The sequence below is a fragment of the Hordeum vulgare genome, chromosome 3H (assembly GCF_904849725.1).
Source record: "Hordeum vulgare subsp. vulgare chromosome 3H, MorexV3_pseudomolecules_assembly, whole genome shotgun sequence".
In the NCBI taxonomy this organism is placed as follows: domain Eukaryota; kingdom Viridiplantae; phylum Streptophyta; class Magnoliopsida; order Poales; family Poaceae; genus Hordeum; species Hordeum vulgare.
Window position 1 is genome coordinate 558301669 of NC_058520.1, and position 72089 is coordinate 558373757.

The 72089-nt window shown below is 46.7% G+C and overlaps 3 protein-coding genes across 3 annotated transcripts; 2 read left to right on the forward strand and 1 right to left on the reverse strand.

Moving 5' to 3' along the window:
* The first annotated feature begins 39608 nt into the window (after window positions 1–39608).
* Window positions 39609–44144, forward strand: LOC123445035 (U-box domain-containing protein 45-like). Its single transcript, XM_045121951.1, has 6 exons — window positions 39609–39781; window positions 40658–40735; window positions 41078–41263; window positions 41422–41529; window positions 41691–42898; window positions 43012–44144. Exons 2-6 carry the CDS (start codon window positions 40685–40687, stop codon window positions 43868–43870), a joined length of 2412 nt encoding a protein of 803 aa, XP_044977886.1. The 5' UTR covers window positions 39609–39781; window positions 40658–40684; the 3' UTR covers window positions 43871–44144.
* A 292-nt stretch (window positions 44145–44436) lies between these two features.
* Window positions 44437–46933, forward strand: LOC123445037 (OVARIAN TUMOR DOMAIN-containing deubiquitinating enzyme 4-like). Its single transcript, XM_045121953.1, has 6 exons — window positions 44437–45029; window positions 45660–45781; window positions 45877–45917; window positions 46085–46183; window positions 46272–46436; window positions 46529–46933. Exons 1-6 carry the CDS (start codon window positions 44993–44995, stop codon window positions 46539–46541), a joined length of 477 nt encoding a protein of 158 aa, XP_044977888.1. The 5' UTR covers window positions 44437–44992; the 3' UTR covers window positions 46542–46933.
* A 1818-nt stretch (window positions 46934–48751) lies between these two features.
* On the reverse strand, window positions 48752–52658 carry LOC123445036 (pentatricopeptide repeat-containing protein At2g13420, mitochondrial-like). The gene is made up of 3 exons (XM_045121952.1): window positions 52004–52658; window positions 49229–50475; window positions 48752–49134 (listed from the first exon to the last, which is right to left on the reverse strand). The coding sequence occupies exons 1-2, from the start codon at window positions 52604–52606 to the stop codon at window positions 49510–49512; spliced, it is 1569 nt and encodes a 522-aa protein (XP_044977887.1). The 5' UTR covers window positions 52607–52658; the 3' UTR covers window positions 48752–49134; window positions 49229–49509.
* Window positions 52659–72089: the final 19431 nt, after the last annotated feature.

A 72089-nucleotide genomic window follows, 5' to 3' on the forward strand; every position in this document is an offset into this window, starting at 1 on the left:
TTTGTAAGCACCCTTAGGGTCGACAAAACCTTCTGGTTGCATCATATACAACTCTTCCTTAAGGTTCCCGTTAAGGAACGCTGTTTTGACGTCCATTTGCCAAATTTCATAATCATAAAAGGCGGCAATCGCTAACATGATTCGGACTGATTTCAGCTTCGCTACGGGAGAGAAAGTCTCTTCGTAGTCAACTCCTTGAATTTTTCGAAAACCCTTTGCAACAAGTCGAGCTTTATAAACGGTTACATTACCGTTTGCATCAGTCTTCTTCTTGAAGATCCATTTATTTTCTATGGCTCGCCGGTCATCGGGCAAGTCCACCAAAGTCCATACTTTATTCTCATACATGGATCCTATCTCGGATTTCATAGCTTCAAGCCATTTGTTGGTATCCGGGCCCGCCATCGCTTCTTCATAGTTCGAAGGTCCACCGTTGTCTAACAACATGATTTCCATCACAGGGTTGCCATACCACTCTGGTGTGGAGCGTGCCCTCGTGGACCTTCGCGGTTCAGTAGTAACTTGATCTGAAGCTTCATGATCATTATCATTAACTTCCTCTTCAGTTGGTGTAGGCGTCACAGGAACAACTTCCCGCGCTACGCTACTATCCTGTTCGAGAGGGGGTCTAAATACCTCATCAAGTTCTACCATCCTCCCACTTACTTCTTTCGAGAGAAACTCTTTCTCTAGAAAGGATCCGTTCTTGGCAACAAAGGTTTGACCTTCGGATCTAAGATAGAAGGTATACCCAATAGTTTCCTTAGGGTATCCTATGAATACGCATTTCTCCGCTTTGGTTTCGAGCTTTTCTGGTTGAAGTTTCTTCACATAAGCATCGCAGCCCCAAACTTGAAGAAACGACAACTTAGGTTTCTAGCCAAACCATAGTTCATACGGTGTCGTCTCAACGGATTTAAACGGTACCCTGTTTAAATTGAATGCTGCAGTTTCTAATGCGTATCCCCAAAATGATAGCGGTAAGTCGGTAAGAGACATCATAGATCATACCGTATCTAACAAAGTGCGATTACGACGTTCAGACACTCTGTTGCGTTGCGGTGTGCCAGGCGGCGTCAGTTGTGAAACGATTACACACTTCCTTAGGTGTGTGCCAAACTCGTGACTCAAATATTCTCCTCCATGATCAGATCGTTGACACTTAATTTTTCTGTCACGTTGATTTTCGACCTCACTCTAAAATTCCTTGAAATTTTCAAATGTCTCAGATTTGTGCTTCATCAAGTAGATATACCCATACCTACTCAAATCATCAGTGAGAGTGAGAACATAACGATAGCCACCGCGAGCTTCAACGTTCATTGGACCACACACATCAGTATGTATTATTTCCAATAAGTCGGTTGCTCTCTCCATTATTCCTGAGAATGGAGTCTTAGTCATTTTTCCCATGAGGCATGGTTCGCATGTGTCAAATGATTCAAAATCAAGAGACTCTAATAGTCCATCAGTATGGAGCTTCTTCATGCGCTTAACGCCGATATGACCAAGGCGGCAGTGCCACAAGTATGTGGGACTATCATTATCAACTTTACATCTTTTGGTACTCACACTATGAATATGCGTAACATCACGATCGAGATTCATCAAGAATAAACCATTCACCAGCGGAGCATGACAATAAAACATATCACTCATATAAATAGAACAACCATTATTCTGTGACTTAAATGAGTAGCCGTCTCGCATTAAGCAAGACCCTGATACAATATTCATGCTTAAATCTGGTACTAAATAACAATTATTAAGGCTTAAAACTAATCCCGACGGTAGATGTAGAGGTAGCGTGCCGACGGCGGTCACATCGACCTTGGAGCCATTCCCGACGCGCATCATCACCTCGTCCTTTGCCAGTCTCCGCTTATTCCGCAGTTCCTGCTTTGAGTTGCAAATGTGAGCAACAACACCGGTATCAAATACCCAGGAGCGACTACGAGCGCTGGTAAGGTACACATCAATAACATGTATATCACATATACCTTTAACGTTGCCGGCCTTCTTGTCCGCTAAGTATTTGGGGCAGTTCTGTTTCCAGTGACCCTTTCCCTTGCAATAGAAGCACTCAGTCTCAGGCTTGGGTCCATTCTTTTTCTTCTTCCCGGCATCTGTCTTACCGGGCGCGGCAACGTCTTTGCCTTCTTTGTTGAAGTTCTTCTTACCCTTGCCCTTCTTGAAACTAGTGGTCTTGTTGACCATCAACACTTGATGCTCTTTCTTGATTTCTACTTCTGCAGACTTGAGCATCGAGTACAACTCGGTAATGGTCTTCTCCATCCCTTGCATGTTGTAGTTAAGCACAAAGCCTTTGTAGCTTGGTGGGAGAGACTGGAGGATTTTGTCAATTATAGCATCATCCGGAAGTTCGACTCCAAGTGAAGTCAGACGACCGTGTAACCCAGACATTTTGAGTATGTGCTCACGGACAGAACTATTCTCCTCCAACTTACAACGAAAGAACTTGTCGGAGACTTCATATCTCTCAACACGGGCATGAGCTTGAAAAACTAGCTTCAGCTCTTGGAACATATCATATGCACCGTGTTGCTCAAAATGCCTTTGGAGCCCCGTTTCTAAACTGTATAACATGCCACACCTAACCAGAGAGTAGTCATCACTCCGCGTTTGCCAGACGTTCAGAATGTCCTGGGCTGCTGCGGGAGCGGGAGGGTCACCTAGCGGCGCATCAAGGACATAAGCCTTTTTAGCTGCTTCAAGGATGAGCTTCAAGTTGCGAACCCAGTCTACATAGTTGCTACCATCATCTTTCAGCTTGTTTTTCTCTAGGAATGCGTTGAAATTGAGGTTGACGTTGGCCATCTACAATATTTGTAAAGACAACTTTTAGACTAAGTTCATGACAATTAAGTTTATTTAATCAAATTAAGTATGAACTCCCACTTAAATCGACATCCCTCTAGTCATCTAAGTGATACATGATCCATGTTGACTAACCCGTGTCCGATCATCACGTGAGACGGACTAGTCACCATGATGAGCAACTTCATGCTGATCGTATTCAACCATACGACTCATGTTCGACCTTTCGGTCTCTTGTATTCGAGGTCATGTCTGTACATGCTAAGCTCGTCGAGTCAACCTAGGTGTTTCGCGTGTATAAACCTGGCTTACTGTCACGCCCAAGATGCGACCCTATCCTCAATTTGGCACGAAGGTCTCGTCAGGGATATAAGCACATCTCGTCGTGTCACAAGAATGGATATCGTTACAAGTACATGTACTGAAAAGAAGAGATATATGTACAGAGTTGGCTTATACTCGCCACGAGCTACATCAGAGTGACATCAGTACATTACATAAACATCAAGGATAAGAGCAGGGTCCGACTACGGACGAAAACAAACGACAAAAGAAGAACGACGTCCATCCTTGCTATCCCAGGCTGCCGTCCTGGAACCCATCCTAGATTGATGAAGAAGAAGAAGAAGCAACTCCAAATGAACAATCAACGCGCTCGCGTCAAGTAACCTCTACCTCTACCTGCAACTGGTGTTGTAGTAATCTGTGAGCCACAGGGGACACAGCAATCTCATTTCCAAAGGTATCAAGACTAGCAAAGCTTAATGGGTGAGGTATGGTTAAGTGGTGAGGTTGCAGTAGCGGCTAAGCATATATTTGGTGGCTAAACTTACGAGTACAAGAATTAGAGGGGGAAGATCTACGCATAATGTACGTGACTACTGATGACAAATGAATGATCCTGAACACATACCTACGTCAGACATAACCCCACCGTGTCCTCGATCGGAGAAAGAACTCAGGAAAGAGACAGTCACGGTTACGCACACAGTTGGCATAGTTTAATTAAGTTAACTTCAAGTTATCTAGAACCAGTGTTAAACAAAGCTTCCACGTTGCCACATAACCGCGGGCACGGCTTTCCGAAAGATTTAACCCTGCAGGAGTGCTCCAACTAGTCCATCACAAATTACCACAAGCCACATAGAAATCCTCAATCACGAAGCTCGCGATCTCGTCGGATTCCCTAGTGGAAAACCTCAACTCTGAGAATACCCAAAGCATCACCGGAATCCCGATGCACAAGATATCTCGTCAAAGGTAAAACTAATCCAGCAAGGCCGCCCGACGTGTCGACGAACCCGATAGGAGCCGCGTATCTCGTTCTCAGGACACGACGGATGGAACTAGCTACGAGTGGCCCCGCAGGCAGACCGTTTGGGACCAACACCATCAGCACTGGCCCCTCCTGTTTATGTAAATTTACTCCCCAGGTAGCGCTAACTCCCTATGCATTTCAATTTATCAAAATTATTATGTTGGGCAAATGTAGAACCAAAGTTGGGCCTTGCCAGACCAGCTTTAATCTAAAACGAATTATCAAGGGGGTCCCCATAACAACCCCGATCGTGTTAGGAACGCTCAATTATGGAACATAACACCGGTAGCTGAAACTAAGGGGGCAAAGGTGGAACAAAACACTAGGCTAGAAAGGTCGAGCCTTCCACCTTTTACCAAGTATATAGGTGCATTAAATTAAATAGCATTTAAATATGGTGATATAACAAGGAACCCATGTTATCACATGGAAACATCTGCACCTGCAACTAGCAACGCTATCAACAGGGTTAAGCAAGCAGTAACATAGCCAATCAGTGGTTTGCTAGGTCGAACAGGTTGAAGGTTTCATGGCATTGTTGAGAGGTTGATATTTAACATGTGGTAGGCAACGAGACATAACGATGGAGACGGTAAAACTAGCATGGCAATGATAGTAATGGTATCTAGGGAAATGATCATCTTGCCTGAGATCCTGCTTGGAAGAAGAATGCCTCCGTGAAGCAGACGAACCGACGTAGTCGAACGGGTCCTCACATCCGACACGCTTCGGAACTCTATCGAGACGAAGCAAACCGGAAACCAAATCAACACACAGAATTCACCACACGATGCACAACACATATGATGCATGAGCAGCTGAATACAAGCAAGTCACGGCATGACAATTCACACAATCAAACACTACACGTTAAGTGGAGTTCAATATGCAACGAGTTGCATATTGACGAAACTCCACGTTAATTATTTAGTTCTATCCCGATTAGATACACGGCAATATTAAATGTGATTAAACATGGCAAGAGGTGAAGCATAATTAATCTACCTATCTAAGCATTTTAAATGAGGTCGGAAATGACATATAGCATCTCCGAGACGACCTCACATGTTAATTTTCAATTCTGCCCAGATCTGAATTAACACATTTAATTAGTTGTTAAACAGCAAAACAAATAGGTTAACGTGATTCTACGCGTCGAGACAAGCAATTTACACATAGAGATCATCTCCAACGGAGGTACGGATCAAAAGTTACAAGCATCGCAAGATATGATGGCATGAATGCAATATGTGTGCAACGGCGGCTACGAGCACCTCAAATCATACAAACAGCAAGAGAAAATAAAACTACACAAGATTCTAAGCAAGTTTCATGTAGGACACGATCAAATCGGAGCTACGGATCAAAAACTACGGGCTAAACAAGAAATAAATACAATCTGCCAAAATCAGCCACATAGCACTTTCTACGCCCCACAACTATGGCTACACAACTCCGATATGCTCAAGCAAGGCATGGCACGAAAGAGGGCAAGAAGCACTACTACGAAAAACTAACAACAACTAGCATGGCAGCAAGGAACACTAGGGAAAGAAGTCACTAAATGGCTTCCCAAACACTATTTCAGACTTAGTGAAAATTACACCTCATGAAAGTGCAGTTTTCGATCTGAAGCAATGTTGACAGCAGCAAAACCTATAGCTACAGGACTCCAAATGGTATGAGAATACACAACATGCTAGAGAAACACAAGGTCTACAACTAACTCCATTGGACCAACCTCAAAAGAGCTACAGATCACAAGATGCAAGCAAGACAAGACAGCAACAAAATATAACAGATTCCAGACATAGAAATATTTCAGCACCTCCAAATCAGCACTATTTCTAGCAACTTGAGAGCAAGCAAACAACACCTAAACATGCATTTCTATTGCAACCAAAAATACCAGGGGCTAAAGAAAACATCCAAGATCAACTCTCTAGTTGACAACTCCGTCAAACGACGCACGGAATAAATCCTACGAAATAAACAAGAGGGCAACATGGTAAAATATCTCGCGAACTAACTTACTCGAAATCTAAAACTAATTGCACAGAAAAATCCATGGGATTTTTCTACCCCGGAAACATATAAAATATGTGGGGTTGCACAACAAAATAAAGTCACACATAAATGCGGGAAAAACAACCTATACACGGAAAAATAAACTACCGGCAAACCCTACACGTAAAAATACCAATGACCGCTCTAAAATACATGCAAAAGTGGTTCCTAAAACATGGGCATTAATACTACGGCATACGGGCAGACCGGACTTGCACGAAAATTAAATACGGGGTGAAATAATATAGGACAGCACGTTAAACTAGGCGTTTCGCACATTAAACTACCTAAAACAATTATGCAAGTTTGGTAACCGTATTCTAAGCGAAATTCTACACCAAAACCATATAAAGATCACCTCGATCCGACTTACGGAATATAAGATACGTACGTTTGAAAATATGGCATTTTTCTGGAAACAGAATAAATCGCAGGAAAATAAATAAATACCTAAGCCCTAAATGGGCCGAAAGCGCAGGCGCATGAAAGCTAAAATATGCCGCGGCGTTGGATAGGGCACGGGCTTACTCACCTTGGGTCATCGGGCCAGGAGAGGAGGCAGGCTGGTGCTGGGCGACTGGGCCGAGGCGGGACGCTCGGAGTCGGTGTGGCGCTGGCGCGGGGGTGGGCCGAGCTGGCCTGGGCCGGCATGGGGCCCAGCTCGCGAGCAGTTGGTGCGGCCCAGAAGCGAAGGCGGCCCAGGCGCGCAGCGGGAGAGCGAGGCGTTGGCTCTCGCCGTTCTTCTGGCCGAGCGGCGCAAGCCATGGCGGCGACCGTCGGGCGTGGGGATGCAGGACGCCATGGTGGGGCTCGGGGGTGGAAGATCCGGCGGGACCGAGGCGCCCGAGGTCGGGGATGGGCTTGCTGAGACGGGATCGACCGGATCCGTAGAGGAGGCGCCGAATCCGGGCTCGGGCAACGGTTGCGAGCTTGGGGATGGCCATGGCAGCTTGGGCGACGGGGCGAGGTGGTACCGGCGGCGACTGGGGGCGGTTCCGGCGGCTTGAGGAGGCGGCGCGGCGAGCGAGGTCCACGGCGGCGGCGAGCGCAGCTAGCTGAGGGCACGCGACGAGCAGGGGCTCCCCTCGGATGCGGGCGCGCTGCGGGCGGCGGCGGCCGGATGGGCCCGGAGTGCCTCGCGCGGGCTGGAGCGGGCCGGCGGCGCTGGTGGGGAGAGAGGCTGCGGCTAGGGTTAGGGTTAGGGCGCGGATCCCGAGGAGGATTAGGGGCCGCCCAAATAGGTAGGGGAGGTGTGTTTATATAGGGAAAGGGGGCTAGGGTTATCGGAATTCGGATTAGTTTTTGACCACGGGATCGCAATCGAACGGCCACGAACACGGAATGGTTAGGTGGGCTGTGTAGAGTGGCTAGGCGGAGGCGACAGGGAGAATGGGCGGCGCGGCAACGAATTTTAAAACACCGACAGACGTCCGACCGTTCGGGTACCAGACGGTCTCCGATCGCGACAAAATTCGACAGGCGAGCTGGCTATAACTAATCACGACCGCATGCCAAGTTTCACCCCGATCAGAGAAAGTTTTAAATACACTTTCAAAACAGGGTTACGACGGTGCCGCGGGCGTGTGCGAGTGCGGTCGGGCTCGGAACGGACAACGACGAGAACCGGCAACTACTAACGAATGCAAGTTCTGAAAATTGGCGGCAACGGAGATGCCGATGCAATGCAGATGATGCGCATGATGCGATGATGATGCAACAAATAAAATAAATCACACGACAAAAAAGGAAAGAAAAGGGGAATCTTCTGGAACATCGGCATCGGGCTGTCACACTTACACCCGTTGTATGCGAACGTTAAAATCTATCACACCCGATTATCACGTGGTGCTTCGAGACAACGATCCTTCGCAACGGTGCACACTTAGGGGAATACGTTTTCGAAAGTTTAAGAGGGATCATCTTATTAAGCTACCGTCGTTCCAAGCAATAAGATGAAAAACATGATAAACATCACAATGCAATCATATAGTGACATGATATGGCCATTATCATCTTTGCTCTTTCGATCTCCATCTTCAGGCATCGCATGATCATCATCGTCACCGGCATGACACCATGATCTCCATCATCATGATATCTATCATCGTGTCTCCGTGAAGTCGTCACGCCAACTACTACTATCACTACTACTATAGCTAACCATTAGCAATGAAGTAAAAGTAGTAAGCACATTGTCGTGGTTTTGTCACGGCAGATGTCCTCGTGAAAGGACTTAGTACTGGAGCCATCGCACCTTGGTGGTAACTCAAAGGGGTTAAGCGGGAGAGACACGGTGATTTACCCAGGTTCGGCCCCTCGTGAGGAGGTAAAGGTCTACGTCTTGCTTTGGTTTGTATTGATGTGGTTTCGATTACAAGGAGGGCGTAACTCGCCAGACCTAGCACTCGATGATTTCTAACCTGCCCTCTCCTTCCCTGGGACTCGCCTTTATATACAGGTCGAACCCTTAGGGTTTACAAGGATACTTTCCTCTCTACAAGTCGTGACCCCTGTGGTCTCTAAGTCGCCGTCCTTCAAAGCTTGGAGACCTTCCAGAAATCATAAACCGCCATATGACCTTGATCTGGCCAGGCCAAGGCCCAAATCACTGTTTAGGTGAATTGCCTGATTTGGTGACCCGGCCCAACTAGGGCGGGTTATTAACAGGCAATATCCCCAATATTAGGCCCCAGATTGACTTGAACTCTTTTCACGCCAATATTTCTACTCGGTTAAAGGCGATTCATTCCTCATTTTTCTCCATACGTCAGAAATTGTAACCCGCCATCTGGCACTGAAAATATTTAAGTCGCCAAACCATTTCTCGTTGGCATCTTCTTATCCCTCGAATTCCGGGAAGACTGAGATAATCCCAACGGATCCTGGTGCATCGTTATCCCAAAATTTTCGGAACGCCATTATGGCGAATCTTTTTATTCCCCGGCGGTTCCCGCTCACGGCGCCTCGATTCCAGCGCCCGTCCTGTTAAATAGATGGGGGGGACAGGACTGGCGCTTCCCACCTACCAGTCTCGTCAATCTCCTCCCCATTATCACAGCGAGGAAGTCTCATCGCCTCCCGAGGGCTCCGCCGCTGACCTCACTTCCTGTCTTCGCCCGAGAGGCTTCGGCGCCGCCCATAGATCTTTGTCGTCGTCAAGCTTCGTACCGCGGCCGATCCGTTCGCCGCCATTGACCACCGCATCGTCGTCGACTACCTCGCCGTCCGCCAAAAGTTCCATCGCCGCTGAAGATTTCTTCGTTGGACAGGACCTCCGTGCTTGTCCAACAGCCTCCGTCGCCGTCGACCACTTCCGCCCAAAAGCATCAGGTTAGGCCACCGCCCATTTAAGAACAGATCTAATCTTTGTTCAAAGCTCCAACACCGCCATGTTCTTGATGTTCTTCGCGAGCATCTGTTGCCTGTCCTTAACTGATTAACGCAAATGTCGACGAGATAGCCAATGTTTTCAATACCTTCATTTATCCGCTCTTAATTTGCGAGTCTTGAGTAATGTTTCGTCAAGCGAATGACATCACCTTGTACTGGTAGTAGATTGCTACATCCAGCCATTTTTCTCATGTTTTTTTTTCATCTGTCGAGCAGATCTATAATTTACCCACTGATTGCAAAAGGTTGTTTGTAGTCTTCACACTTTACTGTTTTGAACGAATGTCTCCAACACCTTTAGAACGCAGCTCTTGTGAATAGCCAAACTCCGTAAGTCGCCATAGCAACCCAACCCGGTTCTAAATATGGCGGGTCAAGTTTTTCCCTCAGTCTGTGAACAAATGACTTGGCGAGTCAAATGAACTTATTTCGCCCTTTACAGTAGATGTTCAAGGCGTGTAAATTCATCCGTACTTTACACCTTTGTAGCATGGGCACCGTCTTCAAAAGTGATTGGCTCCCTACCAAAGTCAACGACACCATACTAGCAGACTATGTGAAAACGGGCAACTTGGATCCTCAGAATGTTATCGGCTGGCGTATCGGGTTCGGAGAAGATCTCCCCAACCCCAAAGAAGGGGAGATAGTCGTTTTCGTTGAACACCTTGAGCGAGGTTTTAAGCCGCCCGGATCGAAGTTTCTTAGAGATGCCATGGCTTTTATGAACGTCCGCCTCCAGGATCTGGGACCTAACTCGATAAGTAACCTATGCCAATTCCAAGTGTTCTGTGAGGCTTATCTGCATATCGAACCCTTAGTTCCCTTATTCTCGCACTTTTTCCATCTAAATCGCCAAACGGAATTTCACAACGGCCCCAGCCTGGAACTCGGCGGCGTCAATGTTCAGCGCCGCAGGGATAGCCCGTTTCGCTCACTCGCCATGCCAAGCCATCCCAAAGGTTGGGGCGAGTCTTGGTTCTATTGTTAAGAGACCTCACCTGCAGGCGAAAACAAGCTTCTGGGCTATAGGAAAGATCGCCTTCCAACGAACTTCAAGCTTCCAGACAACCTCACCGAGGAGGAGGAATCAGACTTCCTCCCAGTATTGTCCGAGTTAAGATCTTTGACAAACAACGGTCTTACTGGGGTTGACTTGAACCGCTGCTGGGTCGAATGGCGCATCCTCCCTCTGCGTCGCCGGGACGGGCTAATGTGCGAATTTGATGGCACCTTAGATCATCCTCAATGTTATTTCCATACGGCTTTAACAGAAAAGGATATTGTCACCATCATCAAGAAGCTGACTGGCGAGCGTGCGGGAAAATGCGGCCAAATCGGCCTCAAGCCTTTCTGCAAAATTAATCCGGCGCCCAAGGTAAGCAAATCTAACCCGCCTTTTGTCTTTACTTCTTATGTTTCACCCGTATTGTGGCTTTTTGTATCATATGCTATTTCAGAAAGGTGATAAATTTTGGTCCAAGAAACCCAAAAAGCCAGCCATGAAGCACGCTAAGCCGCCCCCAAAGAAAACCAAGGGCAAGGGCAAAGCTGCTGCGGCTGAGCCATCCGAAGTCGATGAGTCTCAAGTCGGCGATGCACTTTCGGAGGTAAAAACCTATCTTCTTTTCACTCGCCATCCACTATTCTTTAACTTTGTATTTATATCTCTGCCTCTCTTGAATAGAATGAAGACAACGAAAGCCAGGAGGATTCTGTTGAGGTAATTTCTGTTTCCTCCGATTCATCTCCTTCTCCACCTAAGCCGGCCAGGCAAATTTGCGGGAAAGTTCCCTTCTCACATCCAAATGCTTGTTTGGACCCAAATTTCCTACTGAAGAAAGCACAACATACTTCAAATCGGAAGACGCGAAGTCATTCCGGTGATCTGGTGTCCGGCTTACCAGCAACGAACAAGAGGAAACCAAATGAGGTACCCATGAATAACAATTCTTCATGTTTCTTTGGATCACATCTGTAACCCGCCTACATTTTTGACGTATAATTCTTGCAGAACTCTCCTCCTACATCGGGCGACTCAGTGATGTCGACACTTCCGCCAATGATTCGAGTCCCTGGGTAAGTCTTTTGATAATCTTACTTTTGAATCTGAAGGTAACAAACTTTCAGTTCTTTAATGCGCTTCTCCCCTCTTTTAGGGCACAGGCCAAGAAAAGGAAAACCAGCGGGTCAACTCCTGTCATAATTTCAGAGCCCATCAAAGAGTCAGTGCCGATCCAAGCAATAAGATGGATCAAAGCGAGCCCGAGAATCACATGGATCTTCCAAACTCGCCCAAGGAAACAATGGATGCTCCTAAGCCGCCAAGTCCATTAATGACAGCACAAGACCCGGATGCTGTAGTTATTACTGGTACCGGCTTCTCCAAACCGGCGACAACGGTTTTGTCAAAGCATGTGGCATCCTCCTCTCAAACCATTCCTGAGTCTGGACTTTCCAAGGCTAAACTTTCTGAATATGAAAATCTGGAGTTCAAAGAACTCTGCTCTAGTTTTGCAAGTCGCCTGGAGGCGAGTTATGAAATGGAGAAAAGCCTGCTCCGGATGCTAAAAAACAAACATGAGGTAAGCTTTGTTATATTGTATTACTCCCTTTAACCCCCAAGGGCCGGGTCATCAGTAAAAAGATGAGTCGGGTCTTGATAAATTTAGAAAAACTTTCGACCAGTAAACCCCAAGGGCCGGGTCATCAGTAAAAAGATGAGCCGGGTCTTGATAAATTTAGAAAAACTTTCGACCAGTAACCCCCAAGGGCCGGATCATCAGAAAAAAGATGAGCCGGGTCTTGATAAATTTGAAAAAAAACTTTCGACCAGTAACCCCCAAGGGTCGGGTCATCAGTAAAAATATGAATCGGGTCATGATATTGTATAATTTTATCTGAAAAGAAAAAATTATACATTAGCCCCCAAGTGTCGGGGATATTGCTTGCAATAGTTCTCAGACTTGCCCCTTATTTTGTACTTTCAACACGAAACTCTTGCTCAGACTGAATCGGCGCTTGGCGATTTAAAGAAAAACTTATCTGGTCAGCAAGATGCCCGAGCTAAGTCGGAGGAAAAGTATCAATTGGTCCTGGCTGAGCTGGAAAAAATCAAAGCCGATTTGAAAAGAGCTCAAGCTGACCAAGATGCTGCAACAAAAGGAGCAGAGAAGGTTGAAGCCAGGCTAGCTACTGTGCAACAAGAATTGTCCGGCCTGAAGCGTCATATCTCAAACATGACGCAAGCCGTCTTTGGTAAACTTACTCAAACTTTTGATCTTCTTCCTATTTTTTATCAATAACTCTTATTGTAAGTCGCTGATTATCATGACCCCTTACCCAGGTCCGAGAGCCGCCAACCTTCAGGATGACTGCATGCTGATGCTGAAGGCGATTTACACGCTGACAGAGCAGCTGTACACCGGCAGTGTTTTAACTGTTAAAGCTGTGATGGGTGCCAAAGAGCACATAACTTCCATAAAGAAGATGCTCGGCTGCCTATCTACGCTTCCCCCTCAGATTGGCGAGTTGACTCGGTCAGCCGCCCGGAAGGGGGTACTGACTGCCGTGAGTCGCTGCTTGGCATATGCTCCAGAGATCAACCCGGAAGAGGTAGCGGCAGGCTTTCCTCAACTCAAAGATGACGGGTCAGAATTCGTCGAAGAGGACTATCAACGTGTTGTCAAGGGCTCCCGGCTGGCGGCAACCCAACTCGCAGCAAGTCTGGATTTATCAAAGTATCAGGCTGCTTATGACAGCAAAAACAAGAAAGTCAACCCGCCAATCTTTGTGACGACCAGTTTAACTCCTCGGCGACCCAAGAACCCCTTTGACTTGGAAGCAGATCTGGCATCAATCCTGACTGATGAAGATGACTTCGCAGCTCTGGCCAAGTGTAACTGGGTACTGGGCGACTTGCAAGTTGAGGTCGGCCAAAGCTCGCAGCAAAATGATCCGAAGGCGCCAACAGAGTAAACTTCATCGATTTGGCCCGAGAGCCATGTAATAGGTCTTTTTCATAAGTCGGTACTGCTTTTGTGATACTCTCGAAAGAATCTTTATCTCGCCCTTAAGGCAATTTGAAATATTTGATCCGCCATTTGAGAATCCTTTAAAATGCTTAATCCGCCATGGATGAAGTGACTTTGATCATCAACCTGATTTAGGCTTTGAAAACAACATATGTGAAACCAAATAAATGATAACAAATATTTTCAAGATGAATCAGGAAAAAGGTTTTGAAACCCTCGTGACCATGCCACGAAGGAAAATAAAAACAGCAATTTCGTCGGCTCATAAGGTCGCGACAGGATGGGGCGAGTCAGAAAGCTCGAGCGCACACCCTAAATGATGATTTCGTCGACTCATAAGGTCGCGACAGGATGGGGCGAGTCAGAAAGCTCGAGCACACACCCTAAATGATGGTTTCGTCGGCTCATAAGGTCGCGACAGGATGGGGCGAGTTAGAAAGCTCGAGCACACACCCTAAATGATGGTTTCGTCGGCTCATAAGGTCGCGACAGGATGGGGCGAGTCAGAAAGCTCGAGCACACACCCTAAATGATGGTTTCGTCGGCTCATAAGGTCGCGACAGGATGGGGTGAGTCAGAAATCTCGAGCACACACCCCTAAAATGATGACGATTTCGTCGGCTCATAAGGTCGCGACAGGATGGGGCGAGTCAGAAAGCTCAAGTGCCACCCTAAGATGATGATTTCATCGGCTCATAAGGTCGCGACAGGATAGGGCGAGTCAGAAAGCTCAAGCGCCACCCTAAGATGATGATGATTTCGTCGGCTCATAAGGTCACGACAGGATGGGGCGAGTCAGATAGCTCAAGCGCCACCCTAAAATGATGATTTCGTCGGCTCATAAGGTCACGACAGGATGGGGCGAGTCAGAAAGGTCAAGCACACACCCTAAATGATGGTTTCGTCGGCTCATAAGGTCGCGACAGGATGGGGCGAGTCGGAAAGCTCGAGCACACACCCTAAAATGATGATGATTTCATCGGCTCATAAGGTCGCGACAGGATGGGGCGAGTCAGAAAGCTCGAGCACACACCCTAAATGATGGTTTCGTCGGCTCATAAGGTCGCGACAGGATGGGGCGAGTCAGAAAGCTCGAGCACACACCCTAAATGATGGTTTCGTCGGCACATAAGGTCGCGACAGGATGGGGCGAGTCAGAAAGCTCGAGCACACACCCTAAATGATGGTTTCGTCGGCTCATAAGGTCGCGACAGGATGGGGCGAGTCAGAAAGCTCGAGCACACACCCTAAAATGATGATGATTTCGTTGGCTCATAAAGTCGCGACAGGATGGGGCGAGTCAGAAAGCTCAAGCGCCACCCTAAGATGATGATTTCGTCGGCTCATAAGGTCGCGACAGGATGGGGCGAGTCAGAAAGCTCAAGCGCCACCCTAAGATGATGATGATTTCGTCGGCTCATAAGGTCGCGACAGGATGGGGCGAGTCAGAAAGCTCAAGCGCCACCCTAAAATGATGATTTCGTCGGCTCATAAGGTCGCGACAGGATGGGGCGAGTCAGAAAGCTCAAGCGCCACCCTAAGATGATGATTATGTCGGCTCATAAGGTCGCAACAGGATGAAAAAATTGATCTTTAATGAAGAAGCCCCCAAGTCGGGGAGTATTTTTAACTTTATTACTTCATAATGAAACTGAAAAACTTACAAAATGCAGAGCTCAAGAGCTCAAGTGTAATAAGGACGCAGGTGGGCAATATTCCAGGGGCGAGTTGACTCAGCCTCCGTGGTTGGCCGGTTAGGCCAAAGATCCACCAGATAATAAGAGCCATTGCGGAGATTCTTGCTCACGACGAATGGTCCTTCCCAAGGCGGTGACAACTTATGCATGCGAGCACGATCTTGTATCAACCGAAGAACCAAGTCGCCTTCCTGAAAGGTCCGACTCTTAACCCGGCGGTTGTGATAACGCCGTAGATCCTGCTGGTAGATAGCTGAACGGGCCGCAGCCAGGTCACGTGCCTCCTCTAAGGCGTCCAAAGAGTCTTGACGCACCAGCTCATTGTCTTGTTCCACATATGCGGCGACTCTAGGTGAGTCATGCCTTATATCAGTAGGAAGAACGGCTTCTGCTCCGTAGACCAGAAAGAAAGGGGTGAAACCTGTGGACCGGTTCGGGGTGGTCCGAATACTCCACAGTACTGAAGGTAATTCTTCAACCCAACACCCTGGGGTTTTCTCCAGGGGAACCATGAGGCGGGACTTAATTCCTCGCAAAACCTCCTGATTCGCCCGCTCCGCCTGCCCATTAGATTGTGGGTGAGCGACTGCAGAAACATCAAGCCGGATATGTTCTCGACGACAAAACTCCTGCATCGCCCCTTGGGACAAGTTAGTACCATTATCAGTAATGATACTGTGCGGATATCCAAACCGGAAAATCAGCTTTTTCAAGAATTTGACCGTTGTCTCCGCATCGCAAGCTCCAATAGGTTCCGGCTCAACCCACTTGGTGAACTTATCAACCGCCACCAGCAGATGGGTCTTCTTGTTAGAGGACATTTTAAAGCGGCCGACCATGTCCAGCCCCCAGACCGCAAAAGGCCAAGTGATGGGGATCATTCTTAATTCTTGAGCCGGCACATGAGCCTGTCGCCCATAACGCTAGCATCCTTCGCACCGACGAACTATATCTTCTGCATCTGCATGAGCCGTCAGCCAAAAGAAACCATGACGAAAAGCCTTTGACACCAAAGAGCGTGACCCGGCATGATGCCCACAGTCTCCGGAATGAATGTCATTTAAGATTATGCATCCTTCTTCGTAGGAAACGCATCGCTGAAAAACTCCAGAGGCGTTCCGCTTATATAACTCGCCATTGATGATGACCATGGATTTGCTGCGGCGAACGACTTGGCGAGCCAAAACTTCGTCTGTTGGTAACTCGCCCCGGGCGAGATAAGCCAGATAAGGAAGAACCCAATCCGTCGTGACGTGGAGAGCCGCCACGAGCTGAGACTCAGGATCTGGTATTGCCAACTCCTCCTCCGATGGTAGAATCACAGATGGTTTATGCAAAATATCCAGAAAAACATTGGGAGGAACTGGCTTTCGCTGGGAACCAAGTCATGAGAGGGTGTTCGTTGCCTCGTTCAGGCGCCGATCAATGTGGTCCACCTGATAACCATGAAAATGACCCGCCACATCAGACACGGCTCTTCTCTAAGCCGCCGTCATGGGGTCCCGAGAATCCCAGGTACCCGAAACTTGCTGCGCCACCAAATCAGAGTCGCCAAAGCATGTGACTCGCGTTAAATTCATCTCCTTGGCGAGTCGCAAGCCGTGAAGCAAAGCTTCATATTCCGCCGCATTGTTAGTGCATGGAAACATGAGTCGGAGAACGTAGGAGAACTTATCTCCTTGAGGGGATACCAACACCACACCAGCCCCCGAGCCTTCCAGCTGCCTAGATCCATCAAAATAAATAGTCCAGTAAGTGAGATCAGGCCTGTCTTCCAGAGCCTGCAACTCCGTCCAGTCGTTGACGAAATCAACTAAAGCCTGAGACTTGATGGTTGTGCGGGGGGCATACTATATGTGGTGCGGCCCAAGTTCAATTGCCCACTTGGCAATCCGCCCTGTTGCCTCCCGGTTCTGGATGATGTCCCCAAGGGGGGCAGAGCTAACCACTGTGATAGGATGTTTTTGGAAGTAATGCTTAAGTTTCCGACTCGCCATAAACACCCCATATACCAACTTCTGCCAGTGTGGGTACCGCTGCTTGGAAAGGGTTAGCACCTCGCTGATAAAATACACCGGGCGTTGCACTGGGTATTCCTTCCCTTCCTCCTTTCTTTCAGCGACCACTGCCACACTTCCTGCTTTGGAATCTGCCGCGATATACAGAAGTATGGGCTCTTTTTCAGTCGGGGCGGCTAGGACCGGCGGGTTAACCAATTGGCGTTTCAGGGCTTCGAGCGCCTCGTCTACCTCATTCGTCCAAACAAACCGATCATATTTCCTTAATAACTGATAAAGAGGAATCGCCTTCTCACCCAGGCGACTTATGAAACGACTTAGGGTCGCAATGCGACCCGCCAGTCGTTGAACTTGATTAACGTTCGCCGGCTTTCCAAGGGATGTAACTGCTTTGATCTTGTCCGGGTTAGCTTCAATGTCGCGCTCCCATACCAGGAAGCCCAGCAATTTCCCTGCAGGCACGCCAAAAACACATTTGGTGGGATTTAGCTTCATCTGATATACCCGTAGATTATCGAACGTTTCCTTGAGATCCTCCAGTAGTGTCTCCCCCTGGCGGGTTTTGATCACAATATCGTCGACATAGGCGTGGACGTTGCGACCAATTTGGTTGCGGAGGCAATTCTGGATGCAGCGCTGATAAGTCGCCCCCACACTCTTGAGTCCAAAAGGCATGGACACATAACAAAAAGCCCCGAAGGGCGTTATAAAGGCTGTTTTCTCTTGATCCTCCACGGCCATCTTGATTTGGTGATATCCTGAGTAGGCGTCCAAGAAGCACAATCGTTCGCATCCCGCCACCGAGTCAATGATCTGGTCGATGCGGGGAAGAGCGAAGGGATCTTTTGGACAAGCTCTGTTGAGGTCTGTGTATTCAATGCACATACGAAAGGTACCGTTCTTCTTGAGTACCAAAACCGGGTTAGCCAGCCATTTGGGGTGAAAAACTTCCACGATGAATCCGGTGGCTAAAAGACGGGCAACCTCTTCCCCAATCGCCTTGCGTCGCTCCTCGTTAAATCTGCGAAGGTACTGCTGGATGGGTTTTGCCTTTGGATCAACATTAAGATGGTGCTCAGCGAATTCTCTCGGCACACCAGGCATGTCAAAAGGTTTCCATGCGAAGATGTCCCGATTCTCACGGATGAATTCGATGAGCGCGCTTTCCTATTTGGGGTCTAGACCTATCCCAATGGTGAACTGCTTGGATGAATCGCCAGGAACGAAATCGATTGTCTTAGTGTCATCCATTGGCTTGAACTTGAGGGGTGACTCGGCATCTGTAGTCGGCTTCTTTAGGGGTGACATGTCCGCTGGGTCAACATTGGCCTGATGGTGTTTGAGCTCCTCTGCAGCGCAGGCGACTTCCGCATAAGTCGCGTCCCCTTCTTCACATTCCTTTGCAATCCTTCTATCTCCATCAACCGTGATAGGTCCTTTGGGACCAGGCATTTTGAGCTTGAGGTAAACATAGCACGCGAGAGCCATGAAGCGGGCGTAAGCCGGCTGCCCAAATAACGCATGGTAGGGGCTTTTCAATTTGACCACCTCGAAAATCAGTGACTCCGACCTGTAGTTCTGCGCAGTTCCAAACGCCACTGTGAGCCTGACTCGGCCTATGGAGTAGGCCGACTTGCCCGGGACGATTCCGTGGAAAACCGTGGTTGAAGGCATCAGGTCCTTTTCCAATAGGTTCATCCTTTGGAAAGTGTCAAAATATAAGATATTAATGCTGCTGCCACCATCCATTAGCACTTTGGACAGGGTGTAACCCCCAACTTGGGGAGCCACGACCAACGCTAAATCACCTGGGTTGTCAACTCTTGGCGGGTGATCCTCCCTGCTCCATGTTATGGTTTGCTCAGACCAATGGAGGTATCTGGGAAGCGCCGATTCAGATACACTGTACGCCCGGTGACTCACCTTCTTATCGCGCCTACAAGAATTGGTGGTGAAAACATGATATTGTCCATTACTTAATTGTTTGGGGTTGCTGCGGAAACCCCCGTTATCATCCTGACACCGCGGAGCCCCGTGTGGGGGTGGCTGCTGAAAGGCTCCTGGCGGGTTATACCGCCGCTAGTGGTGCACCGGGTATTGGCCGCCGCCTGGCTGTGGGCCTCCCTGAGCCCCCTATTCAGGAAAGCCGCCGAAGGGGTTCTATCGTTGGTTGGGTGCGACGAACTGGTCCTGGCGCTGGTCCGGGTCATCGTTTTGACTTTTCTTGATCGCCTCCGTCCGAAACTCCTGCATTACGAAGGAGTTCTCCCAGGAGTGAGTCGCCGGACCGTCTGCCGTGGCATGGTGCGGGCAAGGGCCTTTGAGTAGCTCTTCATAGTTACGCGGCCTCTTCCCGCTAAACCCCTTGTTTTTCTTCTGGCGTTGGTTGCCATTGTTGGCGTTGGTATTGGCGACTAAGTCTGAGGGCTCCTCTTGCGGTCTTCGCTTGCCATTGGCCCCTTGATTGTAGCGGTTACATCCCTAGAACCGGGTATGGTTTTTGGATGACTCGCCCTTCTTGGGCGAATTAGCCTTACCGTCCTCACCAGGATCTTTGGTGTCATCTGCCTCAGCGTACCTAGTGAGGGTGGCCATCAGCTCTCCCATGTCTTGAACCTTTCGCTTGAGTCGCCCCAATTTTTGCACCAAGGGTTCATAATGGCAATTCTGCTCGAGGATCAGCACAACTTGAGCCGCCATAATACCATGTGACGAATGGATAATTTCCACAACCCGCCGTGACCAATGGTGAGCCGACTCATCCGGGCGCTGAACACAGTGCTGTAGATCAACGATCGGCATCGGACGTTTGCAAGTTCCTCGGAAGTTTTTGATGAAACGCTCTTTTAACTCGGCCCAGGTCTGGATGGAGTTGGGAGGTAAGTTTTTCAACCAAGTACGTGCTGACCCCTCGAGCATCATCGTGAAGTATCTGGCGCAAACCACCTCGGTTACGTCGAGCATGTCCATGACGATTTCATAACTCTCGATCCACGATGCCGGCTCAAGGTCCGGGGTGTAATTAGGCACATTTCTTGGTCCCTAAAAATCTTTGGGCATCCTTTCGTTACGAAGGGCGGGGGCGAAGCATGGCACCCCCACTCGCCCTCCGCCCCCGATGAGGGGGGCCGGGGCGTCTTGGGTATTCGGGAGATCCCGGCCCGGCAGGTTCTGATCAGGCGGGTTGTCCTGTGGGACGTGTTGCGGCCCGCTATTTATGGCGGGCTGGTCCTATGGCCGGCTCCTAGTGTAACTTGCCTGGGGAGTGGAATGCAACCTCTCGAGGCTGTGTGAGAACTGGGCATTTTGAACCACCGCCGTCTTCAACATCTCGTTGGCGTTCCTTGCTTCTATCTCGGCAGGAGTGTTGCCGTGAATCGGAAGAGATTCCAGATGGCGAGTTACAGCAAGGATGTTGTCCACCGGGTTGGAAAAGTGGCCTTGAGGCGTCCGGAATCGGGGAATGCGATCCTCAGCCGGCTGACCCGGCGGGTTAGGCGGGCGACCCGGCCCTCCCCCCGGGGCGGCTCCCGCCCCAGGGGTTCGGGGAGTGTCGAACAGGCGGGTCGGGTTGAGATCATGGGGCAGGCGACCCTGGTGTCTCCGTTGATGGACGGCGTCAGATGCGCGCTGGTGTCTTTCGAGCCGCCAGTTGTCGGTGTTTATGCGCATCCTTTCGGCCGCAATTTGAGCTTGCCGAGTCTCGATCCTGGTGGACTCCACCTCGGCATCCCGATGAGCCTTTGCCACTGCCTCTCTGAGTTTCGCCAGCTCCGTGTTTATCTCCTCCTGGTTTTCTGGTGTGAGGGGAGTCGCCATCAGCCTTGTGATCTCCGCCGCTAAATCCCCCAGGACTGCGGCCGGGCTTCTGGACGTCTCGCCGGCTCCATCGCCTCTGATGGGGTTTTGAGTGGGTTGAGTCGCCCCCGCCATGTAAATGGCGATCTGGCGGCGGGTTCGGTCAAGGACTTCGGGGTCCATGGCCAGCGACAAGCCCCCAAGACAATCCCCATGTAGAGACCGGATTGAATCTGAATCGCCCATGGATGATTCGTCATCAGAGTCGACCAGTGTAGTTTCCTCGGTAGCCGAGCGCTCTGGCTCCTCCGATCCCTGCGTGAACCCCACAAAGACCGGGCGAGTCAGATTTGGCATTATTACTGGGCGGACGTACCTGGCCGGCTCGACGATGTCGGTGGAGATGTCCGGCTCAGGCACGGATGATCCGATCATGCCGATGAAGATGTTGATCTTGCCGAAGGGGACCCTGTAACCAGATTCAATCGAATCCGCTTCAGGCCCCCATTGCTGGTTGTCGATGTAGGTTTTCCCGCGGCGGCTCCGGGTCATGAGCCCCATCGCGTAACTCCCAAACCCTGATAGGGCTCCCTTTGAGAACTCAACTCCACCGTGCGTAGGCCCCACGGTGGGCGCCAACGGTCGTGGTTTTTTCACGGCAGATGTCCTCGTGAAAGGACTTAGTACTGGAGCCATCGCACCTTGGTGGTGACTCAAAGGGGTTAAGCGGGAGAGACACGGCGATTTACCCAGGTTCGTCCCCTCATGAGGAGGTAAAGGCCTACGTCCTGCTTTGGTTTGTATTGATGTGGTTTCGATTACAAGGAGGGCGTAACTCACCAGACCTAGCACTCGATGATTTCTAACCTGCCCTCTCCTTCCCTGGGACTCGCCTTTATATACAGGTCGAACCCTTAGGGTTTACAAGGATACTTTCCTCTCTACAAATCGTGACCCCTGTGGTCTCTAAGTCACCGTCCTTCAAAGCTTGGAGACCTTCCAGAAATCATAAACCGCCATATGACCTTGATCTGGCCAGGCCAAGGCCCAAATCACTGTTTAGGTGAATCGCCTGATTTGGTGACCCGACCCAACTAGGGCGGGTTATTAACAGGTAATATCCCCAACACACATGGCGTTGCATCTCATACAATAAATTAAGATAACTCCTATGGCTCCTGCCGGTTGTCATACTCATCGACATGCAAGTCGTGAAACCTATTACAATAACATGATCATCTCATACATCATACATGCAACATCACAACTTTGGCCATATCACATCACATGTCAAACCCTGCAAAAACAAGTTAGGCGTCCTCTAATTGTTGTTGCAAGTTTTACGTGGCTGATTTGGGTTTCTAGCAAGAACGCTTTCTTACCTACGTGACAGCCACAACGATGATATGCCAAAGCTATTTACCCTTCATAAGGACCCTTTTCATCAAATCCAATCCGACTAGAGTAGGAGAGACAGACACCCGCTAGCCACCTTTATGCACGGTGTGCATGTCTGTCGGTGGAACCAGTCTCACGTAAGCGTACGTGTAAAGTCGGTCCGGGCCGCTTCATCACACAATACCGCCGGAAAAGAATAATACTAGTAGTGGAAAGCAATTGACAAATCATCGCCCGCAACCTTTTGTGTTCTACTCGTGCATAGAATCTACGCATAGAAAACCTCGCTCGGATGCCACTGTTGGGTAACGTAGCATAAATTCAAAAAAAATCCTACGCATATTCAGATCTTCCTAGGGAGAGACCAGCAACGAGAGAGGGGTAAGAGCATCTTCATACCTTTGAAGATCGCTAAGCGGAAGCGTTACTAGAACGCGGTTGATGAAGTCATTCTCGCGGCGATTCAAATCGCGGTGTAATTCCGATCTAGTGCCGAACTACGACACCTCCGCGTTGAACACACGTGCAGCCCGGTGACGTCTCCCGCACCTTGATCCAGCAAGGAGGAGGGAGAGGTTGGGGAAGAACTCCAGCAGCACGACGGCGTGGTTTCGATGGAGAGACGAGGTCTCCCGGCAGGGCTTCACCAAGCACCGGCAGAGAGGAGGAGAAAGAAGGGCAGGGCTGCGCCGAGGGAGAGGGAAAAGTCTGTCTCCAACAGCCCCAAAAACCCCGGTATTTATAGGAGGAGGGGAGGGGGTGCGCCACCCCTAGGGTTCCCCCTTAAGTGGTGCGGCAGCCACCAGATGGGAGAGGGGGCGGCGGCCACGGTAGGGAAAAGGGGGGCGCGCCCTAGGTGGGCCTTGGGCCTCCCCTGCGCCTAGGGTTCCCCCTCCCTCCCTCTTTGGTGCGCATGGGCTGGGTGGGGGCGCACTAGCCCACCTAGGGGCTGGTTCCCTTCCCCACTTGGTCCATCTAGCCTCCCGGGTTCGTTGCCCCCTTTCGGTGGACCCCCGGGGCCACCTCGGGTGGTCCCGGTAAGTTACCGGTGACGCACGAAACACTTCCGGTGTCCGAAACCATCAGTCATATATATCAATCTTTACCTCCGGACGATTCCGGAGCTCCTCGTGACGTCCGAGATCTCATACGTGACTCCGAACAACTTTCGATAACCTTGTATAACAATTCCCTATAACCCTAGCATCATCGAACCTTAAGTGTGTAGACCCTACGGGTTCGGGAGACAGGGAGACATGACCGAGACACCTCTCCAGCCAATGACCATCAGCGGGGTATGGATACCCATGGTAGCTCCCACTTGCTCCACGATGATCTCATCGGATGAACCATGATTTCAAGGATTCAATCAATCCCGTATACAATTCCCTTTGTCTGTCGGTATAGAACTTGCCCGAGATTCGATCGTCGGTATACCTATACCTTGTTCAATCTCATTACCGGTAAGTCTCTTTACTCGTTCCGTAGTACGTCATCGTGTGACTAACTCCTTAGTCACACTGAGCTCATGATGATGTTCTATCGAGTGGGCCCAGAGATACCTCTCCGTCACACGGAGTGACAAATCCCGATCTCGATTCGTACCAACCCAACACACACTTTCAGAGATACCCGTAGTGCACCTTTATAGTCACTCAGTTACGTTGTGACATTTGATACACCCAAAGCACTCCTACGGTATCCGGGAGTTGCACAATCTCACGGTCGAAGGAAAAGACACTTGACATTAGAAAAGCTTTAGCATACGAACAATACGATCTAGTGCTATGCTTAGAATTGGGTCTTGTCCATCACATCATTCTCCCAATGATGTGATCCCGTTATCAATGACATCTAATGCCCATGACTAGGAAACCATGATCATCAATTGACTAACGAGCTAGCCAACTAGAGGCTTGCTAGGGACACATTGTGATATATTTATTCACACATGTATTACTATTTCCTGTTAATACAATTATAGCATGAACAATAGACGATTATCATGAACAAGGAAATATGATAATAACCATTTTATTATTTCCTCTAGGGCATATTTCCAACATAAGCGGTACCAAGCAAAAGGGAAACATGTATTGGGAGAAGATTTGGAAAGACTATCATGAACGAAAGGATTATGTGGAGTCGCGTCCTATCGTGACCTCCCGCAGTGTGACATCTCTCCAACATGGATGGGGAGTCATTCAAGGAGAAGTGAACAAGTACGTCGGCTACTACTCACAAGTGACCAAACGCCCTCAAAGTGGAATGGGAGTGGCAACTCATTTAAGCTCAATTGCCTCATCTTATTGTCATTTCAATATGCTTCTTGTGTTTGAATTCTTGCGCTCATACGTATGTTGTTTGCTAGACAGCGGTCGCGGCCACTTTGCATCACGAGGTCGAGAATAAGCCATTTACTTTTAGCCATTGTAGGCTCTTATTGAATGGCAAGCCAAAGTGGACACAGTTGTGGCCGATCTCAAAGCCGGCAAGAAGAGGAATGATGGCTCAAGCTCCCACCAATCCATTGGGTTGGACAATGAGGACGAAGAGGTTGTCGTCACCAATGGAAGAGCTACCATGTCAAAGGATAACCGACAAGTCATGGAAACCAAGTGGGAGAAGGAAATGATCTCCACTGAAGCCATGACTACAAAAATGTCTTCCACATGGACAGGCATTTTTATGACAAGGGATAACAAGAAAGAGGATAGATACCAACCCATGTTGGATGCGTAAAAGGAGAGGATGGTGTGGGACCGGATGAGGGCGAAGCGGAAGCTTGAGACTGACACGGATAAAATCGAGTTCGAGAAGCAAGAGTCGGCGATCAAATGGGAAGTCGAGAAGGCCAAGACATTTGGAGAGATTGAGCTCGAGAAACAGAGGTTGCAACTCGTACGAGTCACGGAGGATGCGAAGATCATGTTGCGGATGAAACCGTCTTGGATGAGCATGCCAAGAAGTGGCTTGCACAGAAGAAGGAGATCAACAACCGTAGGATGCTCGAGGCGGCGAGGGAGGCTGCGGCGATGGATCACACAGCTAGGATGCAGGCGGAGATGGCTGACCAGGCAGAGCAGGACAAGCTGGACGAGCATGAGGCATGGATTAATGCGTCCGACCAGTGATCACACAAGCACCCCTTGTCGCTCGGACATTTATTTCATTTTCGCATGTCTGGATTGTTGAACTCTGATTTGATTTGCTTTGTTTCTAACTGTTGAATTCAGACAATTTGTATTGGAAGATCGACATGTATGGATTACATGGATTTAAAGATTATATTTGACGTGTGTGGATGTGGGGCGCAACATATGAGGGGCCGATGGGCGCTGCCCATGGACGCGCCCCCAAGCATATAGGGGAAATTTGCCAAGTCCGGCTATCGATGCTCTTAGGCTCGTGTAACTACACACATCGGCAGATTATATGTTTGTGGATTAGGTGTAGATGGGAAAAATGAGAGAAGAAGAAACATACCGTTTCTGTTGGGAATATTAGCACTTTCCCGATTAGACTAATCCAAGAGTAAATAATGAGCATGGCAAATACGGTATGCACTTCATACCGGTATCTAAGCATACTAGCACGTACAATACATAGAATCGGGATATTCATGAACATGGCATATATGGTGAACACGTACAATACATACTCCCCTTGGCCAGGCTAACGTGGCGGCGGCTGCAGCATCCTCGGCGTCGTTCGTGGCCTTCTTCTTGGTGGCGGCATAGTCGACCATGGTGTCAATGCAGGGAAGTAGTCGAAGCAAAGGAGGATAGACACGGGGATGGATCGGGAGCAATCGCGCTGAGACGCTCCGCAAAAACATTATTGGCGTTCCCCGAGGCAAGATCTCAAATGTGAGGATTCCGGAAGCACCTGCTCCCCCTACCAACCGTGCACACGGTCGTCGGGATGGGATCGTCGAAAGCTGCACACTAAGAGGAACAATAGATGATGGCTAGTGTTGCACATAGAGGGAGTGGGTGAACATATTAGATTCCATTCCACACGCGGCACCTCCTTATATAGGTCGTTGGGTAGATGGGCTTGGGCTAGGCCCTTGACCGGGTCCGCGAACAACCGACGGTCCAACGTCTTGGATAGTGACACTTTTGTTTAGCTACTCATTAATCAATCCATAATTAAATAACCATTTCTTGTCGACAAAAATAAGGCTCGACTCATCTCATTCCTGCAACCGATGGCATGCACGCGCGTCATGACGAGGCGAGGCATGGGGAGGCAAGGCGGGCGGTGGAGGAGGAGGAGGAGGAGCGCACGTGTAGAGATCCTCTTTCTAAGCTCCCAATGGCATGTGGCAGAGCATACCTTATTAAGGGGTCCTAGTCTTACTACTCTAGCAGTATGGTACTAAAGTTTCCACCACTTGTCATACACCCACGTGGGCCATAGAGATTAACGAGGGATTATGGCCTTATATGGGCCTAAGACCATCTATAATCCAACAATCCCCCACCAGATCTCAAGGAACATAAGTTTGTGAGATATTACAAACAATGTTTGATATGCCCCCAACAATCCGACGAACTATTACATGATCTAACTGTTGAGGAACGTCGCATGGGAAACAAAAAATTTCCTACGCGCACGAAGACCTATCATGGTGATGTCCATCTACGAGAGGGGATTTCCGATCTACGTACCCTTGTAGATCGCACAGCAGAAGCATTAGTGAACGTGGTTGATGTAGTGGAATGTCCTCACGTCCCTCGATCCACCCCGCGAACCGTCCCGCGATCCGTCCCACGATCTAGTGCCGAACGGACGGCACCTCCGCGTTCAGCACACGTACAGCTCGACGATGATCTCGGCCTTCTTGATCTAGCAAGAGAGACGGAGAGGTAGATGAGTTCTCCGGCAGCGCGACGGTGCTTTGGAGGTTGGTGGTGATCTAATCTCAGCAAGGCTCCGCCCGAGCTCCGCAGAAACGCGATCTAGAGGAAAACCCGTGGAGGTATGTGGTCGGGCTGTCGTGGCAAAGTTGTCTCTAATCAGCCCTAAAACCTCCGTATAAATAGGGGGAAGAGGGGGAGCCTTGCCTTGGGGTCCAAGGACCCCCAAGGAGTTCGGACGAGCCAAGGGGGGGAGTCCTCCCCTTCCAAACCGAATCCAACTAGGTTTGGAAGGAGGAGTCCTTCCCCCTTTTCCCACCTCCTCTTTTTTTCTCTTTGATTTTCTTCCTATGGCGCATAGGGCCTTCTTGGGCTGTCCCACCAGCCCACTAAGGGCTGGTGCGCCACCCCCAAGGCCTATGGGCTTCCCCGGGGTGGGTTGCCCCCCCCCCCCCCCCGGTGAACACCCGGAACCCATTCGTCATTCCCGGTACATTCCCGGTAACTCCGAAAACCTTCCGGTAATCAAATGAGGTCATCCTATCTATCAATCTTCGTTTCCGTACCATTCCGGAAACCCTCGTGACATCCGTGATCTCATCCGGGACTCCGAACAACATTCGGTAACCAACCATATAACTCGAATACGCATAAAACAACGTCGAACCTTAAGTGTGCAGACCCTGCGGGTTCGAGAACTATGTAGACATGACCCGGGAGACTCCTCGGTAATATCCAATAGCGGGACCTGGATGCCCATATTGGATCCCCCATATTCTACGAAGATCTTATCGTTTGAACCTCAGTGCCAAGGATTCATATAATCCCGTATGTCATTCCCTTTGTCCTTCGGTATGTTACTTGCCCGAGATTCGATCGTCAGTATCCGCATACCTATTTCAATCTCGTTTACCCGCAAGTCTCTTTACTCGTTCCGTAATACAAGATCCCGCAACTTACACTAAGTCAGATTGCTTGCAAGGCTTGTGTGTGATGTTGTATTACCGAGTGGGCCCCGAGATACCTCTCCGTCACACGGAGTGACAAATCCCAGTCTCGATCCATACTAACTCAACGAACACCTTCGGAGATACCTGTAGAGCATCTTTATAGTCACCCAGTTACGTTGCGACGTTTGATACACACAAAGCATTCCTCCGGTGTCAGTGAGTTATATGATCTCATGGTCATAGGAACAAATACTTGACACGCAGAAAACAGTAGCAACAAAATGACACGATCAACATGCTACGTCTATTAGTTTGGGTCTAGTCCATCACATCATTCTCCTAATGATGTGATCCCGTTATCAAGTAACAACACTTGCCCATGGCCAGGAAACCTTGACCATCTTTGATCAATGAGCTAGTCAACTAGAGGCTTACTAGGGACAGTGTTTTGTCTATGTATCCACACAAGTATTGTGTTTCCAATCAATACAATTATAGCATGGATAATAAACGATTATCATGGACAAAGAAATATAATAATAACTAATTATTATTGCCTCTAGGGCATATTTCCAACACTAACTCATCCAATCCCTACCACCCCTTCACATACAGCAGGGAATTACTCACACATGACGGGGGAAGTCATGGAAGCGTGATGGAGTGGTGATGGTGATGACGAAGGTGACGATTTCCCCTCTCCGGAGGCCAAGGCAGCCTCTAGATTAGCTCTCATGGAGAAGAACCAAGGGTGGCAGCGGCTCCGCGTTGAGAACTTGCAAAACGACTTCTGTTCTGGGATTTTTCTGGCACGGGTAAAAATAGGAGCCAAGGTAGGCCACCAGACGAGGTGGGGCCCACCCAGGCGGCCTCCCGGCGCGGCCAGAGGGCAGGACGCGCCCACAGGTTGCGTGGAGGCCTGGTGGCCCCCCTTTGGCCCATCTTCTGGCCCAGGGTTCCTCCCGGTGCGTGGATTTTCTCTATTTGTTATTGAAATTTTTCGGGACGCCTAAAAATCCATTTTCCTGCACACAAGAAAACCATACAGGTAGCTCTGCTGAAAACAGCGTCAGTCTGGATTAGTTTCGTTCAAATCATGCAAGAATGAGTCCAAAACAAGAGCAAAAGTGTTTGGAAAAGTCGATACGTTTGAGACATATCACATAACTAACTATCATGACATTTACATAGCCATTCCGAGATATATTGACATGCAACTTCCACCGTCACATTATATGACTATTACCTACATTGTCATATTGCTTTGCATAATCATATAAGCTGACATAGTATTTGTGGAAAGGCCACCATTCATCATTTTTATACATATTACGCATTATCATTGCACATCCTGATACACTGCGAGAGGCATTCATATAGAGCATTACTACAGTTTTCAAGTTGAGTTGTAAGTAAATAAAAGTGTGATGATCATCATTATTAGGGCACTATCTTAGTGAGGAAATATGATAGAGACAATGATACCCCCACAAGTCGGATGAGACCCCGGATGAAAAAAAGAGAAAAAAAGAGAAAAAGAAAAGGAAAAAAAGAGAAAGAAAAAAAAAGATAAAAAAGGGAGTGAAATAAATGAGAGAAAAGATAGAAGGGACAGTGCTACTACCTCCTTTTTTCACACATGTGCCTCAAAGTTGTACCATGTTCTTCATATAGAGAGTCTCATGTTTTGTCACTTCTGTATGCTAGCGGAAAATTTTCGTTATAGAACTTTGCTTGTATATTCCAACGACGGGCTACCTCAAATGCCCGAGGTCTTCATGATCAAGCAAGTTGGATGCACACCCACTTAACTTTAGTTGAGATTTCATACACTTATAGATCTAGTGCATCTGTTGCATGGCAGTCCCTACTCCTTGCATTGATATCTATTGATGGGCATCTCCATAGCCCATTGATACGCCTAGTTGATGCGAGACTTTCTTCTCCACTTTCACTCCTTTCAAACCTACCACCATATTATATTCCACCCTTATAATATATCCATGGTTCACGCTCATATATTGACCAAGTAATAAAAAGTTGAAGCGCATTAAGAAGTATGATCCAATTGCCTAACTTGATAGTGAATACGGGGTGAACATTCTTTAAGGACCGTATATTTTGAAATTTGATGATTATGTTGCTTATGTTTATGAATATTACTATGATAATGTTTATTGATTCATCATTTCTCAATGATCAAACCTGTAATAGAATATATATTGGGTAGCGTGTCACATAAAAAATTATGTTTTATCATTTGCCTACTCGAGGAGGAGAAGGAATTAAGCTTGGGGATGATGATACGTCTCCAATGTATCTATAATTTTTATTTTTCCGTGCTATAATATTATCATTCTAGGATGTTTTTGGTGTGTTTATATATCAATTAATATTATTTTTAGCACTAACCTATTAACCCAGTGTCGAGTGCGAGTTGTTGTTTTCTGCATGTTTTTGGCTTTTTAGGTTTATAGTACCAAACAAAGTCCAATTGCCCCTTTATGATTTCTTGTGGGCCAAAAGAAGACGTGGAAGCATCGGGGGAGACCAGACGCAGCACGAGGGAGGCATCACACAACATGGCGCGCCCAGGGGGGTGGTCGCACCCTCACGTGTGCTTGCCCCCTGTGTGGCCCGTGGTGCACCTCTTTGTCCTATAAATTCTCAAATACCCACAAAATCCTAGGGATCCATTCGAAACATTTTTTGTCGCCGCAAGTCTGTGCTCCACTGTGAAGCCACCTGGAGCCATTTTCGGTGCCCTGTCGGAGGGGAGATCAATCATGGAGGACCTCTACATCAACCTTGTTTCTCCCATGGTGATGTGTGAGTACTTTACCACACACCTACGGGTCCGTAGCTAGTACCTAGATGTCTATCTCTCTCTCTCTTGATCTTCAATACAATGATTATTGCATCTTTGCTTTGATCTATCCGATGTAATCCTATTGTGCAGTGCGTTTGTTGGGATCGATGAATTGTGGGTTTATATTCAGATTATTCATGATAAATATATGAGTCTTATGTGAATTCTAATCATAGCTTCGTAAATCTCTTCGATCTATTGAAATAGTTCCGACAACTAGATTGATATTTCTTAAGTGAGAGGGGTGCGTTGTAGTCGGTTCAATCTAACGTGTTTCTATATCGGAGTGAAAGAAGGGGACAAGATACGTCTTTGTATTGTTACCACTAAGGATAAATTGATGTGTTAATTCATATTGATTGAGTTCTCTTTGTCTACATCATGTTATCGTTCTCCAAGCGTTACTTTGTTTGCCATGAACTTAATACATGGAGAGGCAAGCATAGAAGCGCTCTTGAAGTGGAGTAATAGTAATAAGTGCATGCAGGAGTCAAACTATTTGCTTATGGACGTGATGCCTATATACATATGAACATTGTCGTGAATATCACATAATTATGCGCTTTTCTATCAAATGCCCAACAGTAATTTGTTTACCCACCATATGCCTACTACATGAGAGATTCCATTAGGGAAAACTACGGCCCTCGGGTCTATTCACTTATAAGTTGACAAACGCTACAATACCTTGCTGCCTTAATTTACCTTTTATTTACTTTTCACTTTGAAACTTCTATATATACACTTTACTTGCTTGCAAATAAAGAGTCCAAGGGGATTGACAATCTTCTTGTCCGCGTTGGGTGCAAGTGATTGTTTCTTTTGTGTGAAGTCGCTGAAGACGGGGGCTGGTTGATACTCGTATTGGTTCGATAAACCTTGGTTCTCTACTGAAGGAAATACTTACCTATATTGTGCTGCATCACCTGTTCCTATTCACAAAAAACCCAACACAGATCGCAAGCATCACACACCTAAGTCTTTCATCTCAAAGTTATGAGATAGAAAAGCCCTGACCTCCTCAATGACGTTGAGGTGGGTCCCAAATATCAGTATGTCATTGACATCCATACAAAGTATAACTCCTTCACCCCACCATGGTGATAGTATACACATTTGTCAGCTTCATTAGCAACAAAGTCAACATATATGAAAGTTGTATTAAACTTAGCATGCCATTGATTAGGCGCTTGTTTGAGGCCACACACATATTTCAATAGGTTGCACACCTTTATTTCCTGATCGATTACTACAAAACCATCTAGTTGTTGCATGTGAATTTCCTCATCTAGCTCTTCATTAAGGAAAGCCGTCTTAACGTCCATCTGATGAACGAGGAGACCATGTGAGGCAGCTAACAAGAGTAACACTTGAATGGTTGTGAGTCTAGCCACACATGAGTAAGTATCAAAGAAATCTTCTTCTTCTTTTTGGGTATAACCCTTGGAAGGATCTAGTGGAGTCGTCAATCAACCTCATGAAATATTTCTTTCCACCTTTAGTCAACATATCATTCATCCCACACAGAGCTGAATGTATGAGCTCTAGTGGTGCGAGGTGTCTCTCCTTCCCAGCCTTGTGAGGCTTGCAAGGTTGCTTAGCTTGCACACACGCATGGCACTTAGAGCCTTTGGCTAAAGTGAAACTCGGGATTAGATCCATCTTAGCTAGCGGCGTCATACAACAAAAATTAATGTGACAAAGACGTGAATGCCAAATCTCACATTCGTTCACACTAGAATGTACTTGGTTCACGACGTTGTTACAAAAATCCGCTAGGGAAAGGCGGAACAAACTTCCACAATCATATCATTTTCCAACAAACAGTTCATATCGAGATATGAAAACTTTATTCATTGGAATACTAATTGAAACCCTTCTTTACATAGAAGGGAGCCACTAACGAGATTATTTTTGATAGGGGGACATGTTGCACGTTCTTCAGTTGCACGATCCTTCCCAAAGTAAGCTTCAGATCTACCTTGCCAACACCAGGAACTGAAGCATGCAAGTCATTCCCCATCAGGACGGAGCAATCTCGTGCGACATGGTAAGAATATAACAATGAAACATCAGCACACACATAAATATTGGCCCCGGTGTCCACCCACAAATCGATGGACCGACAAACTAAAAGTACGGTAAACAAATTACCATACCTAGTTGCCCCATCACTCTTGCTCATATTCACATTGACAAACTCGGAATTCTGTCCTGACTTCTTGTGCTTGTTTGGTCACTTGTTTGCCCAATGTTCCTCTGAACCACAAGTAAAACATCCATGTCTCTTTTTGTCTTTCTTCTTACCCTTCTTCTTGAAGGTAGTATTCTGCTCGGCAGAGTTCTTTTCCTTGAACTTGTGAAATTTCTTCTGCACCACACTGGCGCTAGAAGCACCCTCTCTCGTTTTTGCTTGTGAGTCCTTTGCTCTCAAGTGCTCCTCAACACTTAGATGATCAATGACATCCTCAACAAAGAATTCACGTCTCAAGTGCTTGAGAGAAGTAGCAAAGTTCCTCCATCCAAGAGTTTTTTTGCAATAATGCAACCTTCGACAAACTTGTCTGGTAACTCACACTTCAAGAGCTCCAACTCCTTAGCGAGACACTATATCTCATGAGCCCGGTCCATAACAAGACGATTATCAACCATCCTGTAATCATGGAATTGTTCCATAGCATACAATTCGCTTCTAGCATCGGTTATGCCGAATTTAGCTTCGGGCGCATCCAACATTTTTCTTGGCAACATGCTTATGAAGATATGTGTCGATCAACTTGTCTCCAACCACACTAAGAACGGCTCCCGCAAAGATAGTGGTGGCCTCCGTGAACGCTTTCTCCTCTTCAGGAGCAATCATTCCTGCAGGATCCACAACACTGACCGAGAACACGTTCATAACTATGAGCCACAAGGTGGTCATCATCTGTCAACATTTAAAATATAAAAACGGGCGGCGGAGAAGCTCGCGTGCACGACTCCTTTTTCGAAGCTTCCAATGACATGTGATAGAACAATCCTTATAAAAGAATCTCGCTCTTACTAGTGTAACAATATGGTACTAGACTTTGTGTCATTTGTCATACATCCACATGGGTCATAGAGATTAACCAAAAATTATTATCTTATATGAACCTAAACCCACCTATAATCCAACAGCTTCGAGAGACGACCACATAAAATCAGAATATTCGGAAGATCGGTCCCCCGATTAAATTCGGAATTTCCCAACCCAACAAGGGAAAGGAGACGACCGTGTGTAGACTCTTACTACTAATTAAGACGTGCACAAGGCTACCAACCTACAAGCATATGCGCACCATCGCGCCATGAATGAGCACCATTGAACCTTTTTTTTTTTTTTTTTTTGCGGCAGGAGGACCATTGAACTGAACCAACCAGACATGCAAGACGCTATTCCAGAGAATCTGGAACAGAGCAAAAACAAATAATTCGAAACAACAGAAACACATTATTTTTCGCCGTGAAAATGCCACCCAGATTAATACTCCCTACTCCCTAGTTCCTCCATGCAGGCATAACACCAGTAGCAGTGCAGTTTTCGCTGTTCTTGCGGCCAAAAGAAAACGTGCCTCCGCGAGCCAAGAAGAGCAGCGACAGCACGGACGCCACAGCGCCACGTCTGCCCCGAAGAAAGGGGCGAGGGCGCGGTGCGGGGGCGGTCCGTGGTCACCGCACCGGGCATTCCGTGATGCCGCCGCGTGCACGGCCGGGCTGAGCTGTCCCATTGATGGCCGCAGCCAGCTCACCACCCGCCGCAGCGCGCCCGCCGGCCAGCGTGTCCGCGGCCGGCCAGCCACCCGCCGGGGGTCAGCGAGGGCCATCAACCCAGCCCCGTACGGCGCCGTCCACGTGTGCGTCCCGACACCCGGCCGTCGGATCCCCAGGATCCCGAAATCATTGATGGCCCCCTGGACCGGCCGGAGCGCAGTACGCCAACGCCGAGCAAGCAGAGAGCCCTGTTCGGGTAGGCCATTGACATTTGTGTCGTTGGCGACACGGTGACCTCGTGGCAGGCACATCATCATCAGCCCGCCGGACCACGGGACGGGTGCCCGACTGCCCGATCCATCCACCGGGGGCTGCTACTGGAGCCACTGCTCCGTCTGGTTCCCTCATTGCGTCCGCCACAGCCACGACCAATCTCGCTCGCGTAGTCGCGTTGACCCTGCGCTAGTTAGTGGTAGTAGCAGCCGGGTGCGCCGGAGATGAGAGGAGAGGACGTGGCATTTTTCAGTGGGAGGCGCCGACACTTGGCGTGGGGGCGGCAAGGGGCAAGGCGCCGCACGATTTAACTCGCTGGCAATGGCAGTGGCAGTGGCAGCACCAGCACCTGCGTCGACGGAGGGAGTGGAGTGCTTGCGCGGCGCCTGCCTGGGCTGGCCGTGGCCAGCTGGCATCTCCTGGTCCGAGTCACGCTCCGCCCGTGGCTGGCGCCACTCCCACTCCCACTCCGCTCGGTTAAATCGCGACATCTGCCTCTGCTGGAGCAGCAGTAGCATCTCGTACGACGACTGCATTCGCTCATTAATGAACCCATCCGTGGCTGGCTCCGATCAGCCCGAGCCCCGAGACGGCCAGCTGGACGGACTGACACCGGTGACGCACGCATAGTACAATCCTCAGGATATAATACGTGGCGCTGCCAGCGGATCGCATCGCATCCAGCACTGATCTATGCGACTACGCGGGCGGTGGGCAATGCGACGCTGGCACACACGCGAAAACCCAGGGTTTCTGACGTGCACCAGGAGCATTGTCAACCCAAAAAGAAGGAAGAAAACGAACTGCGATTAACCATTGGACACCATCATCATCATCACAATTCTAAAGGGAAAACGCTGGTAGTGGACTGTAGTGTCACTCGTGTCAAGATTGTTGTTGCCGCAGAAACATCCAGCACTTTCGAAAGTAAAAAAAGAAAAAGTTAAAGCAAAGGAACGAAGACAATAGCTAGGTCATGAGATAGACCGGCTAGCTCACATATATGTAACCACTAGGTGGGCAATTTACATCATGCAAAGCAAAGCAAAGCAAATGAGTGGTCAATTATCCTCCACCCCCCTCCTTTCTTTCCGTCAGTGCACTCCATGGAGCGACGGCCATCACACCCAGCAGAAAACAGCGAAGATTTCTCCTTATATTCTCTGCTCGATGGTAAACCAAAGCCCCCCTAATAATTCGTCGACACGCTCGTCCGTGCCTCCAAGTGCTTGTCGCCTAAAGCCAAATCGCATCTCACAATAATAATCCAGGAAAAAACACATACAAACTCCTGGCCACCACATATCCGCGCCTTTCACAGATTAATTAAGCGATTCAAATCGGGTCGATGCGGATGATTTGGTCTGTGCGCATCGTGGATCGATCCACCAGAAAGCAAGGGCTGATCTAACTCCGACGGTTTTTAAAATTCCAAAGGGGGAGCGCATGGAATCGCCGGCCACACCAGTGGAGGGGCCCGTTCAGACGCATAACCAACTAGCTAATCAATTACTTAACTAACATTTCCTTGGATTAATTGGTTGGTTAGTGCATGATAATCTAACCGGCAGGTCAAGATTGGTTTCTTTATTTCCTCCCTGTCTGGTTTCGGCATCTGATGGAATCAAAGATCCATAGAGATGAAAGCATATAAAAGGCCCCAACTTGGAGATGTGGGCACTATGCTGGCACTAGCTAGATCTCTGTGCTGATCTCGGGTTTCACTTGTTTTAATCCGGCATCACACGATTAGTTTGCTGCTGCTCCATCACCAGTGGAAGGATGAATGGATGGACGCATTTGTTTAGAGAGGGATGGACGCCATCCCGTGGAGGGCGGCAACTTTTGGGGCACAAGGCAAGTTGGCTTCGTGTTTTGGGGCGTGCCACAACACAATCATATGTGCTGCTTGCCCTGCAACTTGCGCCGAGCCATCACAGCAGAACCTAATTTCTACTACCTCCGTTTCGAAATACTCCATCCGTAAAGTAATATAAAAACATTTAAAACACTATTTTAATAATCTAAACACTTTATATTAGCTTATTGAGTGAGTAGTATTTACTTCTTTTTAGATATTTCAATATACTATCTACGAACGTATATAAATATATTTAGTCTACATTGAAAACTTTAAAAAGATTTATATTTATAAACGGAAAAAGTACTTGCAAGCAAACCACGGTGAATTTGTGCATTTTCTTTGTGTTTTCTAGGTGAAATGGAGACGGGAACATTGCAACAGTTTTGACCAAGCTGGCTGTTTAAACATCGGTGTCATACATGACAAAGGAAAGGGCAGGAGAAAGAAACAGGGCTGGACGACATGCCATCCAGGTCATCTCGTTTTGATTGGGATCGTTTCCTACTACATGTATTTGACATGTCTTCATAAACATAAAAGATATGTACCTACATGGAGCTTAATTAAGACGGGAAACACGACATGATTCACGAAATCTTTTCTCGCAATCTCCTACGTATACTAAAAAGAAATATAAGTACCGTACCTAATTAAAGTATGTTTAGGTGCTATTATCAACAGTTACAATCACCTGAATTTTCTAAAGACAAGCGCATACCATTTCTTATGGTTATTCTGGTACGATATGCCGTTACAAACCATAAAAAAAAACAATACAATATGGTAGCTTGTGCTGCATGATTGCTTTTTGAGATAAACAAAACAAAACAATGATTTAGGGAAAGAAAACACACACCCAGAAAAGTAGGAAGCCCAACCTCCAAAGTTTCAGCATGAAGTTTGTAAAAAATAGCAAAGCCACACTTATTTGAGAACGAACACATGCACAATAATCAACTACCAGACGTCCACATCCCACGTATTGGGCAACTAATCAAACTATACACTTCCAATGTCATACAAATCTTATCCAGGCTCCATCAAGAGCATAATAATACTAATAATAAGATTGAACAATAAATAACAAACAACACAAAAAGGAACTCTTCAACCATATTATTTCCATCAAAACATGTATTACTTGACTAACTTAAATTAAATTAAAACCCTATAGAAGAGAAGATGTGGCATACCCAATTTTCTTTTTCATCACTGCCGCCTACCCGTGACATCCCCCCACCCGCTCTGCATTATTCCTCTCCCCTACCCCTCTTCCTCTCGCTTTTCCCCCCCTCACCGTGGTGCTCGCCACTACTACAATAGCGACCCCGTAAATACCCATAGGGAGAGATCCATCCACCGCACACCCCTACAGTCCACCGAAGACGCCGAAAGAGGGGCTAGGTGGGAAGGACCTTATTCCATCTTTCAATGAGTTGCCACCGCCTCACCTCAATGAGTAGGACATAAACCCTAATCGGATTGGAAACTCCAATTAAAAATGGAGCAATTTCCCTTTCATCGACAAGGGCTAGGGTCCACCTCGCCCTAAAGCCACCAGAGACAAGGCAGGCCAGCGGCGGCGTCGACGGAGTCACTTGAACCCTAACCGCCTTGGAGCACAACACAGATGGTTCTACTCCATGATTTGCCTTTGAGAGAAACAAAACAAAACCATATCTAGAAACCCATAAGGCCTTGTTTGGTTTGAGCCTGACCCCGTGTATCAGTCGGGTTCTCATTTTGATTCACGTGTATCACCCAGGCGTGGAATGGTTCCGGGACGATGCCCAAAAACTTGTTTGGTTCAACCCGTGCGTGGAATATCCACAAGTCAATCCACTATGTTGCACTCTAAACCACGGGATAAAATGGAATCGCCATTCACATGTGGAACAAATCCACGCACAACGATGGAATTAACGAGAGGGATTGGTGACAGGGTGGGGTCAATCGATTCCACGCATGGATCAGTTTCACTAGTGGATTCATTCCTTAGTAACCAAACAAAGACTAACACAGGGGAAAGAAGACACACACCCAAAAAAGGAGGGCACCCAACCTCCAAAGTTTCAACACGAAATTTGTTTAAATTTTTTCACAAGGCACACTTGAGAACCAACACATGCACACTAACCAACCACAAGACGTCCACGTCTCCCGTATTGGGCAAGCTAATAATCACAAGCTTACATTTCTGATTGATGATATAGATATGTTATCCAGGCTCCATCAAGACCCAAGAGCATAACAAATAAGCAGTGTGCGAAATAAATAAATCAGCACACACACCACATCGCACCACAAAATATGAAAGCTTCAACCGTATTATTTCCACTAATAAATCATTTAGTACTTTGTTAAATTAAATTAAATGAACACCCCAGAGAAGAGAAGAGAAGAGAAGATGTGGCATATCCCATTCTATTTTTTTTTCAGTCGCTGCCCCCCTACCCCTGACATCTGAATAAAATCCACCACTCCAACGCCCCCCCGCTCTGCATTATTCCTCCCCTCCCCCCTCCCCCCTCCCCCCTCCTCCTCTCCTCTCTCGCCTCTCCCCCCACCCCGCCGCCCGCCGCCGGCGACCGACGGAGACACCCGCGGGGAGAGATCCTTCCCGCCGCAGCGGCCCTCCCGAGGCATTCCCCCTCGCCCTCTTCGCTCGAGACGGTGCGTGTTTACTTCGACTCGTCTCCTTGCCGCCATGGATCGCTGCTCGCCTTTTTTTCCTTTGCCCGCTGCTCGGTCCGAGAGGTTAGGTCTTCGAGTGAGCTTTGCCGGGGCGGGATGTGGCCTTGGGTGTGGTCCGAGGAGCTGGCTGTGTGTCTCTCTGTGCGCGTGTGTGCTTCTCGGCTCCTTTTCTTCTGAGCTCCCCCCGCCATTGGGGATCTCCGGGGAGGGAGCCCGCCGTGTTCGCGCGGCTCCAGCGTGCTAGTTTCACGCCAGGAAAAGCCCCCTTCCGATGGATTTTCGGCATTTCATTCGAGGAACGAGCTCGGATGGCAGATTTGTGGAGCTGAAAACGATGTTTCAGAGCACTCCTTATCCCGTGGCCGGCCGGCCTTGCCCACTCCGGAGGAAACTGCTGCTTTAAATTCCACGCTACTTGTCAGGCCGAGAGAAACTCGAGCGAGCTGCCGACCTCATCCTAATTCCATTTCGTTTTAGTATTTTCTGGGGGTGGGGAGGGAGGGGACGCGGTGAGCGAAATGCGCCCCCTGGATTTGCTTGCTGGAAAAGAAGCGAGCTTGGTCAAAATCATGGGCTCCAGGAGCCGCGCATCTCAAATCTAGCATGGAAAGGTCGTGCTCAGCTGGTGGTTTTCGGAAAGGCGCCTCCTGGAGAGCACTGTGTCGTAGGCTCTTGCAGCGGGTAGATTTTTTACCATTCCTATCCATTCCTTTCGTACTGGTGCCGGGAACGTTGCCTTGTCCTGTACTCCCAAGTCCAGGCCTGTTGTTTTCACCGGTCTGAAATGCTTGCAACTGAGAGTGATGTGATCCGCCGATCTGACTCTCTTTTTTTCCTGCTGAATCTTGCAACCAGATGGTGGAGCTCACGAGGTAGTCAAGCATGGACGCAATGGAGGTCGAGGAGAGCCCCCTTCTGGCTATTGATGCCAAGGTACCATCTTAACTGTGGTTCTCTCTTGATTTTCAATGACAATATCTGTTGTTCAAGCTAAGTGGTCTGCAGATTATTTGTAGTTATTGTTTTTGTTGATTAATGAGATCTATTTTGATTTGCTTTGTAAACTTACATCTTAGTCTAGCAGCACTCTTGATTCCGTTTTACTTGTACAGGATGGATATCTAACAGCTTTGTACTGTATAAAGCAAATAATACTGATTAGAAATTACTGGAACCTTGTATCTTCTCTTGTTTTTGCGCGCGCGGGGGTGGGTTGTGGGGGGGGGGGGGTGTTGTGTATGGCTGCCTAATTTGAAGAAATTGTGTTTTTTGCAGTTACACGCTGGAATGTGCAGAGTGTTTCATCCTGCAGTTTCTAAACTTCTAGGGATTTTCCCGTTCATCGAAGCATCAAGGCCCAGAAGCAAGTCTGGCATACAGGCACTTTGTTCACTGCATGTTGCTCTGGATAAATCCAAAGGTCTTCTTCAACATTGTGCAGATTGCAGCCGGCTGTACCTGGTAAGATTTTTTACCCCTCCCTGCAGAGCACTCTTGATATAATTAGTTGCAAACCTTCCATGGGGCATTTGCGGCATTGCTATTTTTGATATTTGTGTCTTTAGGATAATTAAAATGCCAAACTCTTACACTGATAAAGTGATAATATTCACTTTCAGGCCATCACTGCAGAAACTGTGCATTTGAAGTTTGAGAAATCAAGAAGCCAACTTCAGGAAAGTCTCAGGCGTGTAGAAAGCATAGTAACAGAAGATATTGGCCATAAGGTATGCTGTGCAAAATTCTAATAATTAGCAGAACTAAGTGTGCTTCTGTTTGATTTCCTTGGATTACAAATCCCACATTATGCCCAGTTATTTTATGGTTAAACCATTTAGTAAATTTGTGTGGTATATCCTGACATCCTGATCTCGTCTATGCGCAACAGATTGTAGAGATTATCGGTGAGTTGGAGGAGGTTGTATTTACATTGGATCAATCAGAGAAGGAAGCTGGCGATGAGATCATCAATTTGCTCCAGAGAAACAGCAAAATGAACAGTTCCAGCGATAGTGGGGAGCTTGAGGTCTTTCATATGGCTGCTCTGAAGCTGGGAATTACTTCTTCCAGGGCAGCATTGACTGAGCGAAGAGCCCTCAAAAAGCTAATTGAAAAGGCTCGTTCTGGAGATGATAAGCGGAAGGAGTTTGTTGTGTCCTACTTGTACAATCTCATGAGGAAATACTCGAAATTTTTCAGAAGTGAAGCAGGTGATGATACCGATTCTCAAGGATCAGCCCCATGTTCGCCTACAGTATTAGGCATGGATGACATGTATGGCACCTGCGGTAACAGCCGAGCATTCAGTAGACAGCTTTCGAGCATTCAATCATTTAATTCGAGGTTTGGGTCTTTCAATTCGAGGCTTGGGTCATTCAATTGTAGACCTAGTGGTCCAAGGTCGGAAAACATGTCGATCCCTCCTGAGGAGCTCAGATGTCCCATTTCCTTGCAGCTGATGTATGACCCGGTTATTGTTTCGTCTGGTCAGACTTATGAGCGTGTTTGCATTGAAAAATGGTTTAATGATGGTCACAGCACATGTCCCAAGACTCAGCAACAACTGGCCCACTTGTCTTTGACTCCAAACTACTGTGTTAAGGCCATGATTTCCAGCTGGTGCGAGCAGAATGATTTTCCAGTTCCAGATGGTCCACCGGGATCCTTTGATGTAAATTGGAGGCTTGCTTTAACTGACTCCCAGGCGACGGGCTGTGTGTCTGTTGATAGTTTTGACACTAGCAACATCAAGGGTGTCAAGGTGGTTCCCCTGGAGAACGAGAGAAAAGAAGAAGCGGCAAACAGCGAATCAGGCACATTGGATGATAGCTCTTGTTTTGAGTTTGATATGAATGAGGGGTATCGGAACTTGCTGCTGGTGCTTAATGAAAGAAACAACATACTGAGCCAGTGCAGATTGGTTGAGCAGATAAGATATCTGCTGAAAGACGACGAGGAAGCAAGGATCCAGATGGGCTCAAATGGGTTCGCTGAGGCTCTAGTTCAGTTCTTAAGGTATTCCGTGGAAGAAGGAAATGAGAAGGCACAAGAAGTTGGTGCCATGGCTCTTTTCAACCTTGCAGTCAATAATAATAGGTATGAAGTCTATTTTTTTCAGTTAAATGGTGCTTGTCATTTGCAGCTAGTTGACCTTTGAACATTCGAATATCCATTTTTTGCTTACCAAACCCTATGCTTGTTTATTTCAGAAACAAGGGACTTCTGTTGTCTGCTGGAATAGTGGAACTACTTGAGCAGATGACGTCGAATCCACGCCTAGCTGCTGCAGCCACGGCGCTCTACCTTAACCTTTCCTGCCTCACCGATGCAAAGAGCGTGATCGCTTCCACCCAAGCCGTGCCATTCCTAGTGGACCGGCTGTACAACCACGACGCCAGCGACCCGAAAGCCAGCTCCTGCAAGCATGACGCCCTCTACACGCTGTACAACCTCTCCACCCACCAGGCCAGCATCCCGTCGCTCCTGTCGGCCGGCATCGTGGACGCGCTCCACACGCTCTTGACGGACTCCTCGGTGTCGGAAGGCATCGGATGGACGGAGAAGGCCCTGGCGGTGGCCATCAGCCTCGCGGCGACCCCGGCCGGTCGGAAGGAGATCATGTCGACCCCGGGGCTGGTGAGCACGCTGGCGATGCTGCTGGACACGGGGGAGCCGACGGAGCAGGAGCAGGCGGTGTCGTGCCTGCTGGCGATGTGCGCGGGGGACGACAAGTGCATCGCGCCGGTGCTGCAGGAGGGCGTGGTGCCGTCGCTGGTCTCCGTCTCGGCGACCGGCACGGGGCGGGGCCGGGAGAAGGCCCAGAAGCTGCTGAAGCTGTTCCGGGAGCAGCGGCAGCGTGACGGGGGGCAACAAGCCGCGTCGCAGCAACAGCAGGTCCCGCAGCCGCAGCAGCAGGCTGCGCCGGAGGGAGGGAACGGGAACGGGAACGGCGGGGTGATGGTGTGTCACCGGGAGTCGAAGCCGTTGTGCAAGTCCAAGTCGAGGAAGCTGGGGCGGACGCTGAGCTCGCTGTGGAAGAACCGGGGCTTCTCCCTCTACCAGTGCTAGCAGCAGCAGGCAGGGTTTTTGGGGTCTGGCTCGTCAGTAGGATCTGTACATCTCCCCTCTTTTCTTGCTTCTTCTTCCACTTTGGCGCCGTGGCTGCTGCTTCCTTCGTTTGGGTTAAGTAAGTTGAAAGAGACTAGTGCTTCTTCCCCCCCTCCTCGGTGGGGTGATGTAGGGCATTTCCCCCCTCTTGCCGCCTTGTCATCGCATCACATTGTACAATGTATATATAGCCTTGCCTTGTTATCAGATAGATGCTTCTCTCCATTTCAGCCAAGCAACCGTTTGTTCTCCTTTTGGTCGACACGACGATCCTCTGCTTGCTCACTGACACGTGGGCCCCATGATCTGTGAAGGAGATTTAATCCTTTTTTTTTCTTTCTTACGACGATAATCCTGCTGCTTGCTCATCCAGGTGGGTTCGTTTTCTCCTGTCACCGATTATCCGCTGTTGATGGGTGAAAAGATGCGGAGGACTCGCCAAGAAAATGACACTGACACGGCGAGGGCCGACCTGAATGGATGCATGAAAGGAGAAAAATTAGAAAGGACCGGCCACCACGGCTTGCGTCTGACAGCGCCAACGAATGAGTCGGGTTCATTCATCACGTGCCGCCCCGTTACTCGCACGGGATGATTGTGCTTTCTAGCTTCTGCCAGGAGCAGGAGATTTTGCCAACCATCCGTCAAGTTTCACTTGGTGGTCGACCGGTTCTGAAGGAGGGGAGGAGCACCGAGAAGCGCCGCTGGCTCCGGAGGGGATTTAATTAGGAGGTCCCGGTTATTCGTGGCGGGAAACCAAGCAAGCAGCCGCGGAGGGGGGGTGCGTCGGCCGTCGGTGGGCGTCGGCGGGCGGGCTCGATGGGACGCGGCGGCGGCGACGGACGGCACGCCGCCACCCCGGCGGCCGGGACAGGGAGAAAAGGGGCCTGAAAAGCGAACCCGATTCCCTCGACCCCGCCCGCTTTTGTTCCCGTTCCGTTCCGTGTGCAGCGATAACATTCCTCTCGCTCTCCGTTCCTGCTTTTTTTGCTTATTCCTTCCGCCTGCCTCCCCTCCTTTCCCTGGAAGAGGAGGGGGAAGGGGGGCAAGAGGGCCGGCCGACCGCCGCCGCCGTCGTCGCCGATGTCGGACCGGGAGCTCCCGCCGCTGCGATCCATCCGTAAGTACGCCCCTCTGCCTCTCCAGCTTTGATTGATTATTTGGTAGATGAAAAAGGGGGGTCGTTTTGGTGATGATCATCACAGGAGGAGAGCTTTTTTTTTCCCCCTTCTTTTCGCCATGTGGGATTGTTCTGAAGGGGGTTTGTGTTTTGTTGATGATCATGACGTGACGCAATTCTGTGATCAGTAGGATCTTGAGCCTGGTCTACAGGGGAGAAAAGAGCGGGAGAAAGTACATGTAGGTGCTGATTTGAAGCGGTATTAAACTAATCGGCTGGTTAAGATGCCTCTACTTTGCTAGCATCTCTGTATGCCTCTACTACTGCATGGCTAGTTTAGAGCAGCAGCCTTTGCATAACTGGGTATCCATCTATGCATCTCCTTTTATATATTCAACAAGGAAGATCAATACATAGCTGTACTTCATGAAAAAGAAGAAAAAGGGTGACCCTACCTTGGATGTGTGCTAGTAACTGGGTATCTATCAAGCTTACGGGGCTGTCTGTTCCTGTGAAACTCTCCAAATGGTTGATCCTGATGTGGTGTTCAGGCTGATCGAGTAGGCCATCTGCATCTCTGAACATTGGGAACTGAGCTTATACAGTTATGCTGCCCTTCACGTTTTTCAGGAATCACAGGGGACGGGAGATGCTTGTTCCGGTCGGTCGCTTACGGCGCCTGCATAAGGAGAGGCAAGCAGTCGCCGAGCGACAGCGTCCAGAAGGAACTCGCCGACGAGCTCCGAGCAAAGGTGACTGCTCAACCGCTTCATCACTTGATGATTCCGTTCCATTCCATGCAATTTTAGCGAAAGAAATTGCTGACCCGCCTGTTGACCTGTTCCAGGTTGCAGATGAGTTCATCAGGCGAAGAGGAGATACCGAATGGTGAAGTCTTCTTTCCTCCTCTTACCATTTTTTTTTTACATCTGAGCCGTTTGTTTCCTGCAAAAAACATATGCTTAAATAAGAGAATTAAACATGAACTTCTTTGTTCCTGCAAAAACAAAAGTAACATGATCATTTTCGATGCGGATCTTCGATGCGATGGATAGGTTCCTCGAAGGCAATTTCGAGAGCTATGTGCGCAAGATGAGGAAGCCTCATGCCTGGGGAGGAGAACCTGAACTGCTCATGTGCTCACATGTTCTTGGGTAGGCACCTTTCTTTCTTATGTGATCAATCTGTAGGTTTATCTTCTGAAACATAATTGCTACCGAGGAATGTCAACACTGTTTGCAGGATGCCCATCACCGTCCACATGTACACCAAGGGCGCTGACAGCCCCAGGATCATAGCAGAGTATGGTCAGGAGTATGGGAAGGACAACCCGGTCCGAGTTCTTTACGACGGCTACGGGCACTACGACGCGCTGCAGCCATCTATTGTAAGGACACAATCAAGACTGTAAGTTGCTAGTACAACACTGTGCAAAATCCGACAACATTTGACCTGCTCTTTGAGTTGAGGAACCAACGTTCCTTCCCGTCAATTTGCAGGAGAGGAGCGTAGCTACCCGGAGACCGCGTTATGTAAGCTTCTTCTACTACTTCTCTAGCGCAGCCACATAAATTCCGACATCTTCCACAACTCGATTTCGTTCGAGTTGGCAGACCCCAGTATAGCACATATGGAAGTTCAGTCCGGGTTCGCTGCTCTGTCGTTCGATCTTCTTCGGGGCTGATGTATAAATAAGCTTCGCGTGTGTAACTCCTGATCCAGTCAGGGAATCTAACTGCATAAACTTACACTGCGTTCGGCTTAAAATGAATTCTGGAATATCTTACTCTGAAAGCTTGCTGATAGACATATGATTCGCCGACAATTGCTTCGAGGCAACTGAATACTCACGGCGAATGTGAATACAATCCTTTTCAGAGTGTGAATACAATCTTATTTTGTTATGCCGGCCACTGATTTTCCTCTAGAATTGATACATACTCCCTCCGTTCCAAAATAACTGTCTTAACTTTGTACTAGCTCTAATACAAAGTTGTACTAAGCTTGAGACAAAATAACTGTCTTAACTTTGTACTAGCTCTAGTACAAAGTTGTACTAAGCTTGAGACACTTATTTTGGGACGGAGGGAGTAGAAAGTAAAATGCGTGCTATAATGATCATTTGAGGGCTCTCCTTACACTGGTATTTGGCCAATTCGACACATGCCTATCCATTACTGCTAACCAATACAGTGACGATTGGTGAAGAACTAGCCCAGAATCACCAGAGGAAAAATCCCAGAACTATGGGGTGTGTTCAAAGGTGGCTCTTTTCTACAAAGATAGAAGATGCTTGGAAGTACCGGCGTCGGCATAGTTGTTCTCAAAGAGAAACGGTGCAGAAAAAGGCTAGATCCCAGCTTGGAGGTTCCGAATGGCTGGACCTATATTGATAGTGAGACCCAAAGGGCTGAAGAAAATTGAGAAGGGCTCGAAAGTGCCATGAAAAAGTTATGCTCAGATGTACCAGAGCTAACAGAGATGATCTCAAGGGAAACATAGCTAGATGGTACTGGAGAAATTTCTTGGCAGTTCTGAGTAGGGGAAAATAGGGTTCGCTTCACGGAGCACACACTCTACTCACAAAGCTAAATAGTACTGGGTAGAATTACTTCAAAGTACTAAGGCTAGGAAAAACAAAAGGATTGAATGGCAGGAGTAAAATCCTGGGATTTTGGTCGGAGGATTTTATCTTGGGAGTTCAACCATTGTTCTTTTATTTTTGCCTTTCTGATAGTACAATTGTACTAACATTGATGTGAATCTTGGATTCACCAAAGACCTATAAATTACATGCTAACAGTTTGAAGGAGGTAACCACCTGAAGATGTAAAAGTAGGAGTCACACTCACATATGTGGACTAATTTACTGAAATAAATTTGTCGATATATTAGTCGTATCAATTGTCTTGTCTTTAATCATGAAAACCCGATAAGATGCACTTTCAATTGGCCATATAGATCTAAGATGTCTAATGAAAGGATAAGGATGAAACAATGTGCCATTTCGCCCAATCTTTTCACTAGAGGTCACTATCGATAAAATGGGATCTCACCACTTTTTTCGACAAATTTTGGAGAGGTAGAACTATATTCGAGAATTTATTGGCTAATTGGAATTGAAACGTTTTTTTAGATGCAAATATTGGGCTTGACATGATTATGTTTTTGCAGTTTTTTTGTGGGATTTATCACAAGTATTGTGGTGTTCTCTTTGGAAAGGCAATATTAGGGTTTTAGATTTCCACAGGCTTATACTTAGGATTTGAGGACAAGCTCAAGGAGATGGGACCCTTGGGCACCAATAATTGGTGAGAGATATTTCTTGTCATGGATAAAAAGAATCATTGTGATCGAAGACTACCACAAGATCCCAAATCCAGTTAAAGAAGAAGAAAAAAACACATCTAGCTTGTTCTCATGCACGCAATGAATCAATGATATCTCTTTGTGCAACCTTCTTTCCACATGCAAAAGACCAAATTATATGAAAACATTATTAGCAAACATAATCATCATAATACATGCAGCTCAAAGGCTGGGAAGAAAGTACACGGTGGCGAAGGTTTTGTCCTGTAAGGACAGCCTTTTGACCAGCAATTCCTCTATGTTAACATGTACTTTATGTGACACCGAACTGAGGTTATTAGATTCATGTTCCATGTACTTCATGTGACATAAAATCAATGTCATTAGACTCATATTCCAAAGTACTTTATGAATATGACAAAAGTTATATATTAATAATGTAATTGTTGGTCAAAGGTACTAACGGGACCTAATATGCGAAGTAATTTGAAAACGAGGCAGTATAAGACTATAAGTACAACAGTAGAAAAAAATAAGGGAGGCTACAATTTTCACAGGTGGATAACTTGCTATATCAGATGCCCACAGCATAATAGTACATGATTGTTGACTAAAACGAAAACAACTCTATGGCTAAAGGCTAACCACAAACTAGATTTTTTTTTGGGAGATCTGCATGTCCTGAAAGTTTGCATTGAAGCCAGCACCATCAAACAGACGCCTTGGACGCAAGAAATTCGGCAGTAGAACTTACCCTCTCCGCCAATAGTCTGATGTCTCTGAGGGGAACACCTTTCTGCAATACATGAACAGGTGAAATGGTTCAGTTAGATGTAGCTCACATGAAAAATTAAAGATAAATATCTGAAATCAGTAATACAGCACTTCACCTTCAACTCCACCCGATCACACCAAAGAATCATTATACCAGATTACTGTATAGACAGCAGATGCATGAGTAGGATGAAATCAGTGTATTAATGGCACATGTCTGCTCGCCCTTCCTTTTTTCCCGCCTGCTCCTCAGCTCATGTTTGGTAGAAAGGTCACCTTGGAATGATAATACCATGATACATCTTCCAACTGTGCTCCAATCAAGCTGACATACATACGATGGTAAGATTGCAAGAAATTAAAAGAATATACATGCTATCTTTTCGATGGCAGCATATCATCTCTTGTAAGGCTTGATGTGATACGATTTGTATTCATCGCCAAATTTTGCCGATTCTTCATCAACCCTTTTTTTCAGCCTTCTCCAGGTCCTTAACATGTCCGCTTGTATAAGACCACGATACAGTGTTTCAAAGGTGATCTTCTGGGGAAGAAAACCTTTCTCTATCATTTCCATGAAGAACTGGCATGCCTCTCTCCATTTTTCCTTGGCACAAAAACCATGAACCAGCAAGGTATATGAATCAAGATCAGGACCCACGGCTCTCTCGCACATATCATTCCAAAGTTCCATAACAGTTTCATGTCGGTCCAATTTGATGAACATTCCAAGCAATATATTGTAACTGTGAATATCTGGCGCAGTTGGTGAACAAGGAGCCTTCATCTTGTTGTACAATTCAAGAGCGCCACTAACATCTTTTCTCCCTCGGTACTCTTTGAAGAAACAATTGTAGGTCGCTGGGGAGGGACACACCCCTTCACTAACCATCTCGCCGAGCAAACTCTCAGCATCTTCCAGTCTTCCACACGAAGCAAGGCACTTGATCACAGAAGTGTAGGTTGCCACTGTGGGGCAGATGCCTCTATCCTTCATCGAGCGGAACATACACAAACATAGCTCAGCCTTATGCGCACGACTGTAAACATGCAGGATGATTGAGTAGCTCGTTACATCTGGTTCAATTCCCCTGTCATTCATCTCCTTCAAGAGATTCTCAGCTGCATTAACTGTTCTATCAAACCGGTTATCAGGGTGCAAACTTGCATGCCTACAGATACCATTTAAGAGAATGTTGTATGTCACTATGTTCGGCTCTATCCCATGATCAATCATATCTTTTAGGAATTTCTGAGCCATGTCACTTCGGTTTACCTTGCACCAGCCATAAATTAGGATAGTGTACATCTTTTCATTTGGTTCGTATTTGTATTTTCTTTTATTGAATACCTCCACAGCAACCTGCAATGGTGATAAAAATGCGAGTGGGTACATTAGAAATACATTATCAGCCCCACCAAAGGTGTGTGACAGCTGATTAATGCAATTCAAACACTTGTTGAGCAAATAACATCTCTATTGTAGATGAAATAGAGATACTTTTTAGTCAACTGTTTCTATTTCGTCCAGAAATATCTCTACAACTTTCTACCATACCTTGAGCATCAAATTGAAGTAAAAACTTCCAGCCAAACCAAAAGCATTAGGATGCAAGCACTTGGTAAAATTGATCTATTATGGCATCACATAAGTTACAGGCCCAAGAAATCAGAAATGCTTCTCTACTGGCTACTGAAGCTACAGATACAAAAATTTATGAGGACATGAGGGCAAACCACTTCATTTACACCATATTCTCAAGCAAGGAAAAAAAAGTCAGTTCCTGAATTGTTGTGTAAGATTGCATAAAGCCATAAACATTCACAGGGAAGACATCCAAATGAGACTAAAACCAAAAGGGTAACTCCAAATTCATCAAAATCCCAGAGGTCAAGCTTTGTAATTTGTAAACACATCCAGATGGAAACTCCAAAACCATTGCTCAGCATAATCCTTGTACACGTGGAAATGTCCAAAATCAAATATCTGGAGTAGAAATCTTACTTATAATACTCATAAAAAACTAAAAATGCATGATCAACCAAGGAAGCAATTTAAGCACTTAATCCTTTCTGCCATCTTGCAAGCATGATCTAGTTGTCATGCCAAGCATTTCATTAACCTGACATGATAATGCTTATGCTGAAATCCTGACAGACAAGATTGCGTCTAGATAATAATTTCTTTGAATTAGTAGCGTTGCCATTATTTTTTCCCTTCCAGAAATGAACTGTGATATTGTCATTGCTCCCTGAAGGATTGTTCACAGAGATACCAAAAGGTTTCAGTTTCTTGTAGATCTTTATCATTACGGTTAGCTAGATTCGCAAGAAGCTAAACCTGAAGCTTATGCCATCTAGCATTTAAGCAAATTGGACACCACAAACTGCACTAAATAAGAAGCAAATCCATGATCAATCAATTGTATACATGATATTAAGACGAAAACAGAAAAAATTGCAGATTGAATCTGCCTAATTGCAACTGCACCAATTCATTACTATGAAACGTCTCATCAAACTACAACAATGTTCAGTTTTAACCTACCAAACTGCAGATCACAAAAACCAAATCACAATGCAAAGCCAAGAGTCATGGTGCACCACAAACAGCTTAAGGGGGAGCACATTCATATATTTATAGACATAACAAGCCAACACAATCTTCACTTGAATGTATTCATATACTCATCGAAGCTTCACACTTGTAAAACTTGAAACAAATCAATGAAAGTTGCCCCTCATCATACCAGACACTTCAATATAGAAGAAGAGGCTACAAGCTACAACAAGCATAGTACGGAAACCAGAAATGCAGTGTTAAGAGACCTTACACTATGCGCAATCAATCAAATCAAGAAGATTACCACCTAGGCATCCAGATGACGAACCTTGGGGTACTTGTACTTGCAGAGCGTGTCGAGAAGGGTGGTGAACTCCTGGGCATCGGGCTCCCTCCCTAGGAAAGCCTCCATGTCATCGAACGCGCGCACCGCCTGCCTGGTCAATCCCGCGGCGACGTACCTCCTGGCGAGCACCGCGAACGTGCGGGGCGTGGCGGCGCCGTCCGCCGCGGCCTCGACAACGAGCCGCCACGCGGCGTCGAACTGGTGCGCCCGGCCGAGGGCGTCGACGACGGCGTCGTAGGCGTCGGCGTTCGGCGGGGAGGAGACGGACGGGTGGAGGCGGACGGCGTTGAGGAGCGAGAGCGCGAGTTTGGACGCGCCGCGGAGGCGGAGGAGGATCTGCACGAGGAGGCCCTGGGAGAGGGAGACGCCCCCGCCGGAGAGGAGCTGGAGTGGCGACTCGGACGGGTGGAAGGGGTTGTGGTGCGCGAGGAGTAGGCGCGCGAGCTCGTCGGCGGTGGGCGACGGGGCGACGGGCGGCAGCGCGAGGATGTGGGTTAGGGAGGGGGCCACATCGGCGGTTGCCGTGCATAGGAGGCGGCGGGTGGCTGCCATGGCGTTGGCGGCGGCTGTGAGCGAGCGCAGCATGGTGGGCAGCGGCGGGTGCCGTGGTGGTGTGCGAGAGCCACAGGAGCCAAGCCCAAGCCCAAAAGTCCAAAACGAACCACCCTTTTTTTCAGTATAAATTACACGATGGAATCACATCTGAGGCAATGGTGGTGGATTTGATATTAAGATTGATAATTTTTATGTGTGAGTACCCAGTCTTGGGTTGCATATGGCAAATCAGACTTAAGTGTGTATTTGAACTTATCGATGTTGCCCCCGCTTTATCATAGGAAGAAGAAGAGTAATCTAGTTTAGGGGTAAGTGCCCTTTTGTTGCCAATATCTAGAGTCCTGTTGTGTCGATAGAGCTCGGAAAACTCCTCTTTTAGTGATGGATTCTAGTAGCCCTATGCCGAAACTCACGACCGGTCCCGTGTGTCACGCGTTGCTTGCCACCTCGCAGGCGCCCATGCGCTGACTAGGACCGACCTCCTGACTCAATCGGGCGTGGCTTTAAGCAGGTCCGGTCGGCCTCCTCGCTCATGTCTCCTTTCCCGTGTGTTGCTCTCTTCCTTCTCGCTCATGTCCCCCTCCCCACCGCCTGCGTCGCCGCCTGCAGCACCGCCGCCACCATGGTTTTCGAAGATGAAAGGAGTGACGACACGTCTAGCCTACCGTACATGCACTCCACCGGTTCCACCGACGAGCTTAAGCAGGTCAGTTCACTTGAGCTAGGTTTAGGGTTAGGGTTTCAAATTTGTTTTTTTTATTTGGGTGATTTAGTTGGGTTTTCATTTGGGCATTGTGTTTGTATGAGATTGTGCAGGACCCTTTCACCCTTGAAGATCCCGATTACAAGGGCTTGAGCTCGATATGATGGTCTTCTATGAGAAGCACGGCAGGGCATCAAAGAGGCTTGTTGCCTTTGAAGGACCAGACACAGGCAGAAGGTTCTTAGCATGTGCACAACCGGTATGGTCCATTCATGGTTTCATACCTCTTGTAGCGATTCACCTATAGTGGTGCAAATGCTCTTGTAGTGATGCAAAATATGGTTCTAGTGATTACACTATGTAGTGCATATGCTTTTGTAGTGATGCAAAATATGTAGTTCAATGGTAGTTATATTTTGTAGTGTATATGCTCTTGTTCTGGTTACATTATATTTTGTATGGTAGTTATATGTTGGAGCTTGCTCTTATTTTGTAGTTGAGTGTTGTTGTAATGTTGAAATATTTAGCTGAATGTTGTTGTAATTTTGGGACGTACATGCTGTTATTTTGTGGGTAGGCACAATTACCAATGTAGGTATGGTCCTTTTAATTTGCAGTGCTCTTGCTCTTCTTCTCTATTTACCTGGGGTATGAACTCACTTGTTGTTCTTGCTCTTTTTGCACGAAGGTGATAATTGTGGGTTTGTTGAATGGGTTGATCAGCAGTGGTCCCCAACAATGCAGAATGCATCATTGAAGTTGTGGACAATGGTTGAAGATAGCAAGAGTGCTAGGCTGACTCATAATCTTGAAAGTGCTTTAACTATTCACCATTCGAAAGCAGAGAAGAATACTCTCGAGGTCACTATGACAAGTTAGTTAAAATGTGCATGAACTTATGGATTTCCAGGAGGAAAGGGTGCTTGATTCAGTTAACTGCAGTCTAACCTAACATATCAGTAGCAATGCAGAACTGAACTGGTGGCTGATATGAAGGGAGAGATGTCAAAGAAAGATGTAGATCAGCAGAAGCTTAATGAGAAGTATCAACTCCTGGTTAAACTCATAAGAGCTCAAGCATCTGTCATACATAACCTGAAGTTGAAGCATATGAAAGAGAAGGAACTGCTGAGTGAAGCTAGGATGAAATTTGAGTCCCAGAATGCACAACTCACAAAGTTTGAGGAGAAGCTCACCCAAGAGAAGCTAGAATTGAAGCTTCAGGTTGCTGACCTGCTTAAGGGAAAGGAAAATCATGTTGAAGAGAAGGGCCAACTAAAGCTTCAGATTGTTGATCTCATGGAGGGAGAGGAAAAGCTCAAGCGGAAGATCAAGGGGATCCAGGCCATCCTAGAGAAATGAACAAGATGAATTTGAGATTAGTGGGCATTGTTGACCTTTTGGGTAGGATGGTTGTGTAATGACCTGGTAACTTTGAATTATGGTTGTGTATTGTATGGTTGTAATAATGGTGAATGTTAGCTGTGTATGTATCTATTAGTTATGCTAGCTATTCATACTTTTGTGACCAAAGGATGAAGTATGCATTTGAACTCCAATATGTATTGTTGAACTCCACTATGTATCGTTGAACTCCACGAAGTATTGTGTTCTATGATTGCTAGACTAATTTTTTTGAGATATCATGCTTTGCAAGATGGATCGGATATAGTAGATGGTTATGTTATAGTGCCTCAATATTATGTTGATTATGGGATTGGTTGTTTATAGTAGATGGTTATGTTATAGGGCTAGGTTTTGGTGGTGCCACCAATTCACATAACAACAATGATCAAATAGACTTAGCAGTGGCATCAAACCAAAATAAAACACAAACCATCAAGTGATACATAAAAAGATCCTTACGCAAACCATCAAGTAGACTTAAAAGTGGCATCAAACCAAAATAAAACACACTGTAGCATTAGCAGAAGTTTACATGGCACGTCAGGAAATTCAGTGGTTTCCACTAGCTGAGAAATAGGCCATCCAACCTGTATGTGTACCACCACTAGGTGGAGGAGCACTAGAAGTTGAGACAACATACTGCCTTGGGGCACAGAATGGCCTTGAAGTACCTACAACATGTAGCAGCCCAAATGCTTTCTTCCCCCTTTTGTAAGCTTTTCCAATTGTGGCAACCTTGTTGAACCTATGTTATGGAGGTGGTGATGTGGTTATCATTTCATGTGCATCTCATGCATCATGCATATCTTGCATCTTCCTTGTGCTTAGTCTTGCTCTTGTTGTGGTGCCACCTTGGTGATGTGGTTGCATGTTCTTGTGTTGTTCTTAGGAAGTGTGGAGTGGGTGCAACAAGGACTTTCTAAACCTTAGTTGCACCAAGGAACAAATAACCCCCCTCTCCTCTATATTTTGAGGCAGAATTTAAGTTTCTGTTTTGGGCCATTAAAAAAAATGTTCATCTTCTTTGAAAATCCTTTTAAGTATTTTGGGTGGCAAAACTCACTTATTTGAAGTTATTTTTCCTTTTGTTTTAATATAAAACAGGGAGAGAATTTTGTTAAACAAGTTATTTTACTTTGCTATAAAATGCCTCACCTATTTTTATAAATAGGAGGAACATTTTAGAAGCTTATTTTTATTTTCAGTTTTATTTCCTTTTTCTTTTTCCTCCCTGTCTTTATTCCAATCTGGTTTGTTTTATTTTTAAAAGAAAACCAGCATGTGTTTTATTTTGAGAGGGAGTGAGGGAGCAGGATGGGCCGTGGCCCATTTCCTTCTCTCTAGCGAGCATCCCATCTCCCTTTCCTTCTTCTTCCTGACGCCGTTCCCTTCCTCCCTGCTTTCAGTCAGCGAGAGTGCGCGTGAGAGAGAGGGTCGCACCGTTGCTCACGGACGTCGAGGAGCCGTCCCATCCGCGCCTATTTAGCCCCCCTCGGCGTGCGTGCCTCTAGGGTTCCCTCTCCCCGCCGCCACCTCTTCCCGTCTCTCCTTTACTCTCCCTCCCAGATAAGATTCAGAGAAGAGAGGGTTCAGTTCAGTGCAGCAGCCCCGATCGCCCCTTCCCCCTCGTCACCGGCAGCCCCTCCGGGGAGATCAAGAGCGCAGTGAGGATGCTCGATCCTCCCTAGACCCGTTCCCGTTGCTAGAGGGGTGGATCCCCTCCTCTGCTGCCTCCTCCACGATGGCTTCGTCAGGAGCGGAGCGAGCAGTGGTCGTCGCCGGCAGCCCCGCCTCTTCTTCCTCTTCTCGGCAGCAAGCGCGTCTCTTAGACCCTCAGGGTGAGCGTCTCCACCTCCTCTTCCTTCCCCGCGCTTAGGATCCGCATATGTGCCAGATTGTCGCCGCCGTCGAGCTCCGCTCTGGCCGGAGCAGCAGCTCCGTCTAGCCGCCTTCGTGGGCTTCCTCCCGGTGTGTTTACCCAGGGAATGGTACCCCCAGGAATCCCGCATCCTGCGCCGTGGCTCGCCATGCCGGATCATCGCCGGAGGGCACGCCGGTGTGCCTCCCCTGTTTCGGTCGCCGGAGCAGCAGGTGGCGTAGAGGGGCCTGCTCAAAAGAGCAAGACCTCCTCTCTGTTCTGATTCCCCGCCTAATCCGACTGGTTGGAGCGTGCGGGTTAGATGCAGTGATTGTGGGTTCGAAACCCCCTGGCTCCCTTTTGATTTTTCGGTGTGTTTTGTTTCCTTGTGTGAATCGGTAGCAGTGTAGTTAGCTGGTTTGTTTCCCCTGTTAGAGCAGCAACGAATTGCTAGACCAGTGGTAGCTGGTGAGGTGGGTTAGCAGGAGGGAGTTCGATTCCCCCCTGGCACCTTTATTTTTCCTTGTGCATATATGTCTAGTGCGGTGTGTATGACTTATTGCCCTGTTTAGAGCTTTGTATTAAGTAGATTATTGTTCTTTTGATATTGATTCCATGGTAGAAATGGTAGTGGGTGAACCCCTCTACAACTTGGGACAAATATTTTATTCTTAGGATTTTGCATGTTAGACTTATACCTTGTCAAAGTGGGCACTCGGCTGAAAATGACAGTTTTGTGAAAAGCTGTGAATTTCACTAAGTCTGGGAAACTGGAGTTATTTTCTTGTCCTGTTGTGTTGTTTATATTTGCTCCTATGTTGGGAATTAGCCCAAGCAACAAACTAATGTTTGTTTGCTGGTATGTTTTTCTAGCTCTGTGTCAAGTTTCTTGCCCAGATACCTCATGTAGATATCCTTTTGGAGTCTGCCAAAATGCTTCAGAGCATAAGCAGCTGGTGAGAATCTGTAATTTTCACTAAGTCCCAATCTGTGATATTTTGTCCAAGTTAGGGGTTGTATATCTACTGATGTGTGATCCCTTTGCCTTAACTACTTGTTAGAGGTTGTAATGCAGTTGGATGGCTTCAGTTTCATGTCTTGTTTGAATTATTTAGAGGGTTGTAGCTGCTATAGATCTTGTGGTCAAAGTGATATGTTGGTGTTAAAAACAGATTGTGTGTCAAACTGGTTTTTGAGCTTGTGTGAGCTATGGTTGATGGTTTTGTGTGTTCTCAAACACCATCCCACTTGGATTGTGGTGCTTGCTCATTTGGCAACCTGGTTACTGTTGGGTAACGTCGCATGGGAAACAAAATTTTCCTACGCGCACGAAGACCTATCATGGTGATGTCCATCTACGAGAGGGGATGAGTGATCTACGTACCCTTGTAGATCGTACAGCAGAAGCGTTAGAGAACGCGGTTGATGTAGTGGAACGTCCTCACGTCCCTCGATCCGCCCCGCGAACAATCCCGCGATCAGTCCCACGATCTAGTACCGAACGGACGGCACCTCCGCGTTCATCACACGTACAGCTCGACGATGATCTCGGCCTTCTTGATCCAGCAAGAGAGACGGAGAGGTAGAAGAGTTCTCCGGCAGCGTGACGGCACTCCGGAGGTTGGTGATGATCTTGTCTCAGCAGGGCTCCGCCCGAGCTCCGCAGAAACGCGATCTAGAGGAAAAACCGTGGAGGTATGTGGTCGGGCAGCCGTGAGAAAGTCGTCTCAAATCAGCCCTAATTGCTCCATATATATAGGAGGAGGGAGGAGGGGCCTTGCCTTGGGGTCCAAGGACCCCCAAGGAGTCGGCCGAGCCAAAGGGGGGAGGACTCCCCCCCCCCAAACCGAGTTGGACTTGGTTTGGTGGGAGGAGTCCCCCTCCCTTCCCACCTCCTTCCTTTTTTTTCTTTCCTCTTGATTTTTCTTCTCTTGGCGCATTGGGCACTTGTGGGCTGTCCCACCAGCCCACTAAGGGCTGGTGTGGCTCCCCAAATGCCTATGGGCTTCCCCGGGGTGAGTTGCCCCCCCCCGGTGAACTCCCGGAACCCATTCGTCATTCCCGGTACATTCCCGGTAACTCCGAAAACCTTCCGGTAATCAAATGAGGTCATCCTATATATCAATCTTCGTTTCCGGACCATTCCGGAAACCCTCGTGACGTCCGTGATCTCATCCGGGACTCCGAACAACATTCGGTAACCAACCATATAACTCAAATACGCATAAAACAACGTCGAACCTTAAGTGTGCAGACCCTGCGGGTTCGAGAACTATGTAGACATGACCCGAGAGACTCCTCGGTCAATATCCAATAGCGGGACCTGGATGCCCATATTGGATCCTACATATTCTACGAAGATCTTATCGTTTGAACCTCAGTGCCAAGGATTCGTATAATCCCGTATGTCATTCCCTTTGTCCTTCGGTATGTTACTTGCCCGAGATTTGATCGTCAGTATCCGCATACCTATTTCAATCTCGTTTTACCGGCAAGTCTCTTTACTCGTTCCGTAATACAAGATCCCGCAACTTACACTAAGTTACATTGCTTGCAAGGCTTGTGTGTGATGTTGTATTACCGAGTGGGCCCCGAGATACCTCTCCGTCACACGGAGTGACAAATCCCAGTCTTGATCCATACTAACTCAACTAACACCTTCGGAGATACCTGTAGAGCATCTCTATAGTCACCCAGTTACGTTGCGGCGTTTGATACACACAAAGCATTCCTCCGGTGTCAGTGAGTTATATGATCTCATGGTCATAGGAATAAATACTTGACACGCAGAAAACAGTAGCAACAAAATGACACGATCAACATGCTACGTCTATTAGTTTGGGTCTAGTCCATCACGTGATTCTCCCAATGACGTGATCCAGTTATCAAGCAACAAAACCTTGTTCATAATCAGAAGACACTGACTATCATTGATCAACTGGCTAGCCAACTAGAGGCATGCTAGGGACGGTGTTTTGTCTATGTATCCACACATGTAAATGAGTCTTCATTCAATACAATTATAGCATGGATAATAAACTATTATCTTGATACAGGAATTATAATAATAACTATACATTTATTATTGCCTCTAGGGCATAATTCCAACAGTTACACCACTGAGTGCCCATATAATTGTGGTTGTGGCTGTTTTGAATCCGTAGACCTTCGTAACTTGTTTTGTAGTTTCCGGTTGAACCGAAACTCCGTTCACGACGTTCTTTATAGGTTTTTGCATCGTTTTCTCGTGATGCATATGATTATGCCATGTTCATGCATATCAATATAACTTAACATGAGGTTATGTCCAGTAGGTAAACAACTCAACTAATGCATATGAAAGTGACTAGAATAGTGATGCATGCCCTCTTCATCACACATGCATCATATTGGTTGTTGCATTATGTTTTGTTGGTGTTTATTTGTTGTTATCTTATCTTTGGGTAGCATCGGGAACGGAGGGTGAGTACGTGGATTCTGGAGAGTTCGTGCAGGAAGAACAAGAGCAGTTTCAATCTGAAGAAATCACAGGCAAGATGACCGTGACCTTGACACCGTTTGTAGCTTTGTTATGCTTCGAGTTATGTTTTCTTCGTTACATGTCCGTTGCCTACCACATGATACATATGCCATCAAACTTTGCCATGAAACCTCAAACACTTCCCTTCCTAGCAAATATTGTTCGGCTAAGTAGGCTTGCTCAACCACTAATTGTTAGCGTTGCTAGTTGCAGGTGCCTGCTGGTCCATGTGATAACATGGAAATTTGATATCATTATGATTCAACTGCTATTTAATTAATGCACCTATATACTTGGTAAATAACGGGAGGCCTAGCCTTTTGCCGGGTGATTTGTTCCGTTATTGTCGCCTTAGTTTCGGCTACTGGTGTTTTATTCCATAACTGAGCGCTCCTAACACGTTCGGGGTTGTTTTGGGGACCCCCTTGATAAATCGTATAGTGTTTAGACTTGTCTGGCAGGACCCAACTTTGGTATTAATTTGCTAATAACTTAATAATAATATGCATAGGGAATAGCTACCCCGAGGAGTTAATCAACAACCCGGGCCAGTGCTCCTCATGAGTGTTGGTCCAAACCAGAGCATTGCGCAGGGCCAATCCAGGGCAACTTGGGTGATCTCTATCAGGCCACCGTGCGCGCAGCTTATCTGACGTGTCCTGAGACTGAGATACGCGATTCTTATCGGGGTCGTCGACACGTCGGGCGGTCTTGCTGGATTAGTCTTACCTTAGCGATATATCTTGCGCATTGGGATTCCGGTGAGACTTTGAGTCTTCTCATAGTTGAGGTTTTTCCTTTAAGGAATCCGACGAGATCACGAGTTTCGTGGTAGAGGATTACTATGCGGCATGTGGTAATTTGTGATGGACTAGTTGGAGCACCCCTGCAGGGTTTAATCTTTTGGAAAGCCTGCCCGCGGTTATGTGGCAGATATGGATATTTCATTAACATCCGGTTCTAGACAACTTAAAGTAATTCTAATAAAACTGTCAACCGAGTGCGTAACTGTGATTGTCTCCTTCAGAGCTCCTTCTCTGATCGAGAACACGGTGGGGTTATGATTGACGTAAGTAGGTGTTCAGGATCACTTAGTGATAAACCTAGTCTCGACTGTCTTGCATAGACCACCATATATTAACTCTGAGCATCGTAAGGTAGCCACCATATAAGCTTAGGTTGCTGCAAAACCCATACACTTAACCTTCCTCACCCATTAACTCGGCTAGATTCGATACCAAGGTCATTCGATTGCTGAGTCCTCGTGGCTCACGGTTTACTACAAACACCCACACATACAGGTACCATTGATGCAGGAGATCTCGATGACAGCCAACTGAAGTGGGAGTTCGATGAGGACAGCGGCAGGTTGTACGTGACTTATCCGGAGGACTAGAGGCCGTGGTCATTATCGTGGGGCCAGCATGCGGGATATCATAGCTTTATCTGTTTTTATCTTGTCCGTAGCTAGACCATACCATGTTCTGAATAAGTGTGTCTCTATGACTATATGACTATGTTCTTATCAGATAGCAAGTGTATGCCCTACTTGTCACTCTTTCAGTTATGTATTGTTATGATTATCTCGCTTGCGAAACGCGTAGATGCGCCCCTTTCCCTTTTGAGGCCTCGCCCCCAAATAAGGAAAGAGCCGCATCTTAGTCGTTACACAACACCTATCCCAGCAGCAGATCTTGCAGATCTTGAAGATTGGGCCACAATATCACCTGTTGCAGAAGATGCTCTTCCAATTCCACTTCCACCAGTAGCCCTTCTTCAACCATCTTTACCAGCACCACTTCCAGTTCCTCTTCCAGATCTTGTAGCGGGAGGAGCTCTTGGTTTTGGATTTGCAGCACCACTTCGAGATCTTGCTCGAGTAGTAGGAGCTCTGGGTATTGAATTTGCAGAACCACTACCAGTAGGAGGATCTTTGGATCTTGATGCAAGAGTTCTTTCTTGTGAATTCCTTACAGGCTTGGAAAACAATTATAGTAATTTACTGCAAGTAAGAAATAAACAAGGAAATAGTAATTTACCAAAAATCCAAACTACTAGTTCAAAGGGAATTACCACATGTTTGTTATTTCTCAAGGCCAACTCAGGTTTCAACTGTTCACACAGCTTGTATATCTATGCCCTTGTAATCCACAATTACTACAAGTTACAGTCCCCATTCTTGAAGTGTCCTTTGGCTTTGGAACTTCAAATTTTCCCTTGGTCCTCATCTATTTCCCTCTTCATTTTTCAATTCAAATGGATTCTTTCAAAAGTATGACCAATTTTGTATCAAATTCGAAAACCGTATGCACAAATTGAAAAAAAAAAATCAAAAGTAGTACCCCGTCGGCCTCTGGTGGGCCGAAGAGAGGCCCGTCCGCCACCCCCAGGCCGAAGAGTGATTAGGCGCCGGATTTGGCTGCCAAACCCAGAGAAAGTGACGAGCTGCCTGCACTCTGTTGGGAGGCGAGTCTAATGTCTAATCTCGACTTGGTATATCGAAACCACCTGCTAATATCATCTCTAATTTGTGTTGCTACTAGGGGTACTTTATTAATTTTGCTCGTGTGGATGGGTCTTGTGGGTTCGCACCTGCATATAGATTGCTCTCCACTGTCCTATTAGCTAGCCTGCTATTTAGCTTTTTTTCAATAGTCTTGACACTTGAGGGTTCGTTTGTTTCAACTTCATGAACCAGCTTCGGGAGGGATTATTAACCAGCTTCATGGACAGCCACTCTTTGGCCTGGGGGTGGCCGACCGGCAGCTCTTCGGCCTGGGGGTGGCCGACAGCCACTCTTCGACCTAGGGGTGGCCGACATCCACTCTTCGGCCCACCAGAGGCCAACGGGGTACTACTTTTGATATTTTTTTTCAATTTGTGCATATGGTTTTCGAATTTGATACAAAATTGATCGTACTTTTGAAAAAAAAATTCTTTAAATGCAGGTGGTTCTATGTGTGGACCAAGGGCCTTTGTCCAATCATGCTCACGAGGGATTGGATATATCATTGGTTCATATGCAGCTAAGTACAATGGTTTCTTCAAGAATTTACTAACATAGTCCTTGATGACCCATAAGTATAGGGGATCTATCGTAGTCCTTTCGATAAGTAAGAGTGTCGAACCCAACGAGGACCAGAAGGATCTGACAAGTGGTTTTCAGCAAGGTAATATCTGCACGCACTGAAATTATCGGTAACAAGTGGTTGTGTGGTGAGATGATTCGTAGCAAGCAACAAGTAACAAAAGTAGCAACGGTGCGGTAAAGTGACCCAATCCCTTTTGTAGCAAGGGACAAGCGTGGACAAACTCTTATAGGAGGAAAAACGCTCCCGAGGACACACGGGAATTTCTGTCATGCTAGTTTTCATCATGTTCATATGATCCGCGTTCGTTACTTTGATAGTTTGATATGTGGGTGGATCGGCGCTTGGGTACTGCCCTTACTTGGACAAGCATCCCACTTATGATTAACCCCTCTCGCAAGCATCCGCAACTACGAAAGAAGAATTAAGACAAAGTCTAACCATAACATTAAACTAGTGGATCCAAATCAGCCCCTTACGAAGCAACACATAAACTAGGGTTTAAGCTTCTGTCACTCTAGCAACCCATCATCTACTTACTACTTCCCAATGCCTTCCTCTAGGCCCAAATAATGGTGAAGTGTTATGTAGTCGACGTTCACATAACACCACTAGAGGAAAAACAACATACAACACATCAAAATATCGAACGAATACCAAATTCACATGACTACTTATAGCATGACTTATCCCATGTCCTCGGGAACAAAAGTAACTACTCACAAAGCATAATCATATTCATGACCAGAGAGGTAATGAGTAGCATCAAGGATCTGAACATACACTCTTCCACCAAGTAATGGAACTAGCATCAACTACAAAGAGTAATTAACACTACTGGCAACCTTACAAGTACCAATCGGAGTCGCGAGACGGAGATTGGTTACAAGTGATGAACTACGGTTTGGATATGAGATGGTGCTGATGAAGATGTTGATGGTGATGAGTCCCCTCCGATGAGAGGAGTGTTGGTGATGACGATGGCGACGATTTCCCCCTCTGGGAGGGAAGTTTCCCCGGCAGAATCGTCCTGCCAGAGCTCTAGATTGGTTCTGCTCAAGTTCCGCCTTGTGGCGGCGGTGAATCCTCCGAAAAGCCTCCTCCTGATTTTTTTCGGAATGAAACCCTTCATATAGCAGAAGAGGGGGGGGGGAGTGGGCCAGTAGGGAGCCCACAAGCCCCTAGGTGCGACCAGGGGGGTGGCCGCGCCTAGCAGGCTTGTGGCCACCTGCTGGCACCCCTCTGGCACTTCTTCGGCCCAGTATTTTTTATATATTCCCAAAAACATTCACGTTGATTTTCACGACTTTTGGAGTTGTGTGGAATAGGCATCTCAAACTTGCTCCCTTTTCAGGCCAGAATTCCAACTGTCGGCATTCTCCCTCTTAATGTAAACCTTGCAAAATAAGAGAGAAAAGGCATAAGTATTGTATTGTGAAGTGAAATAACAACCCAAGAAGCGATAAATACCAACATGAAAGCATGATGAAAAATGGACGTATCAACTCCCCCAAGCTTAGACCTCGCTTGTCCTCAAGCGAAAGCCGAGCTCAATAAATAAGTCCACATGTTTAGGGAGAGAGGTGTCAAAAAAACAAGATACGAACATGCACGCATCATGATCATGATCAGAACAGCAATACCATCATATCAACTCTTATGCTAAAGTGGCAATTCCTTCACAAAGTAAAGTATGGATCAAGAACCTTACCGAGAATTAACAACCGATAGCCTTTAGTCATTGAAGCAATTGCAATTTATCACAACATCAGAAAGAGTCAAATAAGAGCTGGTAAAGCAAATCCACATACTCAATCATGTTTTCGTTCTCTACAATTGCTACAACTAACGTGGTACTCATGAGATCAAAGTTTCAGTTGGACACACAGAAAGATAGGGGCTTATAGTTTCGCCTCCCAACTGCTTACCTCAAGGGTAATGTCAACAATAATAATTCATGAATACTTACCTCCAAGTTGACATATGAATATAGATCTTTCCCAAGCATAAGACGTTAGCCAAGATAAAGGCGATATAGGGAATTGGTGAAGATCACCATGACTCTTTCAAGGGCAAAAAGTAAAGGTACAAGATAGGCCCTTCGCGGAGGGAAGCAGAGGTTGTCATGCGCTTTTGAGGTTTGGATGTGTGTCCTCTTAGTGTGGAGGAACGTCACTTTATATTGCCTCCTGTGATAAAGAACTTTATTATGCAGTCTGTCGCTTTTATGTCTTCCTCATCACAGGTTCGTACAAAGCTTATTTTCCACACACTAATAGATCATACATATTAGGGAGCAATTTTTATTGCTTGCACCGATGACAACTTACTTGAGGGATCTTATTCAATCCATAGGTAGGTATGGTGGACTCTCATGGCAAAACTGGGTTGAAGGTTTATGGATGCACAAGTAGTATCTCTACTTGCTGCTGGAGTTTTGGATAATATGAGGTGGAAGCAATCGTCACATGCTAAGGGATCTCTAATCATATAACATTGTTCGGAACCAAGCAAACACAATTCATTATATTGTCTTCCTTGTCCAACATCTACTTCTAAGCATGTAATAGTTTAGTGAGTGTTCACAATCATAGATGGTGTCAAAGATGATATATTTATATGTGAACCTCTCCTTCTTTATCACTTCCTATTAATTGCAACAATGACCAAGGTCTACGTTTGTCTACCCTCAACAAGTTTCAATCATCATTCTTTTTATATGTGAAGCCATCACTTCCCATAAGATCATTGCATGATCTTTCATGCTTTTGTTCTTTTCTCAATCTTTTGATCATGGCAAGAGGTAAGGCCCTTCAACTAAAACACTCTTTATTATATGGTTCACGAGCTCGAATACATCGGGAGTGACACAAAGCAAAACTCAAGCCTAAAACATTAAGACCTTTAATCTACTAGATAAAGAGAAAACTGAAAAGGAACAGACTCAAGCAAAGGTAAAGGCCAAAGATGTGATGGTGATACGATACCGGGGCAACTCCCCCAAGCTTGGCACAAGCCAAGGGGATTGCCCATACCCATGCTTAGTTGTCTTCCTTTGGAGATGATGGTGGTGGAGTTGTTGCAATCTTTGATTCCGAGAGGGCCATTAATCTTTGATTTATACCTTGGAGATTTGTGATATGTTTCTCCAGCAAAACAACTTCACGAGTGAGATAAGTATTGCGAGCACGAGTTGTTTCACAAAACCTCAAGAGTTCAATCAAGGATGGAGATAGTAGGTGGAGGTAGGGTTGGAGGAAATCCACTTCTTCAACTTCTTCCTTGTTGATCGCAGATTGCACTTCGTCCCCTGCCTGATTATCCTCCTTAGTTTTGCCCTTGGTTTCTTTAGGTAGCCTTTCCTTGGCCTACATTACCTCCATTCTTTTCAGATCAGCATCTACTTCTCCATAGACTTGAGGGAGATTGTTCTCCCCCACAGATTCCTAAGAAGACATCTTGCCCTAAATCTGCGGCAGAAAACAAGCTCGAAACAAAAACAGAGTAAATTTGCGTGATACGAGGGTCAGACCTTTCGGGAGAATATATAATGATTTTTTCCAGACCAGAAGGAGTAATCCACACGAAAACGGAGTCCGGGAGGCACACAAGGTGGCCACAAGCCCCCCAGGCGCGACCAGGGGGTGGGCCCGCGCCTGGCAGGCTTGTCGCCTCCTCGCGCGCTTTCCAGACTACTTCCATTTTTTCTATTTTTTCAAATATTCCAAAACGGAGAAAAATTCCTACTGGAAAAGTTTTGGAGTCTGTTTTCTTACCGAATCACATACCTCTTCGTTTTCGGAGTCTGAAACAGGCTGATAAATATCCCTTAGGTATACTTCCGGAGTTATGGTATTGATAATATTGCTTTCAACATTTATAGGAGTACGTGAGATATAATGCTTGATTCTCTCCCCATTTACAACTCTCGGACAATTACCTTCCGTGTTGTTGATCTTGATAGCACCGGAACGATATACTTCCTCAACAATATAGGGACCTTCCCATTTAGAGAGAAGCTTGCCTACAAAAAATCTTAAATGAGAATTATATAGCAAGACATAATCACCTACATTGAACTCACGCTTTTGTATCCTCTTATCATGCCACCTCTTAACCTTTTCTTTGAACAACTTGGCATTTTCATATGCTTGAGCTCTCCATTCATCAATCGAGCTAATGTCAAATAACCTCTTCTCACCAGCAAGTTTGAAATCAAAGTTGAGCTCTTTGATTGCCCAATAAGCTTTATGCTCTAGCTCAAGAGGTAAATGAAATGCTTTACCATACACCATTTTGTACGGAGACATGCCCATGGGATTCTTATAGGCAGTTCTATAAGCCCATAGTGCATCATCGAGCTTCTTAGACCAATTCTTTCTAGACCTGTCGACAGTATTTTGCAGAATTAGTTTAATATCTCTATTGCTTAGCTCTAGTTGACCACTGGACTGAGGGTGATAGGGAGACGCAATACTATGGTTGACATCGTACTTAGCAAGAGTTTTACGGAAAGCACCATGAATGAAATGTGAACCAACCATCAGTCATTAGATATCTTGGGACTCCAAATCTAGGGAAAATATCTTCTTTAAGCATCCTGATAGAGGTGTTGTGATCAGCACTACTAGTGCGGATAGCTTCTACCCACTTAGTGACGTAATCAACAACAACTAGGATGTGAGTATGCCCGTTGGATTTTGGAAAAGGTCCCATATAATCAAAGACCCAAACATCAAATGGTTCAATAATGAGTGAATAGTTCATAGGCATTTCCTGACGTTTACCGATATTACCTATTCTTTGACATTCGTCACAAGACAAGACAAACTTACGGGCATCCTTGAAGAGAGTGGGCCAATAGAAACCTGATTGCAATACCTTGTGTGCAGTTCTATCTCCCGCATGGTGTCCTCCGTAGGCCTCGGAGTGACACTTCTGTAGGATCTGTCCCTGTTCATGTTCAGGTACACAACGTCTAATAACACCATCTACTCCTTCCTTATAAAGGTGAGGATCATCCCAAAAGTAATGTCTCAAGTCAAAGAAGAATTTCTTCTTTTGCTGGTATGTGAAACTAGGTGGTATATATTTGGCAACAATATAGTTTGCATAATCAGCATACCACGGTGCACTACGTGAAGTATTGATGACATTCAGTTGCTCATCGGGAAAGCTATCATCAATAGGTTGTGGGTCATCGAGAACATTCTCCAACCTAGACAAGTTATCTGCTACGGGGTTATCAGCACCCTTCGTGTCGACAACGTGCAAATCAAACTCTTGTAGCAAGAGAACCCATCTGATAAGTCTAGGTTTAGCGTCTTTCTTCTCCACGAGGTACTTAATAGCAGCGTGATCAGTGTGAATAGTGACTTTGGAATCAACTATGTAAGACATGAACTTTTCACATGCAAACACGACTGCTAAAAACTCCTTTTCCGTACTAGCATAGTTTCTTTGGGCAGTGTCTAGGGTTTTACTAGCATAGTGAATAACATTCAACTTCTTATCAACTCTTTGCCCTAGGACAACACCAACAACATAATCGCTAGCATCACACATGATTTCAAAAGGTAAGTTCCAATCAGTTGGTTGAACAATAGGTGCAGTTATCAAGGCCTTCTTAAGTATTTCGAAGGCTTCCTCACAATCATCGCCAAAGACAAAAGGAATATCCTTTTGCAAGAGATTGGTAAGAGGCCTAGAAATCTTAGAGAAATCTTTAATGAACCTCCTATAGAAACCAGCATGACCAAGGAAACTTCTTATACCTTTGATATCTGTGGGGTATGGCATTTTCTCGATTGCATCAACCTTAGCCTTATCGACTTCAATACCTCTTTCAGAAATTTTATGCCCTTAGACGACGCCTTCATTAACCATAAAGTGGCACTTCTCCCAATTCAAGACAAGATTGGTGTCTTTACATCTCTGCAAGACTCGATCAAGGTTGCTGAGGCAATCATCAAAGGAAGACCCGTAAAAGGAGAAGTCATCCATGAAAACCTCAACAATCTTTTCACAAAAGTAAGAGAATATAGCCATCATACATCTTTGAAAGGTGGCAGGTGCATTACATAAGCCAAAAGGCATACGTCTATAAGCAAAGGTACCGAAAGGGCAGGTGAAAGTGGTTTTCTCCTGATCAGATTGTGCAACTAGTATTTGGGAGAAACCATAATAACCGTCTAGAAAGCAGAAGTGTGTGTGTTTAGACAGTGTTTCTAGCATTTGGTCGATAAAAGGCCTTATTCAATTTCCTAAAATCGATCACCATCCTATAGCCAATAATAATCCTGTGTGGGATCAATTCATCCTTATCATTAGGGACAACGGTAATACCTCCCTTCTTAGGGACGCAATGCACCGGACTCACCCAATCACTATGAGCAACATGATAGATAATACCTTCTTCCAGGAGCTTTAGTATTTCTTTTCTTACTACCTCTTTCATCTTAGGATTCAATCTCCTTTGATGATTAATAACTAGTTTGGAATCAGGATCAGTTTTAATCTTGTGCTGGCATAGAGTGGGACTAATGCCCTTAAAATCATCAAGAGTATATCCAATAGCGGCACGGTGCTTCCTCAGAGTTTTTAGTAACTTATTTTCTTCATGCTCTGAGAGGATAGCACTAATAATAACATGATATATCTCTTTTTCATCAGGATAAGCATACTTAAGGGTATCTGGCAACTGTTTAAGCTCGAACACAGGATCACCCTTTGGTGGGGGTGGATCCCCAAGCAGTTCAACATGCAAGTTATTCTTAAGGATAGGATATTGTTCTAAGACAACTCTATCTATCTCATCCCTTTCATCCATATGCATATCATTTTCATGCTCAAGCAAGTATTGCTCTAAAGGATCAGTAGGAGGCACGGCAATAGAAGCTAAGGAAATAGTTTCATCCTTACTAGGCAACTCTTTTTCATGAGGTTGTCTACCAAACTTGGAGAAATTGAACTCATGTGACATGCCTTCAAAGCCAACAGTGACCGTTTGCTTCTCACAGTCAATATGAGCATTGACAGTATTGAGAAAAGGTCTACCAAATATGACGGGACAAAAGCTATCTTGGGTGGTGATACGTCTCCAACGTATCTATAATTTTTGATGGTTTCATGCTATTATCTTGTCAAACTTTGGATGTTTTGCATGACTTTTATATAGTTTTTGGGACTAACTTATTAACTCAGTGCCAAGTGCCAGTTCCTGTTTTATCCATGTTTTTGACCCCTTTCAGAGGAGATTTTGAAACAGAGTCCAAACGGAAGAAAATCCCCGAAAAGAATTTTTCCGAAACGGAAGAAGATCGGGAAGCTTGGGAGCCAAGGCAGGGGAGCCTCATGGGCCCCACAAGCCCCCACCCCGTGGCCAGGGGGGTAGGCCGCGCCACCCAGGCTTGTGGCCCCCCTGAGCGCCCCCTGACCTAGGGGTTGCGCCTATAAATTCCCTAAAACTCCCAGAAAAATCAGGAGATCATCGAAATCACTTTTCCGCCGCCGTAAGCTTCTGTCTCCGCAAGATCCCATATGGGGCATGTTCTGGTGCCCTGCCGGAGGGGGGATTCGGACGTGGAGGCTTCTCCATCAACACCATGACCTCTCCGATGATGCGTGAGTAGTTCACCATAGACCTACGGGTCCATAGCTAGTAACTAGATGGCTTCTTCTCTCTCTTGGATCTTCAATACAAAGTTCTCCATGATCTTCATGGAGATCTATCCGATGTAATCTTCTTTTGCGGTGTGTTTGTCAAGATCCGATGAATTGTGGATTTGTGATCAGATTATCTATGAATCTTATTTGAGTTTCTTCTGATATCTCTTATGCATGATTTCATATCCTTGTAATTCTCTTCGAGTTGTGGGTTTTGTTTAGCCAACTAGTTCTATGATTCTTGCAATGGGAGAAGTGCTTGGTTTTGGGTTCATACCGTGCGGTGACCTCACCCAGTGACAGAAGGGGTAGCGAGGCCCGCATCATGTTGTTGCCATCAAGGGTAAAAAGATGGGGTTTTCATCGTTGGTTTGAGATTATCCCTCTACATCATGTCATCTTGCTTAAGGCGTTACTCTGTTCTTCATGAACTCAATACACTAGATGCATGCTAGATAGCGGTTGATGTGTGGAGTAATAGTAGTAGATGCAGAAAGTATAGGTCTACTTGTCTCGGACGTGATGCCTATAGGTATGATCATTGCCTTAGATATCGTCATAACTTTGCGCGGTTCTATCAATTGCTCGACAGTAATTTGTTCACCCACCATGATATTTGCTATCATGAGAGAAGCCTCTAGTGAACACTATGGCCCCCAGGGTCTACTCCACAACATATTTTCAGCCTTACACTTTTTACTTCGTTGCACTTTCCACCTTCAGATCTCACTTTGCAAACAATCTTGAAGGGATTGACAACCCCTTTAAAGAGTTGGGTGCAAGCTTGTTTGTGTTTGCGCAGGTACTCTGGACTTGACGAGGCCCTCCTTCTGGATCGATACCTTGGTTCTCAAACTGAGGGAAATACTTACTGCTCCTATGCTGCATCACCCTTTCCTCTTCAAGGGAAAAACTGATGCAAACGAGAGAAGTAACAAGAAGAATTCCTAGCGCCAAGGAAGGACTTTTGTTGCCGCAGCAGAATAATTTCTATTGCCGTTGCCAGGGAATAAGATCAAGTCAAGGACTGATCCAAGTAGGTGTCGCAAACTCATCTCTTGCATTTACTTTGTTTGCCAGTTGCCTCTCGTTTTCCTCTCCCCCACTTCACCAATTTGCCTTTTTCGTTCGCCTTTTTTCTGTTCGTCTGTGTGGGGTAGTCTACCCGTACTCATGGCTAGATCCACCACTTCGAACGATACTCCCGAGAGCGAAGTCCTCAGTTTCAAACAAATTGAGGAAGAAAACTTAAAGGACGCTTGGTATAGGAT

Bases quoted from the DNA above. Each gene is read 5' to 3' on its own strand.
- LOC123445037 (XM_045121953.1), top strand. From the start codon at position 44,993: ATGTCGGACCGGGAGCTCCCGCCGCTGCGATCCATCC. The intron at 45,782-45,876 runs GTGACTGCTCAA...GACCTGTTCCAG, and splicing joins CCGACGAGCTCCGAGCAAAG to GTTGCAGATGAGTTCATCAG. The intron at 45,918-46,084 runs GTGAAGTCTTCT...TGCGATGGATAG, and splicing joins CGAAGAGGAGATACCGAATG to GTTCCTCGAAGGCAATTTCG.
- LOC123445035 (XM_045121951.1), top strand. From the start codon at position 40,685: ATGGACGCAATGGAGGTCGAGGAGAGCCCCCTTCTGGCTATTGATGCC. The intron at 41,530-41,690 runs GTATGCTGTGCA...TATGCGCAACAG, and splicing joins CAGAAGATATTGGCCATAAG to ATTGTAGAGATTATCGGTGA. The intron at 42,899-43,011 runs GTATGAAGTCTA...TGTTTATTTCAG, and splicing joins CTTGCAGTCAATAATAATAG to AAACAAGGGACTTCTGTTGT.
- LOC123445036 (XM_045121952.1), bottom strand. From the start codon at position 52,606: ATGCTGCGCTCGCTCACAGCCGCCGCCAACGCCATGGCAGCCACCCGC. The intron at 50,476-52,003 runs GTTCGTCATCTG...TCACCATTGCAG, and splicing joins GCAAGTACAAGTACCCCAAG to GTTGCTGTGGAGGTATTCAA.